Here is a 70886-nt window from a genome sequence, read left to right as displayed (position 1 = left end):
CACTGAGCACAGACTGACACGGATGGCTGATTGACGGATGAAACACGCAAGACACATCTGAAAGACAGAGAGCCAACGTCCTCAAACGGGTGCCCATCCCTTTCTCCTCTGTTCCCCCTCCACCTCACCCCGGCAGCCCCACCCCTTCAACCCAGCTCCCCTTCTCCTCTCTCTCCATATGTCTACGAATCTGTCACTATGGCAACCTAACCCCAGGGGCAGGGGAGGAGGGGGTTGCCTTCGTTCAGACAAATAAGCATCGCAGGGCTCATTTATGATGGTTTGTTTAGGGATTATAATACACTGATGAGAGGTCAAAATGTGTGTACTTGCACACATGTTTGGACATCAGAGTGTGTGAGCATGTTTGAGCTTGTTTACATGAGACATCTTGCAGCATCTTGACAAGCATATGTGGTAAAGCTGCACTGTGAACATTTTGGGAGGGAAAAGAAAGACAAAAAACATGTATTTCTTTAAGTCTTTAAAAAAAATGACATACTTAATTCCATAAGATATAAGTAAAATCTTGTCAGTCATCTTTTTTTGAGTAATATTGCTATTTTTCTTTAGGATACATATTGAAGTATGCACATAGGCAGCATACCACCACAGGAATAGTCCCATTAAATCAGTGGATTATATCAATGGCATCATTAGCATAGCTGGTTCTATGTTATAGCTGATGTCTCAGATGCAGTATCAGCAAACTCTGTAAAGGCTCATTGCATTGTTTTCCCTTTTTTTCCCCCTCACTTTATGCTTGTCTGCAACTTTTGAAAGGGCAACTAGAGAGCAGACAGAGATGCACGGGAGAGGTCAGAGAGACTCCACACAATCAGATATGTAGCAGGGACACCTTGGTTGATTTTATTGATGTTGCATGATGCCACAGGGAGATACTGTATGTACTGTACATGATGCTGTCCCACACTGCTCACGCACACAGCACCAGATGTCTCAGGAAACAGGGGGAATACTCTCAGTGCAACAGACTCGCAACCTTGACATACTTTCACCTCTGCGTGCACCCCTTCTCCCTCTTTTTTCCCCCTTCCTCCCATCCTCATGATACCTTACATTGACTCAAAGGCCTCCCCTCCCCCCTCCTTCAAGAGCAAATTTCCCTTTGCAGCCAGAAGTGCTGAGTGCTGCTGTTTGCTTTGTACACAGAAATTCGCTGAGGCTGTAAACTGTCCTCAAACATCTGCTCCCTGGAGTGGAGCAGGAGAGGAGAGGCAAGGACTGGATTGGTGTGCATGTTGTGTTCAGCGTAGCTCTGTCAGAATTTGTTATGTATGGATTTGTATGTGTGTGTGTGTGTGTGTGGGTGTGTGTGTGTGTGAGTGGACGATTATTCAAATAGGTGCTTTGTATCTATTTGAGCGCTTTATTAGTAGCACCTAGGAAACAAAACACATATTTGTGTAATTGTACACAGGGCATCCAAACATGCGTAGGCACACACAAACAGGTGCACTTCATGGCAACTTTCTTGATGTCCAAATTGTTTGGTAGTCAAATATGTGAATGAGACCGATCAAAGAGACTAATAGCGCGTGAAAGTCTTTGCAAATAAAGAAAAACAGTAAAATCAGACGAGCAGAAAAACTAAAAGGGAGGCGAGCATTCAAATGTTCTGCAATTATAACAACTGAGCTATCTATAAGTGCTTCACATAAAGTTAGAAAGAGCTTAACTTGATCAATTGATTTCAGTCCCCTGAGCACCAGCGAGGATATTACATGCATATTATGCATTAAGTTAATTTTAGGTCAACTTAGCATTAATTGCTATAAGCTCAAAAGGAACCCACTTATATGTGTTAATTTAAAATGCAATGTAAGATATTCTGTAAGCCGCATATGTTGTCTCATTGTTCATGCCAGGCAGGGCTCCTCAGGAGAATTGTAACAGCTGCCCAAATCAGCTAACTTGCAATAGAAGACAACGCAGAAGAAAACAGAGACTGTCAATAGCCTCATTCATCATCAACTAATACATCACTGGATTTATTTTGATATCTCAATTGGAGTGTTATATCACAATAAATGCAGCAAGTAACTTCACTTTTACAAATGTTTGAGCTATTGTGCTTCATGATGAATATGTTTCTTACTGATTTAAATGAATGTGTTAAATAAAGTAGTTTTTTTTTTTGGTATGAATTACATTGTGAGAAATTATTGCTATAAAGGCGGGGGAAAATAAAAATAAAGATGAACTTGTTCGATGTCAAGACTGTTACTACCTGTGGCAGCGATGCATTTTAAACTGAGTTATTTTGGTTTTATTTTCCCTCCATTTACCATGTGTTTGCTTGTGTACAAGCGCAGCACAGCTGTCAGTCTCGTGAACCAACCGTACATCTTCAGGAAGGAATTACAGAAGAGCACAAATTCATCAGAGGAGAGTCACACTCAAACGCTTTCGTACTAAATGTCAGGTCTGAACAAACAATGAGGTCCGCCTTTCATCAATTGAGAAGCAAATGCTGAAGCTGCCACAGAATGAAATTAAAGTGATAGTTCACCCAAAATAAATCAACTCTTCTTTTTATCTTCAACTCATCCTTATAATTCACATTAAGTTTTTCACTCCACATGTTTTCTAAACCTTGCTTGTGTTTTAAATTGTTGTGTATTGCTAAGTGAATCTGTTATTCAGTAGAAACTGTGATGAAGTAAGTTTGGATTTAAAAAAAAAAGTCAGAGTGCACACCTGCTGCAAGTATCTACTGCACATTACAATGTGCAACTTGAAGGGATGTGGCAAGGGAACATATTTGCACATGATGATAAAGGAGTGTCTAATAAGTTCAACCTAACACACTTCTCAGTAGGAACAGTGGACATGGGAGACCATTACATTCACAGGCTTTATCATCACATTGTTTCATCATCATTGTCCTCATCGTCATCCTCATAACCTTCACAGTAAACAGTTATTTGCATAAACAAAAAAGATGGACACATTTGATGGTTTTCTTAAACGTTCCACTTTGTGCTATTTTGTTCAGGGAAAGGCAGCCGTACGTTGTTTAAGTACAAATAAATTGGGTTCAACACATTTTTAACCTTGTGTGCATGTAAATTTACACTTATCAATTAGAAATAAAGCTTTTAAATCTCTGTGCTGCCAAAAGCTACTCTGCAGACCTTTAAGTCTGAACTTTTATTCCTTTCTGGCTTTCAGTTAATATTAATGATATGAATATTATAAGGAGGGGATTAATGTCTGGATTCTTTGGAAATTATTCAAGCAGATATGCATGAAATATATAAGCAGCGGGCATGAAATGAATAGCTGTTCTAAATTTTGTTTATACTGTCTCTGACATGGAATCATATTAAGTTCTCCAGTAACTTTAATTTGTCAACTTTGCTATTAAAAGTAGGTCTGTAGTTTATATCCAAAAACCTATTGGGCGAAAAGACTCTTTCATCCAGTTTATAAAGTGAGCCTGTAACATATTTTTCGGCTTATTAAAATAAGAGATAGGGCAAAAATGAGGTTAGCTCTAGGTGTAGAAAAAAAATGCATTATCTGGCCTGGTATGGAATTATAATATGAACAATTATCATATGGCCTGGTCGCTCTTCTATTCAGCTGGATGAAATATTATTGTGTGGACATAGAGACTCACCAACAGAACAAAAGCTTGTGCTTGATGCTTGTTGTATTAAAAAAAGGAGGAAAACGAAAAGAGAGAAAGAAAGAAAGAAAGAAAGAAAGAAAGAAAGAAAGAAAGAAAGAAAAAGCTCAGACTTGGAGGTCACCCAAATTAATGGCGCATCTTTCTCTGACTGAGCTGCTGACCGGGTCATCGTTGTCCCGAGGCAAGACAAAGGTCAAGAGGTGAGGGGTGAACTCTGGTTTAACCGCATATATTATCTTGGCCTTACAGCCTTCATGTCCACTCTTGCGCCCTGCAGAGGCGCAATTGTCTAATTATTATGATTATGATTATTTGTATTTTGTTTACACGTCCAGCTCAAATGAGGACACCTGTTAAAGGTTTAAACATAGCTAATTAATTCATTTTAATTCTAGCCTTTCGTTTGCTGCCTCAGAAAAAATTACTTTGTTATCATTAATATCCGTTTTGGATCCAGTAAACCTCATATCCAGTGCAAACACCGCTAATCGGAAGCTAAACAAAAATATTTCCATACACAGACTGAATGAGGCTGATGGCCCATATCTTGATATTAAAATAGGCATTAACATGATAACAACGCGTCGCACTCACCGCGAACATAACGGTGTTTAAGGGCCGAGTTTACAATCATTTACTTTGTACGAGATGAGATGTGAATCTTGGAAGGAATATTTAGTTGCTCGAGCTGCTGGGACCACAAAATTTATTGGTTGATTCGCAAAACAGCACAGACAGCGTTTTATTGTCTGCTCTCCCGCATGAGTGTTCAAGCTAAATTATCATTTTCTGATGCATGTATAGAGGTAATAAAAGACGCAACAACTCCCGATCGTGATGTTTCTACATTCCATTAACATGCAGTTACAGATGCATGCAAAATGCTCCCAGATTTGTGCCTCAAATAGATGGATCACCACGGATCAATACTCTTAATACGAGCGGTCAATAAATCTATCAGTCAATTATGCCATTTTAATCTTTCCGTGAAAGGAGGATAATGAAAAGCCTTAAAACCGAACAAAACATACAGCATCTAAAACGATGAGAGGGAATCTATTAATTTATCCACATAATTATCTTCCTAGATATAATACTAAAGATGTGCTCTGTCTACAGCAGGTGCATCTGACTTTTTTCTTAATGTCACGTTAAATGTTTAACATTATGTTAATGTTGAACGTGAGCAGCTTTTTAAAGAGGACACTCGGAGAAAGAAATCTCCATAATGCTGGAACTTAAAATTGATTGAAAAAGCAGCGTTTGTAAAAACTTACAAAAATGTATTTTCTCTCTTTCTGTGTCAATAAAATTAATATTGTCAAATGTAGAGCTTAAATAAATAAAAATAAGTCATTCGTGTTACTTTAAACAAAACTAGGAAGCACATGTCCTGCTGAATAAATATATTCAAGTAAAGCCAGCTCCTGAATAAATTGTACAAAATAAATAAACACATAGCCCGCCACAGCTTCTATGGACAATTAATATAATTTTGTATCTTCGTTTACACTGTGTAGATAGGAGCGCGATGCAATGACTTGAATTTTAATATTCAAATCAGAGCGCCAGTCTGAAGCCGGGGAGGATGACAAATTGTTTTGACCCGTTCTTGCATGAAGAAACTTGCCATTGCGCCTCTTGCGAAAAGCATCCATCGTGGTAAGCAAATAAAGGTGAAGCCTGATTGAAAGCGATGCAAACGGGAATCAAAACATCTGCAGGCTGGTGCCCTTCGCTGCCTGATGCATGATGCGGCTCCTGCGGCTCAGAAGTTCAGAGGCAGGTGTTTGTTTTTTTTTGGCGAGGACAGTCCAGGAGAGGGGCAGGTGTCCAAAGCGTCGGCGTGGGAGTGCGCAGCCGCGGGCCCCGGGTCTGAGAGCAGCCCGTCTCTCTGTAATTTCTTCTGCTTCATGCGTCTGTTCTGAAACCAAACTTTCACCTGCGTCTCGCTGAGCTGCAGGGCGCTGGCGACCTCCACCCGCCTGGCCCGCGTCAGGTACTTGTTGAAGTGGAACTCCTTCTCCAGCTCGGTCAGCTGTTTGGTGCTGAAGCTGGTCCTCGGGGCCCCGTTCAACGTGGGATGGACGTCCGCGCAGATGCTGCCGCTTCCAGCCTCCACAGCACCGAGGCCCGAGCCAACGATACTGAACCCACAGGTCATGTGCATCCTGGCTAGGAACAGAGGACATGAAAACAGTCGTCAGCAAGATCAATGAGGTTAATCACAAAAGAAGCACAAAACCCTTCTGAATAAAATTATCCACGCCCATATCCAGGAAATAGGATGAAAAATTATCCCAGAGCACATTTCTGATATAATAAACTTTGATCAACGTCAGTCATACGTAGTTAAATCTTCTAATTTGTACAAATTACATAGTCAACTATTTATTATATGATGGCCTGTTAAGTTGTGTGTTAATGAGGAATATAAATGAATACACATTTACAGGTTTGTTTGATACTGAAGAAATGAGTTGAATTTCTTCAACCTCTAAACCTGTAAATCCAAACCTTCAATAAAATTATTTCCAAAAAAACTGATTTATAAAATTTGGCCCCGAGCCAGTTTCTTGATTTAAAGTCTTCACCCTGGGAACCATTTTTCTGTCTATGTAACAAAGATGTATTTCAAACAGCTATCAAATTTAGCAATAGCCTATAGGCACATTGCAAAAATCTTGTGGTGCTGTAAAACATCTCTGCAACACAAGACAAAATCCCAAGCCCACATCACAGTCTGGGAAATTAACAGAGATGTGAGTTGACATACATCTCAGACTCTGGAAGATTTTCACATTAATGGCACGGCTGGACTGGATTGCTATATATGTTGCAGAGGTGTTGGTGTGTCCTGGACAAGTTCACTGAATCGTAGAAAAAAAGAACGTGCTGCTGTGTGTTGCAGATATGTAGAAAAAGTAGGACTGTTTGGCGATTCAAAACAACTTTGTAGCGTTTACAGTCCATTAACTGTATTCATCAGAATCATTAATAATTTCCCTTTAGGCCTTTCTGTGTCAATGACAGTTTAACAGTTTACAGATCCTTTCAAACACTGCGTTAATGACAAATGTCTCCATTTTTTTCCTCTGAGGTTTCTGGGTTACACATTAAAGTATCATCTGTGCTACTTATGTGCAATGAATGACAGGAACTGCAACTATATCTTGATTTTTTTCATTGCTGACACTGTGGCAGTCGTCAGTGTGTATCTTTGCCTCTGAGAAAATGTGCTGCTGCTGCTGCTGCTGTGTAATGGAGTCTGTGTGCCAGGTGTAGTGCAATGTCTCACACCACAACTCACGGAGAGGAAGGTTAACAGGCCTCTAGCCACTAGGAAAAGCACGGCAGATGGAAAGGTCAGTTATAGGATAAATGTCGACATCTGTGTTTTAAGAAAATGAATGTCAAGGTAACCGAGCCCGAGAATTAGAGGGAAGTGCATATGAAGAACCAATACAGAGGAACTGTACGTAATTAAGAACTCCAGCTTTCAGGAGTGCAAATCACATGCACATTCTGATTAATGGCTCCAAAGATAATAGAATTGATGCCCACCAGAAGGCATAAAAGAATCAAACTAAATATTTGAGAAATGACTTGCATGCTTAAAAATAGCCAGCTATAGCAAAGGGAATGGAAGGGCCTTCCAAGCCAAGGAGAGGGAAGAAGAAAAGGGATAGATCGATACACATTGCCTCAGTCATCTGGGCATCCAGCCCACAGTAATTCAGGTGCTGTCAAAGCATAATTGAAGAATGACGCACTGGGAGTATATACACTAAGCCAGGAGATCAGGTTACAGCAGGTCTGTGGAGGCCTTTCAACATGGAAGAATACGCGGGACTTTGTTCCGTGCCAAAACCAATACAAGCTCCAGAGGAAAGCGTACTTTCACTAATGACTCTTTTACAAGTTACACAGTAGCACTAATGAGTTACTCCTACATATGATCCCCTTCAGAGAGATACAGAAAGAGGTTACAAAGATACTAACAGTGCTGAGGAGATGTCTCTGTGTCTGCGTGGGTGGGTGCAAGCAAATGGCTTTCTGAAGTGCACAGATTTGGATCTGATGAGTGGCTAATGTGTTTTATGAATATTATGACAAATCAAAAGGTGTTCGTGTCACCTTTTGCTTCTCTCATCAGAGGAATGTTCATCCAGGTGTGTGAAGACTCATCATTAACCACTAAATTGATTTTTTTTTTTGTCAGTTTGTGCTTGTTGCATCATGTAAAATTTAAATATTTGTGACTCCAAGTCAGATTAAATGTGTCCCCTCTCTTACACTGGCATCATCGGAAATTATGTTTCACAAGCTGTTTGAATGTGCACCAATTTTACCCACCAATCTGGATTTTGAACATGCAAGTAGGCAATTAAAAGCTATAAATTGCAGTTTTGTTGCATCCAACAACACTGTAGTCAAATCAAATGTGTCTGTGACACCTTTTGTGCAGACTGGCTGCATCATTTTACCTACTAATCTGAATTTTGTGAAGGTTTGTGTTTACTGCACCCCTCACAGAAAAACTCAGGCCTTTTATCACAAACCCTCAGTGATTACGACCAACCTGCAGCTTTGGTCACTGAACATTTGGGTCAGCAGCACGCTTACAGCAGACAGAGATTGTGCTGTGAAAAAAAAAAGAGACTGGACCACCATTGTTGTAAATCTTCCTCCATGTAAAATTTATGAAACCCAGCCCAAGTACAGTGGTCAGTCAGTCAACTGACATTATTGATCAAATGAGGGATCTATACGAGATACTATAACTCACATAAATTTGAGGATTGATAGGCATTTTTCACATTAGTAGGCTATTGGTATTTTTTTAAAGCCTGGGATGTGTATTCTTCTGTGGGCTCTCTGCCCAGGACTCATCAGTCAGAGAAATGATGATCTGTGACAGCAATTATGTTAAAAAGGTGGACACATGTAAAGGTGCTGCAAACTGAAATCAATACACAAGGGCTTTCATTACAAACAGACAACTAATCAATACTCAGGGAGCTCTCAGGCTTACAGGAGTAAGTTTTACTCAACTTCCTGTGAGTCTCGACAGGCAGTGGTCTGATGCATTATTCAAAGGCTACTGGTTAGTAAGGGCAAGGGTAAATAATTGATCATTTTCTGGGTTGAATATACACTGAGGCTAAGCAGGCCTTATACTGTACTCCACCTTCCCTCTGTGTACAATCTGAATCCTGCTTTTAACAGTAGGTGGAGCAAAAACGTGAAATAACAGTCTGACATTAACATGGAACCGTTAAGGAAATGGTAACCGAGTCCTCATGTGCATATTCAAATGTGGCGTCGTGGAAACAGCTATATCTGCCTCTCAGACGTTTTCATCTGCACTAAAAAAAAAAAAAAGAGGGAGAATAATTTTACATTTTTGTTTGTTGGTGACGGAGGAAACTGTGCACGGTGACGCACAAAACACGTCAGCTTTTTTCCTCTCTTTTTTTTCCAGCTTGTGGAGAAAACTTCGACCAAACTTTTTCCAACAATGAATGAAAGTTATCTAAAGACCACATTTAATCACGAACACATCTATTCTGTACATACTCTCCTCTTAAAATGACTTTATCGCTCATCTCGAGCTCAAACTTACCCGCCCGATGCTGACTCCTCTTCACTTTCATCCACTCAAAAGTTTTACTCCTTTCATCCATTTCTGCTACGTTACAGTCCGAGTTGTGAATCTCGGCGCCACCGTGAGAATAGAGTTGAATTTGCTCTGCAAGTGACCCAAAACCGGAGTGTCTTGCCTCGATGTTATTTGACGCGCAGTATCCGCGTCCTGGAGAGCCCTGCCCCTGCTCCTTACACCGCCAGGGGACACGGGACGAGTGGGGGCAGGCCGGTGTGGAGAAGCCCTCCAGAGTCTCACACGGTGGAGGAGGAGGAGGAGGGCTGTCCGAAGAGGTGCACAGAGTCAAACAGTTGGAGAGAGTTAAATAACGGGGATGCGGAGAATTAAATCCTGAGGCAACTTCCACCTCCAGTTCTCCCTCCTCACGACTGCCGAGTTCAGGATGAGTCCTGCCGCCCAGGTCCAGGTTTATGACCTCTTTTGCTCGGCAGCAGCCCGTGAACAGAGGGCTACTCTCCCCTTCGGCCGTTAACTCTTGATGGGAAGTCATTATCACCTCTTCCCTGCATAATCATTGGACGGGGTCTCACTTCATGCCCGGCCTCTCATGCATCCAGTAACGCATGGTCAGGCGGCTGGACGACCGTGGGGACATTCCTCAGAGGAGAAACAGCAGTCCCTGATTGATGGAGATGACGTGCCCTCCTGGTCTCGGCCAATAGCTGGACATCTCTGTCATCAGGGAGGACAACACTGATTAAGCCGAGCGAGCAAGTTGTGAAACTCACTTCAGGTCAACAATTTAATGGTGACCGGAGCAGGCCATAGCAACATACATCCTAAAAAAAAGCAGCAATGAAGATTATTAGACACTGGGGGCCTTCATGGGGCCTCTCACCTACTCAGACAGGTAGGTAGGCTATGACGTCAGGCGTGTTTGCACCATCCAGTTGAGAGTCTACACAGCTTTCTTGGCTTTAAGAGAAAGTTTTCTTTGAGTCAAATTAAGATTATTTTTCATTTCAACAATGAAAACTCCCCCTCCACCCCAAAGCTAAATTAGCATAATATAGGCCTACATTGATGCAGCTAATGGATTATGCAAATTGTGTGAAGCCTTCTTGAAAAACCCGAGGCCCTCTTTAGCAAAGGGCTTAGGTCATGTGAAAGGCACACTTAATGGGTTCAGAGGTCGTGACAGCTGGTATAGAAGTTCAGTGGCAGCAGATTTGTAATTAGCCTCGAACAAATATACAAAAAAACGGCTCCGAGCGGAGATCAAGAAGTTGTAAGTGACAGAGAGGACGTGTGTATCCAGGTTAAACGAGCTCCTCATCTGGATGAGCTGATCCCTCCGCCAAAAATAGAGCATGCGAGCATGCTCGTTAAATAGAGCCTGAAGAAAAATCTGTTTTCATGACTTCCAACATACAGTATCTCTGTTTAAACAGGAATTAATCATCGTGTGATTCTTCTCATGCATGTGCAAACAACACTGCATGCTGCTATTTAAACAAGCAGAAATGACAGAAACTTCCAAAAGAGCACAGATGGGTTGAAAATAACACAAATCCAGGACTGCTGGGCCTACAAACAATCCAACTGGCCTGTGTTTTGGTGCAGCAGTAGATCTGCAGGAAAGCAGCCGGCAGCTCAGTGTTTTCACCCTCAGTATACAGAAATGGAAATGTCAAGAAGCTGCACAGTGCTGCAAAAGTTTTGTGTGTCTGGTGACCTACTTTTAGATACATCACTGAGATACGCTCAGCCTGCTGACATACATTTAAAATAACGAGAATTAACAGAGCTGATCATATCTTGATGAGCCAATGTTAATGTTTAATATCTAAACTGCTTTCAGTTTCTTATATTTCTGAGAAATTAAATACAAAATCAACTTAAAAAATGCACCAGATTTATTTTAAGCTCTTAAGCTCAGCCATGTTACATGTCATCAGTTTAGATGATTAAGAAATTATCAATGATTTTATTAAATTATTCATTATTTTGAATTTATTTGAATTATTTATTTTTCCATGATCAATCAATGAAAAATCTTTTTTCATTAATTCATCTAATAATTGATACATTTAATATATTAATTAAAAGCTATGCCACACATGATTTATTATTATTATTATTATTATTATTATTATTATTATTATTATTATTATTATTATTATTAAGCTGTATTAATATTCCAGACTCAGATAACAGTACGAAACAAACACTCGTAACATTTAATAAAAACCTCAACTATCTGTTTCTGTTCTCGTCGTTTGATTTTAATAACATTCTCTGTGTCTTTTAAGTCTGCAGTAATTACAAAATAATCCAGCGTAATGAACAACTTCTAACTGCATTCTTACAACACAGAAATATGATCCCAGCTGTGGGAGTTAATGGGATTCTACAGGCAGCGATGTGCTGAATGACTGAGTGCAATATATCCCTTCTCTCCATGCATTTGCATGGCGCACTGATCCATCTTCATGTCAGCTCGGAGGTTACTCAGGGTTCACGCGCTAGCTTGTTTCTCTCCTCCACACTCAATAAATAAATCTCTGCAGCTTTCTGTTTACCGCCTGAATATAAATTTGTTTGCAGTCGATCGAAGACCTGTGCGGAGGTATTAGAAATTGTATTTCTGTAATGGCTTTCAGCAGAGGGAGGGGGGAGCTGGGGTGGGGGATGGAGGGGACGGAAGAGGAAGAGAAAAAACAGGTGTGAGCAATCTCTGCTTTCCCGTATGCAAACGAATTAAAAAAAAAATACAACAGCCAATTACAGCCCCATGGACGCATTCAAATTACATTTAAAACCAAGTAACCTTTTTATCTTGTAGGACAAGAACAGCAATCCTGTGTTTGTTCCTAGACGTGCCATATGTTTGATTAGCATATTTGAAGTGTTGTTCCACGTCACTGCCTGGCACCTTTATGCAACAGAAGTTATATTATCACATTTAGCACAAAAAAACAGCTCCTCTGGACAGCTTGCATCCCCTAAACCACAGTGTTTGCATGAGATGCCTGCAGAAATAAAAAATAAAAAAAGAGAGAGAGAGAGAGAGAAAATGAAATGGATCCCACAAACACAAGTTTGCATTTGATTTCCCTCAAACCAAACTCTGCACCCCATTTACACATAGGCCAGAAATGTGAATATTCTGCCCCTAACCCCCCCCAACACATCCTCTTTGAACTCAGTGCAGGCATTCTCCATCATGCTCACCATTGTATCTATTGTTTTGACTGGAGGTGAGGTAAACATGGCAGCACTTGGGTGGCTGTGTCAGGAGGGAGGAGGAGGGAGAGAATATTGACTGATGCTAATTTGTTTTGCGTCCATGCTCTGATGTGTGTCAATAGGCAGTCGAGGCCCTGGGATCAGCCGTGGCCGTGCTCGGATTACCTCAGTGGTTTGAATTGAACCCTCATCCTGCTGCTGCTGCTGCTGCTGACGTGATGCTACGACCGCTGTTGACACCAGACCCTTGTCTGGCCCTCCAACGCTGTCGAGCCTCATTATATGTCAGCTCTTGACCCTCACAAGACTGAGAATTAACCAGCGTTGACAGACGACTGTCACCACCAGTCACAGAGGTCACCGCTGTTAATGCAGTTCCAGGAGGCGAAGATGACAGTCATCTATGCATGTTTATGGAGCTCAGGCTCATCAATGAGACATCACAGTAAAGCTGTAGAGGGACAATGAGAAAAAAAGCAAGAGAGAAAAGGACAGAAATAGAGAGAAATGGTCCGAGCAAGGCTGAGGCACCACCAGACACAGATATTCAAGTGTGGCACATTGACCGCCTGAAAGATGGCTATCCATATGATTGATAGAGCATGTCAGTGTTTTTCAAATATTGACATTTTTGAAAGATAGTGATGTCAGAAGTAAGGTTTAGCTTAGTGTATACCTAGCCCACACACAATCCAGGGAATATCACTTCAAAACAACAACAAAAAAAAATCCATCCATTCATGCTGTGAAATTCTAATAATTGTCTTTGCTTCATTGTTGAATCGTATGAAATCTGTCACAGTACATGAACCATAATCTCAAATCCAGTGCAACTACTGTGCAAATGACCAGGGGCATTACAGATAACTGCATTCTGCACAGGCTCGACAACGTGACAATGAAGCAATACCTTGCTAATACCAGGACCTCTCAACAATAGCCTGTAGTATGTACTGCAGCGCTTCACAGCTTCAGTGAGCCAAGAGGCTTCGAGTCGGCAGAATCCCAAACATCATGACAACAAGCCATCAGTCATCTTCCCCCCAAGCTGCTGTGCACACTTGTGTGTTTCCGGAGTTCTTACTGTGGGAAATGAGCAGGGTTAAACATGAAACAGGAGGAAATGTTCATCATTGCAGCACATTCTGTAATATTCTCACTCGCACAGCGTTGTTTTCGCTGCAGGGAGAGAGAAGGAGTGTATTTTTTTTTTCTGTTTTGCTTGAACATCCCTTAAACATCTGCTCCATCAAATGGAAATATTCTTGATGTCTCCTGCATCATTTTATACACATTCCCCCAAAATTCAGCTTGATGTTATTTGGTATCTTTGGAAACTTTGGGATCTTCCCTGGAATATGAAATTAAGTTCTATTTGTTTGAACAATATTTGGCTACACTGCATGAGTTTAATGACTGCCCCCCCCACAAAATGCAAACAGAGTGAAACTGTAGATATATTACTGTTTCAAAAAGCTGTTGCTTTTCAGTTGAGGATCAACAAGGCTTATACATGCAGTTAATACAAGAAAACAAGTCAATATGGTGTCAAATGTGACAGTTTTAACTCTTGTTTTGTTTAAAGGGGCTTTATTTTCTCATTGTTTGGGGTCTCACACACACAACTACAGTATATGTAAAAAAAAAAAATAATATTTGCAAAACTACCCATTTTTTTAAATTTAAATACTTTTTGGATTTGTCTCTAAAATATTAAAATCTAATATTTATAAAAGTATGGAAGCGCTAATCCTTCCAGTTGCCAAAAACTGAGCTTTCACATTTGATGAACATGACAAAATGATCATGAAGTGTTATAATTACACCAAAAAAGGAAATATTCCTTGCTTTATATGCTATATAGGCCATGCATGAATAGATTGTATTAATTTTATTTCAATTTCTTTGTCTTTGAATACCTGTAAACATGAATGTACAGTATGTTACTGTATGTACTGTATCCATATAATATTTACATATTGACATACCTTATGTTTCGGGTCATTTATACCTCAGAGAGGTCAAACTCTCTCTGAGACCTACAAACTGCCTCACTGCAATAATTATTTTCATTATTGATTTATCTGTCAATTTTTTTCTCAATTAATCATTTAATCCATAAAATGTTAAATAATTGTAAAAAAAAAAAAAAATGGCATTCACAATTTCTCAGAGCCCACAGTGATGTCTTCAATTTATTTGTTTTGTATGACCAACAGTCCAAAACCTAAAGATTTTTAATATTATTTTGACATATGACGAAGTCCTCACATCTGAGAAACTGAAACCAGAGAATATTTGGCCTTTTTTGCTTGAGAAATGGCAGAAACAATTATTCAATTACCAACATAGTTGCCAATTAATTTGCTATTGTTGACTAATCGATTAATCAACCAATCATTGCAGCTCTACTAAAAAGTATTGTCAGCACCAATCACAGATACAAAGCATATGGAAATTCATTGTAATTAACTATGTTTTACAGTTGAGTTTCTGAGACCCTCAAACAAAAGTGACATCAGTTCAAAATTCATGTTTCATGTTTATGAGAAATTCTGATAAAAGTAGAAGAAGTCATGAAGTACCAAGCTGATAAAACATTGTTAAGTAGATTTTTTGAGATGAACAAGAGAGCCAGGGTTAAATGTTTATAGACACTGGATATTTACAATATACAAAATATTTTCATCCTGCAGATGTCATTATGTCTTTATGTCCTTTGTTGTCTGTGAGATTTTTTTCCACAAGACCTAAAAGATAGTGTTCATAGATTACATTCTGTGTGATGAAGCCATTGGGTGTTGAATAATCCTTGAGTGATCAATAATGGTCAACATGTGACATTTAGCGGTGTGACTGTTGTGATTACAAGTTCATTCATTTAACCGGCGCTCCTCAGAGGAAAAAGTGAGCTCCAGCCGGTGACTCCCTCACTGTGAACAGCACTGCTCACCACAGCTGAGACAGTTTCATCACCAACTTACCTTTTTATTGTCACAGATCATCCTTAACTGGGAAGCATTTAAAATGTCATTGATCTTGATAATGCCGCGCCGTTATATGACAGTAACAGTTGTATGAGATTCAGGAAGTCAAATTTCCCAGATTGATGAGTCGTAGCAGTTGAGTTATAATCCATCTACCTGAGTGATGCTCGGGCTCCGTTCCACATGAAGGAACAGACAAATAAATAAAACCCATAAAGGTGACACAGGAAATTGATACTTAACAATCATCTTGAGCAACAAGCACCTGGAGAGGCTGGTGGGCAGCAGTAACTACTGTGGGGGAGAAAAGGCTGAGAAGGTTAATAGGTCATAAAAAGAACAAATCCTCCTAAAGGCCAAGCATAAAAGTTCAGGATTTTGCTCAACAATGGACTAAAGTGCTGCAAGTAGCAGTCACTTTTGAGCAAGCATTTACTGCTATGCTTTTTATTATACAAATCATTATATCCTCAAAAATCCTAATAATCATAAAAGAAAATTAAAAGTTGGCCACAAACGGATCATAATCTTGAATATTATGTTCCTCCTAATTGATTTTGTAAGGGGTTATGTTGCATCTGGATGTATTTAGTAAAGTAGCAAGTCACAGCTGTGGTGAAGCATATATGTGTGTGTGTGTGTGTATGTACTGCAGCCTCAGTTGTAGTCATGAACTTTAAGTCAGAACCTCTGTGGAAATACGTCATGACAACTTTAAGTGTTTTTATTTGGTGTCATGTTTGGAACAGCTTGATTGTGTTTTTGTAGTTTTAGTACATGTTGTATTTTCATCCACATGTTCTTTACAGACACATGATCAAATCTGTCTTTTTGCATTTGATATAATTTTGCAAGTATTTATATTGTTTCATGTCAGAATAAAACTAACTATAACCTCAGCAAAAACATTGTTGTGAGGCATGCATCCAGGCTGGTGAAATGACTGCACATAAAGTTGTTCTCCTCTTTTTTTTATGATTTTGTGTGTGTGAGTTTCCTCTGGAAGATATTATATTATGACTTGAGTTCGTAGATGAATAGGTAGGGCCTTTAACAGGTTTACATTTTGTAAACAGAAACTGTTCAGTAAGCTGTTTTGTTGCAGTTTCAAAGGTTCAGATTTGTTGTGATGGAAACATTTGTTTCCCTTTGATGAAAAATATCTCTTGTATATGCTGTAATAATTCAATGCAAGTTATTATCTCCCCTACACACCTGGGGATGATTTCTTAATCATTATAGAGGGAGGAGGATTACCAGTTTTGTTGTGCTCTGATGAAGACTTGTTTGCCAAAATGCATCAGGATTATATATTAAATGGTAAACTGAGGCCACAGTATTGAGAGATTTTGAAGTGCTGCTATTCCAATTCATAAGTGTGATAGTCATTGACATTAGTGGTGTAAATGAGAGCATGTAAAAGATGTAAAAACAAAAATGGCAGAGAAAGACCACAGCAAAACAAAAATCCAGTGTAATGTATAATTGGTGAGAGAAAAGTGTCCTCCGTGGGGTTTGGATGATTTTCTGATGGTTTAGGGGCCTCTAACCAATCAGAGAACAGCCTGGCACAGCATACACAGCAATGAGAGTAAGGTCTGTCACAAAGACATTTGTTATCATTATTGTCATTTATTTCCTCTGATATTGATCCCCATATAACGAGTGGAGTTACCACCTCATAACATAAAACTCCAGCTGACATCAGAAGCCTACTGTGACAGTTATATGACGAGCTTCAGTCAGTACGATTGTTGAACACAGGGGCAAATGCTTTGTGAGGTACTTAGAACAGCTCGTCTTTGTCAAGCACACAGCGGTTTTGTCTTCATGGCGGCTTAAGAAAAGTCTTAATGCACGGAGAATTTTTCAAATCTAAACCCAAAATCAGTTTCACAACAGCTGCAAATGGGACAGTTGAACATCAGTCACTGTAAGGGACATAACACAAAAATGTTCAAATTAATGATGGACCGTAACCAAAGCTGGTTTCATGGCACCGCGGCTGGCATCATTTATCACTTCAAAGATCCACTTAATGCATTGCTCCAGTCTGATCAAAGCCCAGAATTTTAGAAAAACATGTAAGGATTTGTGGGGATTTGCAGATCTGAAAACAGATGTCATCAAATGGGGAGTCAAGTGAGTAAAAAGGTAGTAATGACTTTAGTTGGGAGCAACCCAGTGTGAGAACAACTGGCTAACTTAATGTTGAAATGGAAGTAGACTGTTCCCCCTTGCAGTGGGGCCCTTGGGTGGGGGGATGGGGGAGGGGGGTTTTCCTTGACCCCTGGGGATCCCCCTTGACCCCATCCACAGAATTACTGCACTCCAGTGTGTGGATCTTCCTGGCTTTTAGTGTCTGGAAGCAGAATGTTGTGAGGAACTAGAGGTAAAGGTCCTATTGAGCCTCGGCACCATTAACGCCATAAATCACCCGGCATATGGAAGAATCTTAGGAATCCAACACTGTCTGCTTCTTCCTCACAATCCCCCCGCCTCTTTCTGTCTCTTTGTAAGCGAACATATTTGTAGGGGAGAACTTCTCCTTGCTCAGTCTCTTTCTCTCTTTTGCCCTTTATTACTTTTCTCTTAAATTACCCAGCTGTCACCCAACACGTTCTCATCCCAGGGTTGTGTCACCACCTCTTTGATACAGATGTGGTGTAGACCCTACTTTATTTTATTCAGAATTTCCAGAGTTATGGCACCTATATGGTTCCCTTGACACGTTCTTAGACCTGCTGGAAATGGTGTCAAATATTTACCAAATGACAGCTGATCCTGGGACTGATTAGGTAATGAATTAGGAGCAGGAAGTCGTTCTATCCAGGACCACTAGGGGATAAACTTCCTCATTACCTCCCTCATTTCATAGCTGTCAGTAGTCCTCTATGACAGCTCATTTACAGTAAGGCTACTGATATAAAAATGTCAGCATGTCCAAAAACTGCAGTTTTGTTTATTAGAATATTGATAGTCGAGCTCACATTATCAAGTGTAAGAGAGGGGTTCGCTCCTTCATCATGGTTGTGAAAGCTGCTGTCTATCTTGACATGTAAAACTGTAGAGACCCAAGAGAAAATGTGACCCACTTCTGTCAAATAAACGCATAATTCCCAGCATGCGTAATTTAGCTCCACAAGAGTCGAAACATTTGAAATCAAAAAATAGCAAGACATAGTTTAGTATACTTGAGAATCCACATGTCACAAAGCCAGAGTGGAAACAAGAGTAATTGCCCCATAGTAAGTAAGAAAATAAACAAAGTATCCTCATTGTTCTTTAGAATAATATGTTGTCAATAGTGATTGAACCTCGCTGGTCTGTTGTGGCCTATGGGCTGCTGGAAGGGCCTCCAAACTACACAACTAACATGCCCCCTGAGAAGGAGGCCAGCCCCAACTTGCAGCACTACAATTTGACTATTGAAAAGGCAAGGGTTGGGAAGGAGGAGGAAAGAGATCTTGTCATGGTGCCCAGTGGGTTCAGAGCTTGTGGTTGGAGTGCTGGAAAGACTGCCTTGTCTCGGTGATTAATGGTGGGGAACTCGGAGGCAGGAGCGAGGGAGAGGCTTATGTGGCAAGATTGTGCAACTTGAATGCACAATACTGTAGACTTTTCAGTGAATTTTTAAAGCGTGCCTTAATTTGATTACAGAATCTCTCTCGTCTTTCCACTTGGGATCTAATCCAGGAATCCTTAATCATGAAATACTGCTGGAGACAAAAAGTGTAAGTCTAATCAGCGATGAATAGGGTAAACATTGCACAAGAGCTACAGTTTTCCCAAATGTATTTATTAAGCATGTACAGTATATGACATCTCAATTAATCAAGAACAGTATCAAAGACTTGCAGTATCCTTTTAATGGCTTTAACAAAAATATAACATCATTCAATATGAACATTATTCTGCCCATTTCACATTAAAACGTTTTACACAAATGACCTGCTATTTACAATACGTAATGAAAAAGAGGCCTAATGTGACACTTACAAAATATGACGACCATTTAGCTATTATTTGACAACCGAGGGAAATAGAAAACTCACTCACAGTTTGATTCCCACATGCATAAAACATGCAACCACAATACAAATGTAACAGCAACAGAGTTACAGCAAAAAAAACATGTAATTATTAATTGCCCAAATGTTTTGTACATGCTGTGTGCATACAAGATGAGCAGCAGGTTTGAAGACCTGCAGTCTCCAGTCACCACAAGTGATATCACTGTAGCTCTCCTTCAATTAAGATACGTTTGAATAGTTTAATTAAAATGTTTCATGAATGGTGAAAGTGTGTGCTGAGGGGGTTTAAACCTGGGGATGCTAATCAGACATCCAGTCTTTCATAAGTAAGTGAAAGTAGACCTATCATTGAGATTTTGATGAGCAAAGGAGGAATAACCATTAAGGGGCCCTAGGACCAGTTTGAAATGCCAGCATGGTGATGACTATCTGTGCCTGTACAGGAGGGTGGCAGACCATTTGCAACAGATGGAAGTATGCAGTTCAGATGGGGCAGCTCTGCAGGGTGGATACACTGACCACTGCTGGCCTGACAAGGAGAATCAAAAGGAGAGGAAGACATAGGAGCATAATCCATGAAGTGCACATCAGAGGAGGGGGAAGTTCTGACAACAAAAGCACCTGGGAGCCTCCAGTGGTCTGCACATGAGCTTGAGCTGGAGGAGGGGTTGCAAGGAGACCACCGGGACGGATTCACCAATTTCCCATGCTTGTGCTCCTTTTTGTACCTCATCCTGCGGTTCTGAAACCAGATCTTGATCTGGCGATCGGTGAGCTGCAGCCCTGCCGCCATCTCCAGCCTCCGAGGGCGGCACAGGTAAGGGCTGAAGTGGAACTCCTTCTCCAGCTCCAGCAGCTGGCTGTTGGTGAAGGCTGTTCTCTCCCTTCTGACACTGTGCCTGCCTCCGCCTCCTCCCACGTGACCAGCCTGCACACCGCCACTGACTGATGCAGGAGAAAGCACATAAAGATGAGAGGGCATTAAAAGCAAGTGTCACATACCTAACAAGTCTTTTGTGTAATGTATAACCTCCAAATGGAGGACTTCAAGTGCTAGTAAGACCCATGTTATTCCTCAGCCAATCAAACTGAGACAAAGTAGAGCCCTCAGCTCTTCTTGTGTATTCAGTCATGCTTGAGACACTATACAAGACTGGCTGTCTACTGTGTCATGTGTTCAGGGGGAAAGTTAGCTCCCGAAGAAACAGTCTTGGGGAAACATCTGACGCCACTACGGCTGCCTGACAGGCCACATTAATCACAGCTACACACGGAAGCAGACCTGTCAAATCCCCATCTCAGTCACTTAAAAGGTACCTTGGGACCACCACTGAAAATAACCACCATTAGAGATTCCATTTGACATGTATATGAGGGATACCAGGGCCCTGTTGATAACAATATAACACGCAGGGGTTAATGGACACTTAATAAGGCCTGTAGTGACCTCAGAGAGAGAACCGCACATCTTAACAGCACTCCACCAGACTGAGAGACTGCAGCGTCCGCAGTGTATATGCTAGCTTGTTTTGTATAGCTGTGAAAATATCAAGCATTAGAAGAGATCTATTAGAGCAGGAATCATAGATTTTATGAAATCAAAAATGATGATATTTTCTGATTAAGTTTAAAAAAAATCTACATTTAAAGATCCTCAGAGGCAACAGTGTAGTTTACAAGGTGTTTTTGTACGGCTCATCCTGCAGCTTCTCTGTTTTGAATATCACTTGGAGTAAAGAGCTGGAGGAACAAACAGCTATACACATGACACTGACATTTGGTTAACTGTGCTGCAACATTCACACTCATCCACATACTTATTTAAACCTAATAAAGGATATAGAGCCTGTACATCTGATGAGTGTTCTTTTGTGCGTGAGAAATAATGCAGGTGACAGACAGACTTTGGAAATATGATCAAGTATGACAAACATATGGGCAGTGCATTTTTATAGCACATGCATTCAGTGTCTTCATGTAACAAGAAGTAATTGACTAAGTGCTACACAACATTAAGGTCAGATGTCAGTGTTTGAGTTAAACATTCATTCAAAATTGGATTCATGGATTCACACATCAGTCAACAGTATCTTGGACACTTAGTTACAACTTTAAAAAGTTATTTAGTTTATGACAAAACAAAAACCAGCATTACCAGATTGTTCTGAGTCAGTTGTCCGTGGATTCATCCAGGGAAAAATTACTCCTGAGCGGCAGATGGTGAGTAGACTGCAGCTCCTGCTCTTGACGTCCAGCTCGCCCTTGGCACGGCAGTGAACCAGAGGCTCCAGTGGGCACTGAAACTGTTCATCTGGGTTCAACCTGGAACTGACATGAGCAGAGGAGGTCATGTTTTGCTGATTAAGTTCTGCTTCTTGGCCTCCTCCATCACCACCACCTCCTCCTCCTTCATTGTATCCCGCGCTTAGTTTTGGCACTTGTCCAGAGCTCATAGCAAAAGTGTTGCCATGCAGCTGCAGTGGGAGGGCAGACTGTTGGGGGTCCATGGACCCAGCTCATCAAACTGTCTCAAATAAAACCAGAAATCCCTCAACAGTAGTAAAAGACAAGGACTTCTGTGTGTCTAATATCCGATCAAAATTAACGTGAATGTAAAAAGGCATGCAGGGAAGAGCACTTGGAGTAACCATGTGGAACATTTGAATAATATTTACCAGAAGGGTGCCTTAGTCACGTGTGGCTGTCCTCCAATGACCGAGCTCTGGAGTTGCAAAGTAATCCGCTGCCAACTTGGGGCTCCCGAAGAAGCTTCTGCGATATTTCTTCAGACAACATTTCTATCAGCAGCCCGCGTTTATTTACCTATAGGGATAAAAAAAAAAAAAAGATATGACGGAATATAAATAGACGCCAACAACTATGTGTTCAGTGTGAGAGAGAAAGAGTGAGATGAACGGGGAGAGAGAAAAATGGCAGAGTGGGGAGACACAGAGATTACATGTATGTGTTTCCGAGAAACCTGTTTCATTAGAAACTGATTTCTCGTAAAATTGTAAATCTTCTGACAGGACGCTTTTATTAGATGGAGCCGCCGCTTGCAGCTGCACATCCTGAACTTTTTGGTGGTAGGTTTTTTAATCAAATGCAACGCTATACGTCCTATACAGTAGGCTATGTCTATGAGCTGGACGATCATATTGGATAATAACGAGTTATCGACCACAATTCATTATTTTTTGCTTAAGCTTTTCTTGATGTAAAATGCCAGAAAAATAAATTGTGTTCCGGGATATTCTCATCCAATTAAATATAATGATAAATATTATTATTTATTACGGTATTTCTATGCTATTAGCTGCTCTGTCTATTGTCATGCTGGCTGATTTTTTGCCTGCAAAAGAATCAATCGATTATTTTTGGATAACTTAGTTTGCATCTGGCCATTATAAATCGGCGGGCTTTCCTTTAAATAACAGCATATGTTTATAACTGTCGGAGTGTAGCTTTGGCTTAATAGGATTCACTGGGAGTGGTCAAACAAAGGCTTGACAGTCATTGCCACACAAAGACAAAGGAGGCAATCATTAGAGATTTTTTTTCCCTATAGGACGATTCAACGCATTTGCATTAATCAGGCATCACTGTACAGTATCAAGTGTCCCTCTCTGTGGCTCTGTGAGGCAACAGTCAGACAGTATGGACATTTTGATGGGAAACATCCCGCTTGCTGCACGGCTGCATGGACAAAGAGTATAGGGGGAGATGTTCAGTATAGAGCCCCTATGTGCGCCTGTTTGTAGTTACAATGTAGAGCAAAGCAAGACACCAGGAACTTGGAAATATGGCTCTGATGCTGCAATACATTTCAATAAAATATAAATTTTGCAACTTCATTTTTAAAACCCCATAATATTTTTTTTTTTTTTTTTTTGGAGGGGGGGGGGGGGGTTATTTGAGCCAAAAGCTACATCAAGTGTGGCCTAACTGAGTTACACTGAGAAAAAAAAAAACTCATAAAAAATGACTATTTCGTTTCAACAAAACACAAACGTACGCAAAGTGGATAAATAAGCAGATTAATGAAGCAATCACAATTTTTTTAAATAGTGCACCCAAAAGCATCTCTCAAAAGGAGAGGGCGGGCTTCTGCAGGCTATGATGTTAACATATTCTGTGCCAGTATCAATCTTAGTTCTTATGCTTTAAGATATAAGTTCCTTCTGGTGCTTCACCACAACAAAGCTGTCGAGAAAACCCTCTTTAGGTGTCTCTCAGCAGTGATGGATTATGCACTCAGGGTTGCAGAGCTTGGAAGAGGACACTTCCCCCTTTTCCGTTTCACCCCTGCCGCCACCACCACTGAGGTTTTACCTGAACCTCCAGGGTTGAGTCACGTCCTTGGGTTTTTTTATTTATTTATTTCATTAATACAATATTTTAGTTTTGATCAGTTCCCATCAAGGACATAATACAACTACAATCACCCCATAGAGTCCGGCTTATTGGTAACCACGATCAACTGTAAATACACTTGATTATATTGGTTTTTTTAAAATATTAATATTTAATTTTAAACTTTATGCTAAAAGTTATGTACATGGAGACTTGATTTGAATTTGAAAATAAAAAAATAGGTAATGATGATTGTGATCAGGTTTAATTATTCCAATTTGCAAATTAAAATTATAGTTAAGTGATGAATGTACGCCAGCAGAGAAAACATAATTATAAATGGAAATATAATGGCATCTGCTTATATGTTTTAGACAAAAAAATATTATTATCATTATTGTTATTATTATTGGTATTATTATTATTATTGGTATTATTTCTACAGGTGAAGTGGGCAGTATACATCCGCACTGGGTGAAATGGGGGAAAGTAATTAAATTGGTTTTGTTTTCCTTACCTCACACCCTTGAACACACTCTCTGAATTGGAGATAGAATCTATGATATACTAGCTCAGCAAGACCATAATTTAGCTCCTCCGCGCCTCCACCACAATTCTCCGTGAACTCTGTTTGAACCGCCTCAGTGGCAATAAATCATTTTTCTCTCTCACACAAAAGCGCGCCGGTCGCTCTGGGTGTCAACCCTTTTCCAATTCCTCCTTACCTTCTGCGCTCTCTCGCCTGCTGACACAAACAACCAAGGAAATCGTCGATAAACTTTTATTTTTCATATCAATAACTTGCAGAGAAACCGGTACTGAGGAAATGGGAAACATCTGCAACATGCGGGCAGGAGGAGGGAGGAAATCTAGGAAATGCAACACAATTCTTATATTTTTATTTTCATTTTTCTGTACATTATATATTCCCCAAACTTCACTAGTTTACAGAGCTCAACTGATGCACGGATCAGTTAATGTATTTCCAGGGGACAAGAGCTGGGCAGATAAGAGGAGACTGAGAGAGAGCTGGGGAGAAGACGTTAATGGGCAGAGGATGCTGTCGGTTAAAACGGTGCATACAAATGGCGCTGTCTTGGCAGAGCAAGGGGAAGATTTATGGGCCCGGTGCTCTATGTTGCTGTAAACAATGCAGAGTGAAATGAAAGGACTAGAGTTTGCAGACTGCACTTCATAAGTGAGGAAAAGACACACATTGTCAATTTCCCAAACAAGTCCTGACTTTTGCATAAGCGTGTGCATTAACATAGAGTATTAATTTGGGCCACAGCTCTCTGTAAATCCTGAACTGTCTGTGCAGAGTGCAAACATAAATCCTGCAGCTCTGAGCCAATGAAATGCCATCCGAAAGGATACAATTTGGAGATGACTTTAAGTGTTTTTTTAATCAGGAGAAATATGTTTTTGCATGATATATATAGCATTAAAATAAAATAATTCAGCAGCATAAAACAAACACGGTTTTTGAAATATTTTTATGTAATATGTGATGTACATGATTTACAATAAGTGTTGACAGCTGCATGTATATGAATATTAAAGCCTGAAAAATAACTAATAAATAGTTTTACTGCTTTTTACTGCTGATATAAAACAGAATCGTTAAATATTAATATAAAGACGTGTAGCTATAATTGTATTTAAAGGCCTTTCAGTCAGTTTGGGAGAGATTGCAGGTTTCAATCCTATGTTTTAAAAATGTGAACTTTTTTGTTTTTACGTTTTGGTTTTGCATTGCGACTTTAATATTCAATAATATAACAACATATGGCGATATGTTTAAAAAAAAGTGCTCAAAGTGGACGATAACTGTGATGGAAAAGCAACTGGTGTCCGCATAAACACACCGGAGAATCATTTTCAGAGAACAAATCAAATAAAAAGCGCATTTTCACTTAACCTATACATAATTGTGGCTCTATAGTCTCTGGATCCCATATTCAGATCACTTTTGCTAATGAAAAGTGAATAAGATAATCATAACTCAATCTAGTGACTGTCTGAGCCCCTGGTGACACACTGAATGGAGGAAAATGACTGTAATTTCTAAGGTCCTCAACGATGCAGCAAATAGGCTGATGAAATATTTCTCAGCGAGGCGTTATGATGACATAAAGTATTGCGGGCAAGTTTACCCGGGCCATCATTTCCTGTGTGATGTGATGTTGAAGTCTGCAGTGGGGTATCAGGGTGTTGATCCAAGCTGCTTGAAATGTTTGCCAGCACTGACAGTAAATCATTTTAACATGTCTGATGGAGTTTTAAAATCTAGTTTTATGTAAATTCATTTAACTCTGCCTCTCTATTACACGCACACACACACACACACACACACACACACACAGAGAGAGAGAAACACACACACCCACACACATATACACAGAGAGAGAGACACACACACACACACACAAAGAAAAGACATGGTGCATCTGCTCCCTAGAGTGAACGGATGGGAGAGAGATTTACGGATTTATGACACACCCACTGCTGGTCAATGCGAGAGAGCCTCTCTGTCTCTGGAAAATAGCAGCGTGACCCCTGTTTCAACTCTCAGCCTTTATGCAGCTGCCATGGCTGCCGTTTAAACACACTACACCATAACAATGCTCCAGCCCCGGACCCTTCATTACAAACCAAAGTGGTTGAAGAAGACACTCACCTGAGACGAGTGGAAAAAATGTGTAACCTGGTGCGCCATAATAATAAAAAAAAACAGGCCATAAACTAACGCCACCGTCAGAACAGCTGGTGATTTTTGTTTCGTAGTTGCTCTTGTTCAAACATTTCGGTGGCTGTTTGTGTAAAGTTTTTACATCTTCCAAGAGAGGGTCCCTCGCCTGAGGTGCTCATAAATCACAGCGAGCCCGCAGCGGTGCAATGTGAGCTGAAGATCATGTGTGATTCAACAGTCGCAAGTCAGAAAAGAAACCAGTTAGGGCTGAGTAAGTGCTGAGGAATTTAAACAACTGAACTTCAAACACATAAAATACACCATATTCCTGCAAGGTGGTGAGGTTAAGAATAACTACCGCCTTCCCAGAGATACTCTACAGATTCAGCTGAAAGCAAAGAGCTGCGTGAAAATGAAAATCAAGAGAGTTTATTCTAAACTTTAAAGATTGGCACTCATTCATAAAGGATGACGCCATTAGTCAGGGAAGTTATTGTTATTTTTTTACATTTATTTTGATCTCCTGACAGGTAAGATTATATAACTTTGAAGTTAATGGATTTAATGAACCATTGGCTTGCTTATGAGAGTACATAAAAGTAAACGTGTTAAGTATACGATCCGCACTTTTTTAAAATCCTTAAATACGATGATGATAAAGATAAGTGTAAATATTAAGAAAAGTTTCCGTTGTGGAGAAAAAACTGTGCGCATAAGTCCAAAGTTAATTAACAGAACACGTGACAGTGCCTGATTCATGACCGGTTAACTGCATGAGCTTTTTAAACAATCATTTCAAACCAAGTCTTGTTTATTCCCATAATAAATCCAGTGAGGCCTTATATAGGCGTTTTAGTTAAATCCCTGATAAAGCAAAGTCAACAAGTCAAGAAAATGTCCGCTAATTATGCTTCGTGTTGTACTTTACGCAAAGCTTCAGTCACAAGAGCTCAAACAAAAAGGGACACCCCGTCATTGTTAACTGCAACTGGAGCTGCTGCACCTGTAGCCTCGGATATATGAGGAGGAAGCTGAATTATCACACACAAATGACAGACACTGAGATCACTGTCAGTGTCAGCTGTGAACACATGCTGTCACGTATCCTACAGTCCACCAACGAAACACCAAACTTATTGCAAAGTGGTTAAAATAAGTATCAAGTTAAGGTTGCTTGCGGTAATATAAGATTTCCCAAATAACAGAAAACAATTTCATTGAGGACATATCTAAAGGTTTGTAACATCTGCAATAGTTTTCGTTATATATACATAATCTTAATGATTTTTGGAGCATTCTGCAGCAAGAATAAATTTGTCATCAATACGCTATTTGGGTTAAATTCTGTCCCACATGAGGGAGAATTACCTTGTGTATAAAATGAAAGTTTTAGTGAAGTCTCTGTGGAAAGTTTGCAAGGTTTTCCTGACTACAAGCTTAAAGGTCCCTGTCCATTAACTAATCACAGCGACCAAACTGTCCCAGTACTGTCAGAAAACACCTAAAACTGGCAGCTTCCTTTTGAACGGAAGTGCTGACCTGAGGCCAGTTGCTCTCTTAAGTCACACAGAAGTCATGTGACCGCACCAACTATTTTTACTGCCTTCTGTGTTTTTTTTTGGAGACTTTAAGGAACGTAACTGATCCCTGGAAAATAGGACATTTTTATACTTTGGTTCTAATTTTAACAACCATTTAATTGCACCAGTTACAATAGTATAAAACCCCAAAGTGCCTGTACAATATATATGTAAAGTAGTTCTTATTTTCCCGGACAAGTTTGTAGAATCTAATCAAGACACATAATCAGAATAACGCTTCATAATCTGTCAGAATATTGCAATTTATGTTGCCACTTCAGTAACTCGTGGGAAAGTTGACACGAATCTTTGCCAGTTGAGTTTGGACAGATCAAATCACAAGACGCTGTTAAGAAGGGCGCATGTTTGCAAGTCCTGCAGGTCTCCTGGATCTGAAGGACTGTCCGAGAGTTCAACACTGTCCTGGGTCACTCTGATTAACAAAAGGAGCAACACATTCAGTGATGCCCCGCCGCAGGCCTCTCTATAGGCACAACGTAGAAAAATCCACAAAGAAAGCCGAGGCCAAGGGGGGACCAGCGAGGGCGCACACAGAAGGTACACGTATAGAGAGGGAGTCAGGTCACAGGGTTGGAGAGGTCGGCCATCCAGACTGAAATGAGCCTAATGGGACAGAAAATGTGTCCTCGAGGTGAACTCGGCCTTCTCCCACTTCGCCCCCAAACTTCAATAAAGTACCTTTTCAGCCTCGCGACATGGAGGCGACAGGGCCGAGAAAGGGATTGGAGGGATGCTGCGACTGTGGCGAGCACATTAATTTCTCTAATCTGTCCGGCAACATAAAGGCTTCTGGATTCATTTTTCAGCGCCGTCTCAACACTATTCTAGTGCCTTTATAAAGCCCCCATCCAAAAGCAAATTTTAACCGCTTTGGTCCAGTTTAAGTGGTTCACTTAAGTCCACTTAAACTCTCACATTTCGGGAGGATGGTATAGGATATGGTCTGGTACAGAATATTTGGTGCGATGAAAACTGGCTGTTGTCAGAGCTGTTTTCCAGAACTGAACACAAAGCTCTGTAGTGAAAGATTGATGATGGAGAATACCTCTTCCTTTTGTGCTCTCTTGCCCCCCACCAGGCAAGGCATTTTATAAGGCCTATTCATGTCACAATTTCAATAATCTATCAAATTCTTGCGCGTCTTTGGGTTTAAGTCATGTTTAAACTTCTGCACAGATCTGTCCAAGAAAAACTACAAAAAAAAAATGAATGCATCTTTGTGAGAAAGAAAAAAAAAATCTGGAGACATTTCAGTTGAGAGTTGCAGTTTGAGCGATATTTTATCATATTGTTGCATCAGTCCAGCAGGTCTACAGTCGTAAACAGTCCTGCAGTGTGTTGGTCCTCTTGCCAGATGAAAAGCGGGGCGATGACGTTGCAGTGAGACGAGCTTAGCGCCGTTTTTTGAAATTGTAGGGGGTTTTTTTGTATTCTCGCGAGCTGCTGCACACTCTGGAGGCAAGCTGCCCGGTGGGGGAGACAGCAGGTAAATAATGTGGCAAAGTGTTTACACAAGCAAAAAGTCAAATAGTGAATGAACACACAAGAAAACATCAACATCCCTCCTTATAGGCCAAACTACTGATAACAAAGGTCAGCTACTCCATCACCATCCTCACTGTAACGAAAACCACATGACGCATTATATTGAATCTATCTGCAATTCACGACTTTATTTTATTTCTTATGTTTTTTTGTAGGCTATTTTTATTTTATTTTTTTTTTACATTTGAAAATTCAGTCGCATGGCGCAGTGTACTATAGAAAAAGCAGGGCAACTACTTAGTTTACAAAATCAATAAGAATATTTTCACAACAATCTATAATCTCTAACACATGGCAAATGTCCTCTAAATTAATCGCATGCAGCTTTGTTTTTTTTTTTTTTCAAGTCAGAGCGAAGGAAGTGGAGAGCTTCACTGGCAGAGGCAGTGCAGTGTGTAGTGGAGAGGAGAGGAGGGCCTCAGTGGCTTGTCTTTAGCGTTAATTGAATGCCCTTCAGACTGATGAGGTTGCACACAATGCACAGCGCACACAATTTCATTTTCAGATTTTTTAGAAATAACTTCAGTCCATTATGAGGGAGGCTTTAAACACTCACAACATTCACACACAGGACTATCTGTTTTTATCAAGGTATGTACACAGTGCTAAATTAAAGACGCAGAAAATGAGCTTTGAAGACACAGTGATTCTTGTTTTCCCTTCATGAAATGTTCAAATATTCACACATCTGTACACTTTTAAAGATAATCCCTCCATACAGCCAAAACAATAGCAAACCTCATCTTGCCTAAAATGAAGTTCGACCAAACGTATATAAAACTAGTAGACACTCACTGTTTTATTGACCAATATGATTACAAGTACACTAAACTCCGTTTATTGTATATCACAATAATCTGCTTTTTAACGGTCTAAACACAACATCAACACCACAAAACTAAATTGTAAATCAAAATCCTGTTTCTGAAATACACGAGGTAATTCACACATTGTTATTATCCTAAACATACAAGTTCAAGATCAATGGTGTGTTCCAGCTTTTTTATACCAAAAATAACTATTATTATATTGATTTCCTTCCAGTGTTGTTTGAAATAAATAGATTGTGCATTTCACCTTGGGCAGCAGGGCAAAAGAATGGCCCACAATAACACTTTGATAAAATGTATATTTTTTTCTACTTTTTTTCTCCTTCATTCAAAACATTTTTTTAATAAAAAACATCATTTTAATTGAGCTTCAAATAAATTAAACCCTGTGTCACGTAAAAATAATTCATCGGTATTCGCAGTAATCCATGCTATATAACATGCATTTTATATAACTTTGGACTTAAAGGAAACCGCACAAGATAGCTACGAAAACAAAATATATAATTGTTCTATAAATAACCAGTTCTTTTTCTACCCCCAATCTTGGTTCGTGGTTTATAACCTGGTAATATCCTCGCCATGTTGCGCTCCGGTGAGTTCGTCGGAGGCACCAGTGTTAGTGGCCGAGGCAGCGGCAACAGCGCCGGCTGCTGAGCTTGTGTTGGACCCGGAGGAGGAGGAGGAGGATCTCACTTTGGTGTTCGGGAGCCTGTGATCCTTTTTCCATTTCATCCTGCGGTTTTGAAACCAGATTTTAATCTGTCGCTCGGAGAGAACCAGGGTGTGGGCGATCTCGATGCGCCTCCGCCGAGTTAAATACCGGTTATAGTGGAATTCCTTCTCCAATTCTAAGACTTGCTGCCGGGTGTATGCTGTCCTAGACCGCTTGGGCTCCGTCCCATTGTAACCCTGGTTCACTGGAAAAAAAGGGAGAAGTGGAGAGAAAGGGAGAGACAGAGAAGGGAGGAAAGGAGGGGTAAACAAGAATGGCCTCAACTGAGATATGGCTAGAAAGATTTATTGGATATGAATGTTTAGCTGTTTGAGAAATTTAAATGGGAAGTTAAGAACTTCTCAGCGTAATGAGAGGACACTCACATCCAACTATGAGCTAAATTATTAATGCAAGATTACAAAGCTCAGTTTTTTTTCTTATTCATTTCTCCCCCTCTCTCTATCGCGCAATACATAACAGCAGAAGCCACATGGTGATACGGCTGCCCTGAGTATACCTCGGCTATAAAATTTATGGTGGGTGTAATTACCAATGCCGAGTCGTAAATCCGCCTCAATTGTGCCATTTCAAAGGCTTCCCTGCTATCGGAGCAGGGGCTGGCAACGAGATGGGAGTCAGAGGGACTGATAAAGGGAGGGAAAGGGAGAGAGGAGCATGAGGAGTGCAGGGAACATAAACACACAAGTTGCCTACCAGTGCTGACGTGAATTTTCTTCATCCACGGGTACACCACGGGCTGCTTGGAAGAGGCTGTGCTGTTTGGATGCTCCGGGGTAGCTTGGTTGCAGGCGGAGGCTGCGGCCGGTGGGGTGGCGGGGGACATGGACAACTGTGGGGTTTCACATGAAGCAGGTTGCCCTTTCCCTATCAGCAGGTGCGCAGAATGGGGTATTCCATGTCCCCTTGGCGTGTCAGGTTCAGGGATGCTTGCACAGTTATACTGGCGGTCTTGGTAGCTCGCCCGCGGAGGATATAACTCCTGATGGTGATGCTGGTAGCCAGAGTCCCTTGCGCGGCTGTAATATTCTGGACTATGCTCAGGGATGTAGTTATTTTGCGAATATTCCTCGCATGGAGGAAATTTCGGATCAATGTAGTTAGACTCCATCAAATACGAGCTCATGATCATTAATTTCTGGAGTGGAAAATAATTTTTCTAGCTTTGTCGTTTTTCTGCTCCATAAAGCCCTCCTACTTGCGAGCAGCCCTGTAAAGTTACTTTTACCACGTGACCCAGTGGTCCAATCGGAGAGTAAGAGGTAGTTCCCGGATAAGGAACCAGAGGTATTTAGCATACCTACAGTCGCCATTGTGGGCACAAATCTCTCTCTCCCCCACTCTCTCTCTTTCTCTCTCCCTCTCTCTCTCTCTGGTTGTGTTACCAAGGCAATTGATCTTGGGGACAAAACTAGTAGCTAGTTGCTGACCAAGGAAAAAATAAAACAGGCAAAATCCACTGGTCTCAATTATTCAAAGGGACAATAGGCGATTCACCAAGGATAAGGTACAACAAAAGCAAACCAATCATTTTGTTAGCCTGTAAGCCTTATATAAAAGCTATCTGCTAATTAATGAAGGCAGCAGCACTTCACCTGTGAAACAGATTACAGTCCATTCATACACTTAAGAATGAGGGCTGCATAAGCTTCGTAAGGTGTTGATTCCAAAAAAAGCATTTCAGCAATAATATTTAAAAGGTGTGTTGTGAATCTAACTGTCAGAGAGGATTGAAGTGGTGAGAAGCTCTGCAGGTGTGTGATTTCTGAAAATAGACTATAATGATCATTTATAATGTTAAAGAAATGTGGACAAGAAGAGTCAAACTAAACAATCGCCTTTCATTCAACGATGAGATATCTGCCTACTTTAAAATGATATCCCTTTTTATTCCAGGTTGTGCCTTAAAAAGCTCAGCTGCACCTTTTAATTTATTCTTAGTAAGGGTAATATTACAAACAGGACAGATATGAGTAAAGCTGTCAGGCTTTGGGAGGCCGATTATGATGTAAAAGCAGCAAAAATCTGGTACCAAAGGTCTCTGTATAATAATAAAATGATATTAAAGAAAAGTCATGGCAGTCCTAGTCTTTTGCACAAAAATGTAATAGTACATTAAATGTTCCGCATTGTTTAATCTTTAATAACAACTTCTTCTCCTGAAAGATACAAATACACATCAAAAGTCTTCTACATGTATCCAATTTCATTATGAGCGCTGTGATGTCAACAAACAAACAGCAACAAACAAGCAGAGAACTGTCACAAACCACAAAGCTGTGAAACTCTACAATCATGATATCACACACCAGAAAACAGAGGAACAGCCAACAGAGGAGACCAACAAAACACTACCAATGTGACCAATGTGACATCACAGACCAGCCAACACAGCCAGGAATGCCCCTGTGTCATAAACCAGAGCATCATTATGATGTCAAAGACCAGTCAGCAGTGAAACTACACTGTTATGATGTCACAACAGACCCAAAAGCAGGGACCAGAGAGCAGCAGAGCACTTTAACTGCTGACTCAACTGCAGTGGGTGAGTGTTTTGCCAAAGAGAAGTTAGATTCAGTTGTTGCAGACTACAGTGTGTAAGAGCATTTTGGAGCAGCTGTACAACCTCAAATCTAACTGAAGGTCAGTCCTGCTTAGAGATGCCTTGTTTGTAGATTTGCAAACAACAGTAACAAGCAAAACAAACACAAGCAGATTCAAACCAATGTTCAAATATTGAAATTCAACACTATTAGTGGATTTTGACAAACATATCACTCTTAACCGTGTTCTTTCCACCTCCTAAACACACTCTCTCCTTCAACACAGTTTGCATTTTCTTTGGAAAATCCTCGTTTTGTACTTGCCAGAAATGTTATGACCTTTGTTATGGTTGTTATGACCGCTATGTAAATCAATTGAATCTCTGTGGACTATCACTGCTCTCTGACTAGCAGACGAGAGGAGCATCTGCACAAATGAAACATGCACAGAAACAAATGCAACTGATTTATACACAAACATGTTTACAATAACATCCATATAAATGCTTCAAACTGCAAGTCCCACTTATCCACAAATCATAATAAAATAAATATTACAAAAGCATTTCAGTCTAGGTGGCATTTTGGAAAACTAAGGCTGACCATCAGCCACATTACTGGGCGTCTGCTGTTATCTGATACTCCCTCACTGTATAAACTTGTCATGTGCATTAGACTAGCTACTCTTATCTCAGAGCCAGCTGGAGTCAGAGAGAGAGAGACAGAGAAAGAGAGAGAGAGAGGTTAACTCATAATAGCTTAGCAGTCTCCAGATTATATTTTTATCTTTTTTTATTTATTTTTTTATTGCTATGTTAGTTGTGGGGGCAGCAACAGCCAGTATAATAATAATAATAATAATAATAATAATAATAATAATAATAATAATAATAATAACAACGTTTAATATAAATCTGAACAGAAGCACACAAGTCAATCTGTTGGTCAAAGTAGCAAACTGCAAGTTAACGGATGCCTCTATTTTCACAGTAATAATTACATAATATGCTTAAAAACGACGTGAAATGGCATATTTCTGGCTGTCCTGTTTGTACAGAATGCGCACGACATTTCTATTACCCCTAGCGAGGATGTTAGAGGCGTTTTATAGCGCAATAAAAGCCGTAAATCAGTCACTTTGAAACGACCCCTGGTTCCTAACGTGTTTTACAGGGTCTGACACAGTAGTAGCCGCACACTGCACACATGGCTTTACTCTCTGTGGCCTACCTACACAATCCATGGCTGTCTGGACTATGAATACACTCTGTGACAATGTTAGGCTATTTCATCGCTTTACTGCCTGGATGTAGACTGAACGCCTGTGTATGCAATATCAAGAAAAGAAAAAAAAAAGCCAGAGAGATGTGCAGAGAGGCAGAAGCAGAGGAGTCCGTTTGCTGGCGTGGTATTTCAGTTGCCCATGTATTCCTGTAGAGACGTATTTGCGATTGTTTGTACTCCACACAAATTCGGTTCTACAGGGTACATATAGACAACTAATGTGTTTTAGGTTAGAAGCTGCAAAGGTGATCTCTCAGGCAAACACATACGCAAGCAGGTTTTTCATGTCTGAAATAGGACAAACATGCATTTCAAGAGTATAATGTCATAACAACATATTAAAGCTGCAATAGAGTAGAAATACTGCACAAAGCGCGCGCCAAAGCGGATGCTGCTTGTCAGGGTTACTGGAGCCACAAACACAAATCACATCTGCTCTTAATACATTTACAAATGACAGAATATACTACTTTTCTCCCCCCCAAAAAAATATTCGCAAAAATATGCCTGAACACATTCACACACAAACACGTCGGGTGCAAAAAGGATAAAGAGGGTCTCTTTTCTCAACATTCAACCTCTGCCTTTGAGGTAGCTCCTATATGAATATTCAGTCACAAACACGGAGGATACAAAGGGACGGCGTGACAGCACAGATGAAAAATAAGTTTCTATTGTTCCCAACCATTTCTTCTGCTTGCTATTACCATACTGACCGCTCGGTAACCTTTCTTCCTGCCACCCTGGAAGCTAATGAGAAAAGCCTCGGATGAAAAATGCAATATCAGACATGTGACCTGTTTCGGGGGGTTATTAAAAACAGCAAACATGCTCAGATTGTGAATCAATGGAATTGATTACAGTGGAAATGCACATGGGACTTCAAACACTGTCAAAAAACGTCTCAATCTACATATTTCTCCGCGTGCATTCTGTCCTGTGTATCAATTTAATAGATTTTTTTTTTTTTACTGAAAGAACAAAGCATCCTAAGCCAACAACAATGAACTAACGAGAACATAGTCACAAAAATCTTACTCGTGTTCATTTGGCGTATATTCTCATCTAAATATGTGATGTTTTTCGTGCACCAAACCTGTCTGAAAGAGCTGCACGCACACCACATACTCCACTCTCGCCCCGCGCGCCCTGGCGCACGCATTTTAATATTAGTTAGACAGCCTGACCCGCGTTTCACCCCTCGCGTTTGACTGGTTCCAATAGTTCACTGCCAATGATTATTGATGGAGCGACAGCAATGAATTCTTTCTCCCCACAAATGGCTTTCAGATCGTGCACCTAGTTCAATAACTAGTTATAATGTAGAAGTACAAAAAATGAGGCCCTCAGGCGGACTAATTTGATGTTTCATTTGTTCATTTGAGGGATTGTTAAGCTTTCCTTCCCCCCCTGCAAAATAACAGCTGTACAAGCGTGTTCACACATGTACATATGTAAACAAAATAAATCTGTGCAGAACTATGTGGAGGCTGTTGTTCTGTCCATGCATGGCTGTTTTTTAATTTGGTGGCCCAGCAGCACCTGACCTGGATGCAGCAATATTCCGCTCCCTGATGAAAACGATTACGACGCGCTTTTAATCAAACCCTTAACTTAATAGCCTTTACACATTAAATCTCCCCAGGTGTAATAACGTTAAGCTGGATCGTCCAGTTAAAATAAAAGTTTTAATGAAGTGCAGACAGACTGGAGACTAGTTGAATATGAATTCTTTCTAACGCAGCAGCCCGGGGACCAAAGGTTTTACGTCCTGGATGCCCCAAAGAAACCATTGCTTGGTTTGCAGTTCATTATAGCGATGCTGTGGTTAATTAGACTCATAGCTCCAGTTTCACCTGTGCAACAAGAGTGCCACTTTTCTAGCTATTAATTAGATCCAAGTAGTTCACAGAAGGACAGTAATAAAAGTTGAAGTTTTTTGTTCGCGTATCTACATTGAGAGAAAAAATAATAATAATTTGGAAGTAAAATCACAGTGATTGTTAGATCGCAGTCCTTCTACAAACACCAGAATCCCTAAACAAATTCGTTAAGAGTGGAGGCATCAGCGCCCGTGAGGTCAGCGGAGCCAGCTGTTTGCCTACAGCCAAATAACAAGCTCCATGAAGTGTCAGAGCTCCTGACTACAGCCAGGTGGATAGACGTGGGGCGATGGGTGACACTTACTGACAAATCCATGGTTCCACTCTTGTTGAATTGCCTGAAAAATAGAAAGAAAAGGAAAAATTAGATGAAATGCGGACCATTATTATTATTATTATACTTTAAAGTTAAAAAATGAGTTGTTTTTTTTTTTGCATCCAAAAAGGAAAATTAAAATTGTTGGAAAAAGATGCCAAAGTTCTGCAAATTGTTAAATGAATATTTACTTTCAGGTGTTTAAGTCTACTGAATTATCAACTGAATTAATAGAGCAGGTGTTTGTAAAGTCACAGACAGCAGGCACACCCTGGAAGAACTGGACGTATTGTATTTGCAATATTTCGTTTTTTTCTCCGCATAAAATTCCCAACATATTAAAAAGTAATTCTAATAAATTAAAAATGAAGCAGATGAAAATATGAGCAACAAATGTCATAAAAACTACCGAAAAGCCACGCGTCTATATTTCATTTTAACAAGTTTTCTAGTTCTCTTCTTCGTTTTCAAATACAGAAACGAACCGTTTTGATATTATTTCATGTGAATGATCCTCCAGTCTGTCCCCTGCCTCTGGTCTCCTCTGTTATCTAGCCTAATTGAAGGGAGACTGCCCTAGAAAAGCTGTGACATGTGTGGGCTCCTGCAGAACTGGGACCGAGGACAGACATTTAGGACGGGTCATTTTCAGACAGTAAAACTAAATTTGCAAGCATTTTGGTATTTCCTCGGGCAAATGTCCTATGAATAGAAATCCCTGGACTTCACCGCGGCTGAATTATGGTGAGCAGTCAATAAAAAAATCACGACTTTGTCTTCACATTGTAAATAAATTCCGGCTGTGTTCGCAAACGATGTAATGGGACTTTATGGTTCTTATTTGGGCTCAGACAAAGGGAAGTCTGTGCTCACCCGGAAATGACCTCTGCGGATTGAATGATGACAGTGTCAGCTCCACAGGTCAGAGAAAGGAATACAACAGCACAGAACATGGCAGTGAAAACGGATGTTTGGACTATTTCACTTTTGCTGTAGTAGCATCAGATTGTTTTGAACTGAACTCTCGTTGCTGCAAGTTAAATTACACAATACCTTTAATTCAAACTGCCTAACAAGATGCAATGACTGAAAAATCAGGAAGATAAAATAATTTCGATTGTAATAAGTATCCTGAAACCTCTAAACTTCCCTAGCACCTTGAGTTTGTGTTGATAATTTATTGGAAAAGAGAAAATATTCCATTTTTGGAGGAAAACAACTTGGATTTTGGATTTCTTGAAATGTTAAGTTTGGGAGTTAATGATCATTTTCTCCCTCTGGAAATGGTTAATATGACAATACAGCTGCTCAAAAAAATAGGACAAAATAAAATAAAATTTTGGGATGTAAAAAAGAGTACTAATCCATACCCTGGCTTGGACACACTGCCCCCACAGTGTGTCACCCTCACAGGAGCGTGTTACACAGTGCCCCCTATTGGAAGTGTAGAATTGATCATCCTGCACACCTGACAGTAAACCTGCACTGCAACAGTCCTCCTAATAAAACGTTTAGAAACCAAAGAGGCCAACACAACATGTTCACAGGTGTCTTATGATATCTGAAACTGAAGTCTGGAGGGAATCTCAACTTTCCTGTCATATTTAATCCCTACAGCAGCTTCTGGTTCTGTATCACAGTCAGCATGTGCATCTCTGCTGCACACCTGCTCCGTCAGCCGAGCTACACTAACCCAAACAAGCCATTCGCAATTCCACACGTTGATTAAGAACAGTATATCCAACTGGACTACTTTCTAAGACATATGGGCAATTAAATGATGTACACTCCAGAGCAACAGAAAATTATCGAGCTTAGAGGATCACGTTGCCTCATCAGTCTCCAAATTGATCAATTCAGTAATGCGGAGAGCCAGTTAGAAGGCAGATTCATGTGACAAAAAGAAAGGTGCGTTTTATGTAGAACATGCAAGAACAGTCGTGTCTGGAGTTCACATCCACACACTGTGTTTTTCACAGGGTTTGAGTTTGAACGTTGCCATAATTACACTGCAAAGTGCCTTTGAATCAAAGCTCTCCTTTGGCCCAGACATGACCCTAAACAACAGGAGCTGCAGCAGCTCATGAGCACAAACACTAACCTTATGTCAAGGTGAGACAGCGAGATGAAGCATTTTAATCAGGGCGGGGGGTTTTTTTTTGTTGGTATTTTATAGCTCGTGTATGGATGCACACAATATTTCAACCTACAGGACAACATTTTAGCCTTACAGAACAAAAATTGTATTTTATTTTCGCCACACAGTTTCAGTTTCTCTTCAGTCTGAGCCACTGTACCAAACTATAAGACTTAACTGAGGATTCAGCAAATAATTTCACTTCACAGATTATACATACAGGTACTGTAGGTGTGCAGCAGATAGAGTCAGGGTGTGTGTTTGAGAGAGGAGGGGAGAGAGAGAGAGAGAGAGAGAGAGAGAGAGAGAGAGAGGGAGGAAGGGAGGGTGGGGTGGATAATGAGGCTGCACGCCAGATGATTTTTGATACTTCTGGCTGACTTTTCATTTTCCTCAGTCACCTTTACTTCAAAATATTTTTTTTCTTTTCTATTCTCTGACAAGCAAAACATGCAAAGCAAGCTGTTGAAACAATCGGACTGCTACTGTATCTCAAATCTGTTGCGAGGCTATAAAAACATCCTGCTTTTTGCTTGTATTTCCTCATATTAAAATCTGGCTGTGATATAAGGATGATGCTGCGTAAAAATAATCCTGCTTGAAAACCCCAAAACCTCGATCGGTATCTCCGTGTATTCTCGTTTCTGGCGAACTATTATACAACACCAAATAAGCTATAAATATCTCAAAATGCGCATTTTTCCGATTGTTTTATAAACATAATTGTCATTTTAATTATGAAACACACATTCACTATCATTAAAACACAGTTAATTTTGAAGTAAATCAATTTATCAACCATGCATTCAAAGTCACACGTATAGAAATCAAACTATGTTTTTTTTAAAACGGCTCACGGTGAAATAACGGCACGGTCGCAGGCCTGTAGGCGAAGTTAAAAGCAACTTACTGCAGCAGCTCCCATGCAGTCCTCCGCACCACCCGACTACAGAGTCCAGAGAAAGGTACTGCATCCTCACTGCCACAAAGCCCTTTCTTCCTCAGATAAGGGGAAGCCAGCAGCTGCGATTCCGGACAGTTAAGATTATATATGATGTGTATATATCGAAGGTTTGTCAGCTCTTCCAGGCCATAAAACCCACTTAAATGACACCACGTGCTTCCTATGCACCATTCACAGGCCCTGCTTGGGGCAATTGGCATATGTAACCTTGTAAACTTTAAAATACCCTAAAAGAAAGACACACAAAAAGGGATTCAATACATTGTCCACGTTATAGGTTATAGGCCTAAGAGAGCGCAGAGAAAAGTGGACGCTGCTCTGAGCGGTTCTCTAACCGTGAAGGAAGTTTTATCTGAAGCTATTAGTTTGAGAGGTGAGTTGATTTTTATTTTCTTAACTAGTGCTGTAGAGAAATTACCTCATAACCTTGGGCTATAGTGCGTCATAGTGATACTTCTACTAAAGCGTCTTCTGGATACAGACATCCAGCAACTGGCATGATTTTATGTCCTCTGTACTGGCAGATATTTTTTGTTTTAACTACAGTGTAATGGTGCCAGGTTGAAAGAGCAGGGCGAGACCATAAAGTGGCCATATGGCCTCAGCAGTGATGGCGCATCAGTCTGCGGCCACAGGAAACCAAAGTTGTGCATCCATGTTGTGTTGTGGGCGAGTGTTATCACAGGCTAGTGTCTCCCCTTCCTTCCCTGACAAAACAGGAAACGGAGTGTGCCTGTGGGTGAGTGGTGGAAAAGGGGCAATAAAGTTTTATGAGGGCCTTAAACTTCAGAGCGCGTTTGTCATCTGATGAAATGCTGCGGGATCCCGAGTCGGACTAAAAACGTGATCAGGACTAAATGTGTCACAATTTCCAAATCGTTTAATTCAGTAAATATATCAGTCAGCTGTGTGATTCCGCCACCAACTCCTGATATCAGGGGGGGAACAAAATAACAGAAGTGCGCATGTTGACAATAGGAAATTCCCTTAATTTTTAATGATGAGACTTTATTGGTTACAATCAACAAATAAGCCATCTATCAGTTATTCTAGGCCTTGTGTAAACCAGGCACCTTAAGTTTACAAAGGGGAGGAGAAATGGCTTCATTGCACATTTACAATATTATCACATACAGTCGCTGAATTATACACAATGATTTAGCTTCACAAGGATAAAACAGACAACATGGATGGTGCCTTCAAAGAAATCCACTCACAAATACATTGCTCACTGAACACATCACACATCCTATTTTGTTTGCACTGCAACATATTAGGGAGTAAATTTTTAAAAGAAATAGAAAGTAGTTTTTACCGCTGGGAACCTATTTAACTGATGGTTATAGGACAGCTCATAATCATTATGATTTCCAAAGCAGTTGCCTTTATTTGATTTGTTGACCTAACAGTTTTATCATATGATGATGATAAAGAGCTTGAAATGATGCAGGCTATCGCTCTGCCTCCACTACTGTTATCCTAATTAAAAAACATAGATTATTAGTAGCATTGTGCAGCCTTCCAGTGCACTGCAGGCCAAATACTTGCAGTTTGAAGGACCCCAGCTCCCCTCAACCTCTTGTCCCCTCCGTGCAGCAAAGTGAGGTTATCATCGCATGGACAGCAAATTAATTTAGAAATGTAAACCGATTGATCAAAGTGAGTGATATTCAATACATTAGGTCCCAAACTGCAGCAAGTGACACATAATTGGTGATGAAGCGCACAGAGCGGTGTCATGATGTCATTGCTCCTAGCAGTTCATCCGGAGGTCAGGCGGCACTCCAGCACTGTGCAGTGTGGGGCTGAAAAACGTGCTGCGCCCCTATCAGTGCACTTTTATTCCTTCACTTTGATCTTTGAGTCCTTCTTCCACTTCATTCGTCTGTTCTGGAACCAGATTTTGATCTGCCTCTCGTTTAGACACAGGCTGTGGGCGATCTCTATGCGCCTGCGGCGGCTCAGGTACCGGTTGAAGTGAAACTCTTTCTCCAGCTCCAGAGTCTGGTAGCGGGTGTAACTGGTCCTGGACCGCTTACCCTCCGATTCTGAAGTGGTATTAAAATCAGTTAGCTTTCAGCAGTATTGAAGTGGTAAATAAATATAATAAAAAGCTAATAATAATATTCAATTTAAAAAAAAGCTTGGTTATCTATAACAATATCCATATCCATAAAAAGTAAGCATTACAAGCACAAATCTATTAATTTATGTATTCAACCCTTATTTAAAAGATCAAATATCTTTATATAACCTCATTTAACCTGATATTACTTACTGTGGATTTGTGTAATAAAAATGTATGTCAGACTGATAAGGATTGTTAAGCTATATTTAATAAATAAAGTCAGTTTGAATGAAGAGGCTGCTCACACTAAAACATAAAAAATACACGACTGTCACTAAAAGAAATCCTTTTGTAAAATGTAAAATGACATAGCTACAGATAATGTGTTGGCCTCTCTGTAAACACTGGCCTCGGCCTAACACCACTGCACAGGAGCACAATATCGTGGGAGGAAAACAAACGTGTAAAATCTAAAAATAAAATGGGATTAGAAAATGCAAACTGCTGTTTTACAGATATATATTTTCCTATTTAAAGCCTTGCTCGTGCTCAGGCGTGCTAAGGAAAGCAACAGGCCTGACCTATTGGATGTAATAATATTTTAAACATCCCTGCTGTGTGCTCCTGGATGTTTGCATATAGACGAACACAAAACAGAAGAAGCTTCTATTTGCAGCAAAATGTGCTCAGTGTTCCAAGGCATGGAAAAGGAGTACGCCTATTCAAATCTTTTAGAGGTGAAAAGTTCATGATTGGGTCAGGGCATTGGTGTTTCCCAGAGTTCAGTTTAAGGCTAAAGCTTGTCTCACACAGAGAGTCTGATCATGTAAAACATGTAGCTTGACTAAGAATATAAAGGAAGCAAAGCAAAAACTAATACTTGGAGGTGAATTTGTAATATTATTTCATAGTTTTATCACAGTTTTGTTCTCTTATCCAATTATACCACCATAAATCACCCCACAGATCACCTCTTCACCGTAACAGAGCAGGTTTACGAGCAATGGATGCCTTTGTCATAAAATTTATGACCGCGAGTTTTTATTATTTCCTGCGTTTGGCCTATAAAACTCAAGAGGGAAACTGGAACGGGCGAAAAGAAGTGTAGCAGCGTAAAGAGTGAAGAAGGGAAAGCATCTTAGACGCACTTTAGAAAATAGACAAACTTTACCGTGGCTCATGTGCAGTTTTGTCATCCATGGATAAATCTGTGGCCGCTGCTCACTGTCCTGACGCTGGCTCGCATTTGTGTTTCGTTTCATCGCTTGCGTGTTCTCCGCGTTTCTGTCGCTCTCATGGCTCTTGTTACCGCCGGATTTTGCGCTCCTCTCCGGGTCTCTGTCCGCCCCTCGTCCCAGCAGCGTGCTGCTGCCGTAGTTGAGCCCGCTTGCGTCCACGGACGAGCTACTGGAGACCATGGTTATCTGTGGTCCCGGCGGGAGAGGAGTATCCGTGTTGCCACGCAGGCTAGTTTTCATCTCCTCTCGTTCAACAGAGGTCGTGGGGACGGGACAAGTGAATATCCCGTTCACATTAACACCCTTATAACGGTTGGACCCGCGCCCAGATAGATCGAAACTAAACATAGTGTTAGGAGAAGTTGTCTCGCTTGTTTGCCTGAGATTGGAGCTGTCAACATAAGAGCTCATTTTTTAACTATCCCCGATACTTTCTTTTTAAACTACAGAGGGCTGCGGGATGTAGCCTATGTTGCGGTTATTTCCTTGTTTTTGTTGATCATTGCTTTTCTTTGTAGCCGCTTTTGGAAAATTCAGAGCTGTCTGCCCCAAAAAAATAATCCAGGATTTATAGGTGGAGTAGGCTTTGGTATCTTTTTTTTTTAATTCTTGATCCGCCGTGCGCTGCCCAAATATGGGGTATTTGTATGGGATCACGTGCACATGTTGGCCAGTCATAAATTGGCTTTGATACTCAATGGGGATATTGATGAATAGGAGAAACGTGTCCGGTAAACTTTGAGCTGTTGGTTGTTGAGGACCAGGCAGGGCGCTTTAATGAAAAAAAAAGGGCAGGACAGTAAGACAAGAGCGTCATCTGGTGTCTGGTATGGAGCAAGACGGTCAAGACCGGCCAGAGCTCTCTGCCCCCGAAACACTGCGAGTCCACCACCAGACCAATATAATAATTATAATAATGATAATAATAATTATTATGATAATAATGATGATAATGATAATAACAACAATAATATTAATAACAAGAATAATAATAATATTTATGATTTCATATTTAAAGCGCCTAGTTGCGTAAAATATATTTACGCATATGGACTTGAAACTTTGATGTCGCCGAAGTTAGTAATACAACTACGGGAATGTTATAGTGTTTCATTGGATATTGGACAATGTCTCATTCCCGTGCTCTGTCACCAATCAGAAAGTTGAAAATTTTATATTTAAGTGGCCAAAATTTGCTCCTAAATCAGAGCTTTGTCTATTGCCTATAAGCTAATTTGTTCCTCACTTGCCTTCACAGCTTTCTCTGACCAAAAAGGTCATGATAAAATACAAATATAATACCAAGCTTCCACAATTTAGTGAGTTGGTTCGTAGTGTAAGCACGCTTTCTTTATACGGCCATCTGACTCATGTAAGGAAGTGCCATGATCCCAAAAATACAAGACGAGAGTGAAAGTTTTACAAATATTTTATTCCATGATACACATTTATGACAAAACACGTAACTCCAAAAAAACAAAAGTGAAGAATTACTAGTGTACAAATCTATTTCACAAGGAAAGCGTATCGTGTCAAATGGTCAAAAAAGGGGTATAAGCGCAATTTTATGCTATGCAGCGTCTATCAAAGCGGCTAAATGCACATAAGTCCACACAGGATTTACATAATGTACCGTTAATTTGATTATATACAGGCATTTCAGTGTTGTGTGTGTATGTGTGTGTTTACACTGTAGCATATCCGTGCAACTTTCAGGTTTATGCAAGACACTTTCTACGGAATATTCAAGTATTACACTGTGATCAAATTAAAGTGTCCGCCCGGTCCTTTCCTTCCGTGGAATGTGCATGTACAATACTGAGTTAAGTCTGACCAACACTGTATTTTGTGAGGTGATCAAAGAGTTCACAGTGATTGATGGGCAGTGGGGGATAAATACACAGATTTTACTGGCATGGGAAATAACGTAGAAATGAATACTTCTTTTTATTTTTAATACAATACAAGTGTGACATTGCGAAGGAAAAAAAAAAAAAAAAAACTCGGCGCTCCAATGTCACAGGGGCCATACTGTGGCTGAAATTATTTGGATTTCTAAGGCTCAACACTCCTGTGGTCAACATGAGATATAAGTGGGAGAGCTGCGGGGTAGCCATCATGCAGTGAACTCGCTCTCAGGTCCATATAGATTTTTTTAGGTAGTTATGTTGGGTTTTCATGGTCATCAGGTGTTTTTCCCCCCACTTCTTTTTTTTTTTATTCTTTCTTCTTGACCTCATCTTTCTCTTCTTCCATTGCGCCACTGCGTTCCTCCTCCGGAGAGGCTGCTGTCTGTTCACTTCCAGTCACCGTGGAGGTCAGGTTGCTCTCCTTCTTCCATTTCATGCGTCGGTTCTGAAACCAGATTTTGATCTGCCGCTCCGTTAAACAAAGCGCATTTGCGATTTCGATGCGTCTGCGCCTGGTCAGGTAGCGGTTGAAATGAAACTCCTTCTCCAGCTCAAGTGTTTGGTAACGAGAATATATTTGACGTCCTCTGCGCCTGTCTGTCCCGTAGCCCACTCCTGCTGGAATAGAAAGTAAAGTCACTAATTTAATCATTTGCAATGCGAAGCCACACTTGTCATAAAAAACATGCTTCTGTCTGTGGTCTGATAATACTTTGAGACAGTTGAGCATAAGTTTTGGCTCAGTGTTACAATCATAATTGTAATCTAAATCCACGAGGAGAAAAAAAACACACACATGTAACTGTGAGACTAATCCTATCTCAAAGGGCATCTTTGCTGTATTATCTAAAATAATGAAAGCATCCTAATGTATCCTCTCTGTCTCACGCTCCTGTTTATGACTACTATATCATTCTTAAAATGAAAGCTGTTTGTTTGCACATGTAAAGGCCCATCTACAAGTCGAGGGGATACAGTAATGTTTTATGGGGCCATAAAAAGTAACTTGCTCTCTTGGTAAGACATATCGTAAAACTGGCCCATTTCCTTAATTTATTTGTCGTAGTAAAACTCACCGCTGTGTGAGTTCATTCGCTGCATCCACGGGTAGATCGGGATGTTGCTTTTCTGATCCTGAGCTCCTGCTCTTCCTTGATCCAAACTGTACTCTTGAGCAATGTGGCTTTGTGTATTGAGTCCCATGTTTGTTTGTCTGCAACTGGGGAGCACGTCCTTGTCTTGAAGAAACACGTTTGATCCATATTCATACTGTGCCCTGCCAGACCCAAAAACGACATTATCTTGAGGAGAGTAGAAAGGTGAATATATCCGATTCTGGGTCACAGCTGCACCGTACGACGAAAAATGTCTGACTGTGTCATAGGTGGTGGAGTTTAGGGGTACGTTAGGCAAAACATCTTGACCACCGGATAAATGGCAGGAGAGCGACGGGTTTGCGAAATAAGAATTCATACCTTGCTTGTAACCCTCTCTCCAACTCTCCCCACTTCTTTATCGGTCTCTTTTCAATCTCCTTCTCAGTAAATCTCCTTCCCGTTTTTGTCAACCAACCACACCTTTCTCCAATGTCTTCTTTTTTTTCCTCGACTTTCTGCTTCTCTAACTGGAAGTGGGCTACTTTGAGGATTCAATATTATTAATTTCCAATCTCCGGTTAAGACGCACAAACCCGAGTGTTATAGCCGAGGCTTGGCTCGGTGAGAGACAATATGACAATGTCAGCTGACCATTCTCCACCAATTGAGAGGCAGGAGTTGAGGAGAAACTGTAGCTTTTAGCTCAGAGCTTGAACATTAGTGCTAAATGCCGATAAACACAACGTAGAGTTGGAGTAGCACACTATACAGCTTGACTGGATGAGACATTTTTTTTACTTGAAGTTTGCGAGAATGTGGAGTTTAAAGAGCAAGTATGATGCAAAACTGGACCAATGCCATTCAGTACAGTGCTCATAGTCAAAGGGAGGTGGGATATTTGCATATAAATACACATGAACTCACGTCCAAAGGTGTTTTAAAAGGTCACATTCAGGAAATTAGTTTTTAAATCCACTTACTAAGATAAAAGGCAACTCTGTTACCTGTGATACACAGTTCTTATGTTGTGTGTGTGTGTGTGTGTGTGTGTGTGTGTGTGTGTGCGTGTGTGTGTGTGTGTGTGTGTGTATGTGTGTGTATGTGTGTGTGTGTGTCCAAAACTAACTCAGTTTTAATTTTACAACATCACTCCGGACATAATATGGCCTTTATGTTGTGATCCAGCAGAACGCGCCGCCTTTTTATGAACAATAAAATGAATATTGGCATTTATTGTTTATCTCAGTCATATCGACGACTTTCCAACTAACATACTGTTAATGTTTCCTTTGTGTATAAATTATCTGGCTTGTGAGCAATTTCCATGCTTTTTGCAGTGAAACTGGGGGAGGGTGTAGGTGGTAAGAATGCGTTTATGGTCTCTCTTCTGTGAGGGCAATAAAACAAGTGACGTTCCCCAGCTCACCAACTACTATCTCTGCAGCAAAGCCCTGCAACACGAGCAGGCTCAAAAATGAAAGCACTGCACAGCATGTGGAAGCATAAAGCCAGAGGAAATAGCGTGTACAGCTCCGACCGAGCTGCGTCTTTGAAGACAGGCTAATTTCTGCCACTGTCTTGAAAAATCCAGTTATGCGACTGTGCAGCCCCACGTCAGACAAAAACCTCCACAGGCCAACTTATGCCCGGTGCTCACATGGGCAGGCTGCTCTCAGGTACAGTCTCTTCAATTCATAACAATAAAGAGTTTGCTTGTAATTTTACGCACAGAATATGGAGTTGAATTACAGTGAAGATGCAACATGTTAAAATGCTTATGCAGCTGTTTCAGTCCTTTTTTCCCCCCTGTTCTGATCATACTTCGACATTCCTCTGACACACAGGGAGGAAAGGGAAACCGATAATTATCTCAGCAGCAAATAATGGGTTTGGAAATTACTTAAGAGGTGCGCTGCAAAAATCCTGCAAAACTTAAGCGAGTGTGTGCGCGAAATGTGCTGCCTTTAAATACGTTAAATTCCAAATTAATGACATTACTGATGTCAGCTTCACTCACTCTCAGTTTTCTGTGATTAAGATAATTAAATTACTTTTTATACAGTTGACGAGAGTGCATTTTTAAACCACAACTCTTTTCTTTTTAAAAAGTCAAACGCCTTTAAATTGAATAAAACTCAACACTTTCCCCTGAATTATAATTACGCTTAATTGGCGTTTTGCAACAGGCCATAATAGATATCTATAAAATAATCAATACAGTTATTGAAAATGTCTGTTCAGACGCGGTCGCTCTGGCTACAGCAGCCTATTGGTCCACCTCATTGATTTCTTCAATGGGGTGAATACTTGAAACCTAAACGTGCAGCGTTGTTTGGTCTGTTGTTTGGGATCCTGAATGGACCATAAAAGAGAGCAGAACAAAGAGAAGGAAGTAGCTGGTGCAATAAAAGTTTCTCTTCACCTTATTCGTGGCCATATGTGACATCCGCGTCGCACAAATTTGGGGTAAATAAGGCGCAGAAGTTAGGGGCTGTAATTTGCTGCTGCCCTGGGATTATTTGATCTTCTTCACTTTGATATTATGAATCAGCTGATGGTTAAAGGAGGATTAAACAAACACATACAGCAGGATGGAAAGTCTCAAAGTGCCCAAATTCATTTTCATGCCGCAGAAAATTGAAAACATAATCCCCAAAAGCGTTTATACACCACTTTTAATGCAACATGAAATTTAAATTTAAATTCAAACAACATAAATGAATCCTGAAATGTGATTAAGTGTGTGAAATATGTTTGGCAGCGAGTTTTACTTTCTTAATTTGTCATACTCACAAATATCAGAGACAGCATGTGACAGGATTTATAGAAGCCTTTCATTGTAGCAACTTCTGTTGTTGTCACAATGCAGTCGCTATAATTTACTCATTGTAAAGTTTTTATATAGAATTAACAGACGTATTCGGTTTCCCTGCTTTATTTCAACTATATTTCAATATATTTAAATTTAATTAAATGTATATTATTTGGGTTTCAAAACGCAGATTGTTTGATTCACAGCCCCCCCCCCCCCCCCTCTCCCCAAAAAAAAAAAAAAAAAAGCGCTGTGACTGGTCCATAAAGTTTAGGTTGTAAATAAAGGCTGAACAGTAAAGCCAATGTGGACTGGAGAGGCTGGAATGCAGCAGAGGTTGTGCCACTACGCAGAATTAGAAAGGTCATTCTTTCCCCCGTGTTTTAGTGTTTTATTGCGGCCCGTGAGGCAAATCACATGCGCGGCTTTTGATGCAGGAAGGAAAGAAGCCGTTTGGTCCATGTTACCTCGATCTTTAAAGGGAAATAATGACCAGCGGTGAACGAAACAACCTGAGTGGTCTTGGACGAAATTAATGAATTTTTTAACAACAGCCTGGTATCAAGTACTAACCATGGATATTAATAATTAATATTAATAATTCATTCATGAATAGTATATGGTTTTAGTAGTTACCTACGGTGAATGCGCAATGAAGGCTACGCATAAATGAAATAGAGCATGCATAATATTATTATTATTATTATTATTGGTAGTATTATTGTTGTTATTATAAATATAATTATAATAATTATTGTTGGGGTTATAATGTTAGTTATTATCACGCAAGATCGGTTTTAAATTTACGTTTTAATTAGTTCTTTAGCTGAAGGCCCAACTTTAACAGCCTGCTCCTCTGCAGCAGAGCAGGGCCCATCCACGTCAATGAGCATACAGCTCTTCTCTTTTGCATGTTTACAGATACACATCAATATCCAACGTCACAACATCACTCAGTTAGTTATATGGGACCTGTAAAATTTCTACATTATCAGCCATGATTAAAAACACAGCGAGGGAGGCAAAGCCTGGTCAGCGCCTGATGCTTTTTCTTCTCCCCCGCTTCTAACCTTACTAATAAGGAGTAATTCACATACTAACAATGTAAAGCCCTCTATAAGCACTTTACCATCGCTGGCTAGCCCAATTAATGTCCGGAAGTGTTCGACTTTATGCTCGTTAAGCACTCAGGAAACTGTTGCCCAATGAGTGCATGTTGATCCACACATCATAAATTATGACCATTAGGCAAAATTTTTGCCCTGTCGGGATTTGTAAGTGAGGTTCTAAATGTGGTGATGCGGACAGATTCATGACTTCATGGAGTTTTATGCAAGCCTATCTCTGCTTTTAAAAACACTGCAGGGCAAAACAATAGACTGTGGTTTTCCCATCTTATTTTAAACCAAGATTTACCTAACAACCCAAATGGCATGTATTAAGTGGACTCTCTCTCTCTCTCTCCCTCTCTCTCTCTGTCTCTGTCTCTACAGGGACACGATTGGGCAGCAGCGGACACGATCCATTACAACAGCAATGTTTCATAAGGAAAAAGCAAACAACGTGTGTAACAGTAGGTTGTAAGACTTTAAAGGCTTCCAGAACGAGGCTTTGCCAATAATTGTATTTTACAAGATTGAAACGCACGACCGCTGAGCTTCAGCAGGAGACAGAAACACATGAAATCACTTTATAGCATAAACAATATTTTTGTCTCTGCGCAGACAATAAAAAGGGAGCATTTCACCAAGCTGAGCTTTGATTAAAAAAACAAGACAACACAAAAAAAACAACCGCTTTCAACTTCAATTACACATAAAAAGTGTCTGAGTGACACACACACACACACACACACACACACACACGGTGTATTTAAGATGCCTTTGAATACTCCTTCACTAAACAAACTACTTTGTTTTGAGATGCAATAAAGGCCACTTCAGTATCCCCTTTCCTTTATATTTCATTTTTTGCATATTTCTTTCAAATTTTCTGCATATTTCTTAGTTTCACAAACACACACACACACACACACACACATATATATATATATATATACATAAACAAGGCTGAGGTTCAACCCCTCTGTGCTGTTGCACAAAATATTTTGAAATTAATCCTGAACTTTTTTTTTTTTTTTTTGTCAAATGCTGGGAAGAAACTGGAAAATGTTGCACCATTCATGTATTTTTTTTTTACACTATGCAGTTCACTTGTGCTTCGTCAATAACACCCTGTCCACTAATGTTCAATAGTTACTGTAACTGCTGCTGATTTTGATGACAATGAGGATATCTGTGATTTGTTTTTTTTCTCCTGCCGCTGGTGTAAATAAAAAGGCAATGGATACTTCCCATTATGTCGTCAGTGATTATGTCAGAGCAACATCCTAAAACAGACCACTGCATCTCATTATATCAGAATAAACCAGACAGACAAATCTCTCATTCCCCCCAAAGTGACAACAGCAAATCAGACACTCAGAAACACTCCTCTGTGTCTGCTCGAGCAGTTATTTGCTGGCAGCAGTGTATCAGCTGGGTCAGCTGACATCCGCAGTGAACCGCCGCCGAAAACCAGCAGCCATAAACAACAAGCCTCAACACCCGCCCACTCCCACATGCAACACTTCTGATCGCTAGGGGGCACTGCCGGGAGCTACTAGTGTCTCAGTGTGTACATATGGTAGCCCGTGTGTGTGTGTGTGTGTCTGTGTGTGTGCGTGAGTGTGCGCGTGCGCTTGCGTGAGATTGCTTAAAGGTGTTATTCAGACACTTGGCACAGACTGAAAATAACAAGTGACAACAAGTATGGAAACCAGAAATAATTAAGGGACGTGAGCCAGCTCTGCCTGGTCAGAGGGGCCTATGAGTGATGACAAAGTTTACTATCAGTGGGCAATTTATTACAACAGATTGGCACAGCACCACTAAATTGCTCGGCTAATGTAACCTAAAGTGGTCAATATACACTCAGGTGCTGCTACACCAGCCAATGAGGTAATAGTAGTCGCTCTGGGCATCAGCAGCCTCCAAGGCTACAGGTCAGGTCACAACTACACAGATCAGGCACCTCCACCTTCTCATCATTCCCCCCCCCTCCACACACACACACATACACATACTACACTCTTTTGCGTCATTTCCATCCCAGAAAGCACCAGCTGATTGCCAAACACAACATAAAAAAAAACATTAAGCAAGAGTTAAAGAGAAATTTGTAATCTTACCCCAGCTGGCTCTCCGTAGTTTGTAGCTTCACTGTGGTCCAGCACAGCAGCTGAGGGGTCACGATGGCGAGTGGGAAATATCAACACAGCGCACATCTCCCGTGTGCTGCTGGCTGTCGTCACATCCCGGCGTTAAGGAGCTTATGTCTGTTTCCTGGGGAAAGTCTTTTCTAGCAGGCTGGCTTGCTGCTTTTCCTTTCCTAGTCGCGGCTTTATTGCCTCCGGGGGGGATGAATGCAGGCAGCGGCTGGTAGAGGCGGCGACTGTCCCGAAGATCCCTCTGTCAGGAAGTCGGAGATCGGATGAATATCACACGAAGCAGCGCCAAAACGACTGTGCAGTGTTTTTATATGAGAGTAAAGATAAAAAGACGTTTCTACGCCCCAGCTTAGTCTGCTGCTGATACAAGGGAAGGACCAGAGAATAGACAACAGCATAAAGTTCATGTTCATAGAGCGTGCGCCACGTGGCTCGCTGCAGCCAATCACAGAAAGGATTCAGTCGTAAACTTTTATTACTCAGCTGTAAATTTCTCCCTTTAACAACCAGGAATGTTTGCACCCATCTTTCCCTTTCTTTTTTTTCGATTGCACAAAACTAAAAATGGTCACACAATATGGAGCGCGAATACTGAAATTCCCCCATATGTCACAGTGTCGACGTGTGACAGAAAAAATATGACAGTTCCCCTGGTGGACAAGCTGTATGCCATGATGTGCCCATGCCAGAGGAAAATGGGAAATAAAAGTGTGAGTGAGCAAGAGAGGGAGGGGAGATGCTCGGAAAAGAGACACAGAGCGGCATAGAGAGACACACAGACGTCTAATTAACTTCAATTAGGCTAAACTATACTTTCATATTAGGGCTTCTTTCCCACTGACTGATTCTCAGGGATGGAATACATGGCAGTAAGCAGATGTCTGGTTTAACTGTCCCACACATCCAGCATCAACTAGATGCTCCAGGTGCATGCGCGATATGGAAATTGCGTCAAATTCAATTAATTGGCTTCAAGGTATCCTCTTTTTTTTTTTTAAACTTGGAAAGCAAGCAAGGTGTAGCTTAAGTCTACAAAGAACACAGAGCAGCAGCAATAAAAATCTGATGACATGGATTCAACATACACTGTAAATCTGGTTCAAACTTTCAACAAGAGCTACGAGTAACAGACAGAAAAAGGAAAAAATTACGCCTTTGGAAAATACGGATATAAATTCTACATCCTGGAGATAAGGAGAACATGAGGCGGCCACTGGGTTTACAAGAAATGTTCTTCACCTTCAGAAAATATATTGCAATGAAATACATGTTAAAAAAAAAAAAAGAAAAATATGAGAGGATTCAAGATGAAGAGAATATCTGCAGATCATTTAATTTCAGCCTAACATGCAGGTTTTAACCCTTAAATCCCACTAACAGAGCGAGGCCTTTAGCATTTTTAAGAAAAATATCACATTAGCCTCAATAACGAATAAAAAAAAATTCCTTTTTACCTAAATAATCAAATAAATGAGTGATAATAAACATACTTGGATGAGCGGTGCATCTTGTCCTTGCAGGCCGTGATCTCCACACTGAGCACCACCACACTGAGACAAAAGATGCACACCCATCCGAGGCGCGCCTTTACACCGCCAATAAAGTTTACAGCAGGTACACTAAACTTTATTGGTAATGTCAGCCCTCTGGTTAAAGTACACACACACACACACACACACACACACATACACACGCACGCACACAAGTGGTGCAGAATAGCTGTGACTTGGGACACATCCGGAATTTTCTAAAGACTACACGGACGCAAATAGAGAAATAAACACCCTGAATGAAGAGGCTGCGCCTGACGCATTGTTTGATTCGGGGGGAAAAAATAAGGCACTACTGGAAGAAAAAAAGACCAAAACTGAACTGAGGATTTGCAAGATTTGGCCCAGATTGATATGAGCCTAGAAGGCAAAATACAGAATGTAAAAAAGCATGTTTACAATCAAGCTGCCTTTTTTTTTTACACTCATAAACTTCAACCGCAGTATATGAAACACTGCGGTTTCTCTGCGATTTACCCGTCAAGCACAACAAACTCTGATCTGTTAGATTCACTTTACAAGTTCATTTTACTGAAAAAGAAATACATAAATCATTTAAGTAAAAACAATTAGTTGAAGAAAAAATACGCAGCTTAGTTTTTTTCTGTCTCCAAAAAAAACTCCCACATGATTCCGTTTAGGCCGTAAATTTTCTAAACCTCATAATTTGACTTTTAAAAAAAGAAAAAAAAAAACTTAATTTAGAATTAAATAGAAAGATAGCCCCTAAAAACATAATATGTCTTTGAGGAATAGACTCACAGTCTTCCAACACTCACACCTTACAGTAGTCTCCACGGTAAAATATCTGCATCCACATGGAGCTCATATACACACTAAATGGATGATTTCATCTCATTCAAATAGTTTATAACTATGCGGATAAAAAAACAGACAGGTTAGCCGCACCAGGAGCTGTGAATAATTTAGCTGCATGACAGTGAAACAACTGCACGGTGAGATGATATTGTTTTATTATTTGAGAAGTAGTTCTTATAATCCATTAATGCTGTAAAAAAAAAAAAAAAAAAAGAAAAGTAGAAATGGTGGAAAAGCAAGGTCTGTTTTGGACCTTTAAATTAAATATACAGCTCGTGATTCAGTTAGATGTAGGTCTGTTTGTGGAAGAGGAGGAGGAGGTCAAATTATCAAATTACGTGGGTTTTTTTTAAAAAGAAGGATCAAATTTCTATGAATATGATCGAGTGGATAGCCTATTTAATGTAATAACACGTCAGCTGACCTACATAGCTGCACGGTTTGGGGCATGTTGTTGTGATACTTTAAACGTTACTCAGATTTTATGTTGATTGCTCATAAATCCATTTATTCCAAACAGCAGCTGCACCTGGAGATGAGACATCATGGTGTCACCTGCACTTGGCCTCGCGTTTGCTTTGATTTCGAGGCTCTGATGCTTTCCGGAGGGATTTTTTTTTTTTTTTTTTTTTTTTTGTCTGGACATCAAGTTTCACACAACACCTTGCATGATGGTATAGACAGATGAAGCCTCCCAAATGCTTTGCCATTATTATTCAGTCTGATTATTAACATTGTTCATCTCATCTCAAACAGCCATCGTTCACCCCAAGATTCATTAAGAATCTCCATCTCCCTGAAGAGAGGAAGTTTCTTATTAAAAGGATGAATCAAACACGACTCAGGCTTTGCAGAGTACACATGCTGTGAGTGGGATTCGCAACCTTTCCTTAAAAGGTAAAGGGATACATCTGCAAACGCAGGTCTGGCTTTTTTTTTTTTTTTTTTTTTTTTTTTTTTTTCTTTCTTTCTTTCTTTAATCGAATAAGTTGGAAAGTTGAAAATAAACAAACAGTCAAGAGGTTTTTCAATTGCACTTTCTCTTCCCTCCTGCCGTCGCCAGTAAACGTTTTGGGCCGGAAATCAAAGCATCAACATAACTGCATGTTTGGCCATTTCCTCATTGAATTGTTTTGAATGTGTGTGCTAAATCCCAAAGTGTGTATTTTTGTTGGAAAGTGGCAAAAGGTGAAGTGTTGAAGAGGTAAAGGTAAGCAAAATGTGTATAACACTACATATTACATTTGGCTGTGTGTAGTTTTCCTCTTTGCACATGCGCCTTATTTTTATGTATGCGGGGGGGAAGGGAATGATTTCAGTAAAGGCTGTAATATCAACAATAATAATAAAAAACAGAAATGATTGTGAGCCATCTTGTTTATTCGTGATTTAACATCAACAATGGCGGGGACACACAATTCCGTCTTTCACAGGAGAAAACACCGGGAAACGAGCATACTGTTAACATCAATATATAACAAGACGTACATAAAGATTATATTCAGTGCAAAACAACTACGCTATATCACCAGCACATTTAAAATAAAAATTCCCTTACTTTAAAATCGTTGTAATTGTAGCAGGTATTATCATACACAGTGAATGTGCGTTATAGGCAGTTTTAGTTGTTGGGGAAATAGCTTGCAATCAAATCAGAGCGATGCCACAAGTGTGGAATATAAACTCTGCAAAGGCAAGGCTCTGAGTTTAGGTAGTGCCGTGGTACAATCTCAAAAATGGTTTGCTTGGCTTTGAGCTAATTGTCTTCCCAAGACTCACAAATTGTCTTCAACAAGTGTATATCGTATATTGGGTAAATGCTACATACATAACTTAATAATATAAGGTTGATATATAACACTTTAAAATTAAAACCATATGAAATCTCTATATTCAGAAATCTCTATTGCAATTCCCCCAGGTTTAGGTAGCATCAAAGGATTTCAAACGATTGCATTTCCCTGGTAATCCTAGAAAAAGATGTCTGAGGAGCTAATGGCTATCTTTGTCTAGGCCATTCACATGAAAACGAGTAAAACAGTAACAGTAACAATTATAGTAATAAAACTTGTGGTTTATACATAGGCTGTGAGCCGATGTAACTGCTGCGATGATGTTTGAACACTTACTACTAAGTTATAAGCCTACATTTAGCTTACAATTTCGGAAAAAAGTCTACTCTGAAATGACGTCCATGTTCTTTTAAATGTAGGCTATTATCTATTTACAACACAGGTCGGCGTTGGTCATGTTTTTGATCTTATTTGGCTATGCTTTTGATACAGTTATTATTGAAAGCAAATTTGTGGGAGAATAGCCAAGCTATTTTCCATGTAACATGCGTTTTTAATGTCCCCCCCTCCCCTTTTTTTTGCAAGGGGCGACAAATTTTGCTACAAGCGTTGTGTAGCTTCTACAAGAAATCCAACTGGCAAAAAAATGCGAATCATGTAAGGATATCAGGATAATCGTGAGAAGGGAGAAATTTGCCTGTTTATGACAGTAATATTGGTGGGATTCCTGTTCCCTCTTGACAAAATGAAAGGGTGGTCATAAAGTTGACGCTCTCTGCCTCCTTGTGACTCTTCGTCTGTTTATGGGACCTCTCTTTTTTTTCCTCTTTTTCAGCCATATAACCATAAAAAGGACCATAAAATCACTCCTTGGTCTCCTCTTTCTCTTCCGCTTCTTTCTCTTCTCCTTCTTCCCCTTCACCGTCCTCGTTGCCCTCTTCCTCGGCCTCGGCTTCAGCCTCTCCTCTCTGACCCGGAAACTTGTCTTTGTTGTTCTCTTTTTTCCACTTCATCCTCCTGTTCTGAAACCAAATCTTCACCTGCCGCTCGGTGAGACTCAGGGCGTGGGACACCTCGATCCTTCTCTTGCGGGTCAGGTAAGGGTTGAAGAGAAACTCCTTCTCCAGTTCAAGAGTTTGGTAGCGACTGTAGGTTTGCCTCCCATTCCGTCTTCCTGGGGCTTGAATGAAATAAAGCCAAGAGGTTAGCTGGACTGACCACGGTCCCCCATAAAAAACATTCAGATGACTTATAATTAATTCTGCATTTACTTTTTTCTCTCTCTCTCAGCATGAATACTAATCACCCAGCTTCTTAATTTAGCTTTCTTGTCTACTAATTCACATCTAGAGCGGGGGAAGCCCTTACTGAAAGTGTTAAAATTAGATTTTCCATTAATACAAAGATATCAATGAAGCTATACATAGCACAACCACAAAGCAATGTGTGTATTTTTAACTTATGTTTGTGCCATTTTGAATATGTCTACAGATATGAACAGCTGTCTGATGCAACTTTTACACTCACTTCACTTATTGGGTGAGTATGAGAAGATACTGTATTTCTATATATATTTTTTAAAAGAGTATGTTTATGAGTTATTAATTCATATATCCATAAATATAAGTACATTCCTATTAAATTCCCAGCAGTTAATTGGTGCCAAATTTCTACAAACAAAAATCAATATATTTTATTCTATCTAGAAGCATGTGTACAGAAATTATTTTCCTCACTAGCAACAGGCCCTATACAAGCCTGGTGGAGATTTTTAGTCACACACATGCGCATACACACACACACACAGACACACACAGGAGGAAAATAAAGAGAGAAGGAAAAGTATGAAAAGAGAGAGATTAGATAAAGCTGTCCTGCAACAACAGATGAGGACAGGCTAATGATAAATATCTCTCAGAGCAGATAAAAATGAAGCTTACACCTGTGTGGAGTTAATGTAGCCTGATAGCCTGAACAGAATGGACCATGAATGAAAGAGGTAATATCTACAAAGCCTTTATGATTATGGCTCTATGAGTCTGAGCCACATTGGGCCTGTGGGTCAAATTACCCCCCTAAAACCCGGATTCTGGATAATCGGGACATGTTGAGTTTCAGCTAACCCTCCTGTCACTCTACATGCTTACTGGTGTGTGTGGTATCAACATATTTTAAACTAGTGCCTTTAGAATTTGTGAAATATCTTATGAGGACGATAATTGACTTCAAAGAGCTGCTGTCATGAGCTGTGATCAGCAATTCAGTGTTTAAAGGCACTTTTGAAAGCAACAACTCAGCCCTGTATGGACATGTGCTGCAGTAACAGCAGCCTGCAGTACAGGTTGTATGTGTCCCATCATGTTCCCTAACTTATTTCGTTTTTTTATAGTTTTGGAGATACACTGTATATTAATGTATATCTAGCACACAAACAAACACAAGCACACACACACGCACACACACACACAAACTGACGCATACACAAACACACACACACACAAGCGCACAGAGCAACACAGAAAGAATAGGAAATAATTGCATGATTCTGACCGTGGGGTCTCATCCAAGGAAACATAAGACTGGGAGAGGAGTTTTGATTTAAGTGGCCTTGTCCTTCTCCGGGGTTAGAGCTGCTCGACGATTTACAGTCTGGGTATTGCGCTAGGCTTGCGTCTTGCTGGGTACCATAAAGCGTTTGCCTCGGAAGGGCTTCATATCCATAAAATTTCGTTGCGTCTCCGTGGCAAGCCAAAGCGCAGGGGTTTTGCTGGTATCCGGGGTTGGAGATCCCCGTGGTCCCGTGGTGGAAAAAGTCCTGCACATGATGGGACGGGTGCTGAAAGCCCGGTGCGGCTGCTCCGGGTCCGTAAACCAGCGTGTGGCTGCGGGCAACGCTTTGTGGAAACCTGCAGTCGTAGTAAGTTGGCTCCAGTGACTCGCCGCCTTTGTACTTTGAAAAAAGAGGGTTAACAAAATAGGAGCTCATGTTTAGTTAGCATCAAGCAGACGGGCTCTCTCGCAGTAGAATATCTCCTTTAGGATGATGGCAGCCTTTTGTTTAGGGTCCCAACTCGCACAGCGCACACAGGCAGACAAACCGGAACTAGGAGAAACGCTGCCCCTTTGGACAATCTACGGCAGCTCACTCTCTCTGAGCCGTTCCTCTCATCGGATTTCTCTCCCAATCGTGAGTGTTTTTTTCCAGCTTTTGCAGGCTCAAACCCGGCTCATGGCATGTGCTTTGGATGTGCGTTAGCAATGCTTAAAGCTGGCTTGCTCGACCGGCACAGTCAGAGACGCTGCTCTTTTCTTTCTTTTTCCTTTTTTTTAAGCTTCCCACTCAACCACCCCCACCACAAGCGCCCCCCACCCTCCACCCCCCCACCCCACTCCTTCATCTTTCTACGACCGGTCAGACGTGGGCCCTACGTATATCCACCTTGAGAGGAGCTGCACTAATCATAACCAACAACCCAAGAGGCTTTAAATATGATCAATGTTATGTTTATCACACACACACAAAAAAAGCTTTGTTGCAAGCTGATCAATGGCGTTATGAAATAGTTAAAATATAAAGACTGTGAAACATGGTGCATTTCCTCTACAGGCTAGATTTATAGTTTAGCTCGCTTTTATGTGGAGGTTATGAGAAGGCATTTATAAAGCAGGGAGGGTTTCCTCTTTTTAAGCTGTTTTGAGTTGGTTTTTGCCCTCTCAGGCCCCTGTGAAGGTTATATACTAATTTCTAGAATATAGTTGACCTTTTTGGGGCTCCAGTGGGTAAACATATGATTAGGAAGTTCCTGAAAATCAAAATGTTACATAAAATAACACTAAAAATACAAAAGCAAGAGAAAACTGAAGTTGTATGGCATGCAGGCCGAAAGGCATGAAAATATATAAGACAAAAACATCCTCCTCGGTGTAATCGAGTAAAGGCCAGGGCAACACACTTGCAGCGTGCGCTGTAAAATACCGACACAAGCAAATATAAACACGACCTATGAATACTAGGTGCCACTTACTGACCCCGTAAAACTGACGAGGATAAGCAGTAAATCTCCCTCGTGGAGGAGTTCATAAAATTTTACATTGGATGTTTAGCTACAATCAGCGCGCTTACATTTCCCAGCTCAATAGTTGTATGGGCTCTCTTCTCCAAATATGCCAGTGTGGTTTTGTGGGGTTACTGACGTTTTATACACATCATCGTAAAATATGAAAGGCGCACTGGGCGATTTTATAGACCTTTCACACTCTATAAATATGCAGATTGACAATCATTGTTGCACACTTCTACTTCTTGGGGACTCTAAACTGCTGGTACAGATATTACAACTGTCAAATATTAAGAATACTAATGAGCAGGCAGACATCTTTAATCTAACTGTGTACTGACAGTGAAATTAAATTATATATATAATGTAATATGTTTTGCTGTTGTAAATTGTTATGATGTTGTATTGTAATATTATGTATAATGTTGCTGTTGTTTCTGCTGCCAATGTTGCTATTTATTTTACTGATGTAATGCAACTGTTTAAGATATGTTATTAAATTGGTCTTTATGTGTTTAAATATTGTTTCTGGCTTTTTTTTTTTTTTTTTTTTTTTTTGGATTTTACCTAATAAATTATTTTCAGTGAGTTCTTGTTTTTAATTTACAACATAAAAATAAAACCAAGACATACAAAAAAATCCAGACAGAATCTAAAGACATAATATTTTACTTAGCACCTAAATGCAGATATATTTGCTATTTTATAAAACTAAAACATATCTGAGCCAAATGGCCCTATTTTTAACACGATGGGAAGCAATTAAAAATATCACAACAGTCCAATTAACTCATAAATTCACCGGCATTTAGAAGCTTTTCAAACCGAAAGTGACAGAAACTGAAAAGATTTTTAAAAAACTCAAAAACCCACAATACTGAGGTTAACAAACTAAATATAAAATAAAATAGAAACCCTGTTTACCCACACACTCTGTGCCCAACACAACAACCAGCTCTCTGCATTCCGCAGCGCGGCTCTGTGGCCTATTACACAAAATGCGGTGGGTGACCATATCTGTCATTTTGTCATCGATAGGTTACTCTTCATTTTTCAGCCAAGCCACAAAGCTGTAAAAAGCCCTTCAACGCAGGGACGGTGCTCAAAACATGGACCAACAGCGTCATCTAGTGTTGAAATGTGTCCTAAACCGGACTGAATCCACCAATCAGAAACAACTGTGATGTGGACAGAAAAGGTCTCCCCATTTGTCCAAACATTGTATGCATGCTGCCCTTTTCCTTAATTAAAGCAGAATTAAAGCAACTGTTTAGCACCGACATCATCAACAACCTGTTCTCACTCTCTTCTCTTTTACAGAAGTCATAAAATGTTTGTTGTACTGGATCTTTTCCTGTCGCGGCCGCTACCTGTCCTTCTATTAAAGACAACACCGCTGCAGCAATCATATTTATACACAATAACTAAATGACTGTTTCCTATCTAATTGTAGGTTAATAGGCCACTCATGTGATGAAGTGCAGGGGGGTTGCGGCTGGCCCATCAGGGGAAAAAGTGCCCTGAACTGTGCGCATGACTCTCCTTTGAACGAGTCCTCCACCACCGTCCATTAAAACCATAAAGTAATTTAGCCCAGACGTCTAGCCAGTTAGTCGAGTTTGCTTTGTTCGTCTGCATTTGAGACAAACAGCCGAGCTCCAACAGGGGCTGTAAAACTGGCATTTTTGCCCGAGCTGAGCGGAAATACACTGGATTGGGGCTTTGAAATTACAGCATCCTGTCCGTATTGTTTGCCACCACAAAAAGGCAATTTAGACCTATCCCAGGAAACAAATGCGAGACATGAGAAACTGCCTCTCACTTAAAAACTCTTGTTCAAATCTAGTTTCACATGTTGTGATCGCCAATAGGCGAACGTATAAAACTTGCAAATTTCTAAACTTTTTAATTAAAAGTTAAAGAGTTAAAATGCGTAAGAACATGCAACGTAGCAGTGTTAAATAATTAAAAACAAATAACAAAAAACGTTCTTGGAAATTTGATATTTGTACAAATATTTTAGGAGGTATTTTGAACATGTAGTGCATGGACGTATTAAATAAATATCGCACATGCCTCATGCATTTATTTTTGCTCTTATAATAATCTCACGTGTACAATTTAAACGAACTATGCTACTATAGTTCACCCATATAGTAAAAACCGTAAACGCAACATCAGAGTGAATTCGGCTTTTCGGCCCCAAAGCGGTGCGTATTGTTTTTGGAGAAACTTCCTTTTATTCTCTCCTAATAGGTCAAACGCGGTTATTTCTGCATTTATTTGATTTGTATTTATTCTTAAATATTTGCACAGCTGTAAATGTACGTGGTTGAGACTGAAGAGAAGGCTCGTTTTGACCAAAATGTAAAACAATGCAAAGCAACATTTAAAGCGTGCTGACTTGCTAAAGCTTTAACTGCGCTGACAACATTAAGTTTTCGACGTCGCCATTATTTTCAGTGGCAGAGCTTATTTAGGCCTAAACTGTATTTGGGTGAATGCTCGGCGGCCAAAACACATAAAAGTAAGGATTCAGGAAGCATAATTATATAGAAAACATCCATCTGTGTACAATATGTTGCTTAGTCAACAGTGGTTTGTATTTCTGCGGATTTTCAATCAACAAAATACTTACGATGATATTGAATGAGTTTCTGTTTGTGAGGCCCTTTTGTGCAACTCATTACTAAATGGTCTCAAACGTGATGTGCACCTCGAGTCACAATGAATACAGACTACAAGCACTTCAGTGATTATGTTTATATTTGCAGAGGTCTATATCTACACTCTATAATTAAACTCGTAGGCTACAGTCAAAAAGAAAAGATATGCACAAATACAGCAACAACTATCACAAAAAATACAAGACAGACAGATCGCAGATGTTTTGTTTCAGTACAAAATACTACACCTGCACAACAATGTACAAAGGAAATAAACATGAAAGAAACATTCACATCATAAATTATGGGGTTTGTGAAATTCAAATGAATTCAAGTATTCTCTTTCTTCGGACAGTTTTAACGTATCCAAACTGTATTTGTATCATTTCTCTTACAAAAACACATCGAAGTGAAAGTAGAATGTAGTTGATGAAGTTGCTTCTTTTTTTTTTTTTAAACTTTCTTTCTTTTCTTTTTCTTTTGTTTTCTTTGTTGCTGGACACATTAATGTGCACTGGAAAAATAACACAATCAGCATCAAACAGTCTCGGAGTTTTAAGGTTAATACAAAAATCCAACAAAGTGATAAATATGAGGAGAAGGAGAGTCATCCTATGTTTCATCTGTGCTGTCCGTGTGTCTAGTGGTTATTAAGGTTGTTTTCTGACTGCAGTCCATATTATTGTTCCTTGCTGTCGGTCTTTTCTTTGTTCATTTTCTTCATCTTCATCCGCCGGTTCTGAAACCAGATTTTGACCTGCCTCTCGGTCAGATTCAGGCCCCTAGCGACCTCGTATCGGCGGTCTCTAGTTAGGTACATATTGAACAAAAACTCCTTTTCCAGTTCGAGAGTCTGGTACTTTGTGTAAGGGCATCGCTTCTTCCTTGTGGAGCGGGCATGTATCCAATTTGCCACTGGGTTATCTGCAAATAAAAACCATAATAATAATAATAATAATAATACAAGTAGAATAACAAGAGGTCAACACTGAAACATTTTCAAAACTGAAACCAGGACAAATGACAATCACAAGAAATGCTAAGCCTCTATAAAAGGTCCCTCTGGATTAACATCAATTGTCTTGGCTCCTCAGATGGTGTCACAATTGAAAACAATGTCTAATCACACACAAGTCTGGTGTTTACAACTAAAACCAATATTAAACATTTGAAGGAAACATTCCCAGCCTCAGACTATCCAAGCCTACACTGATTTGCTTCCTTGTCCCCTTGACTTGTGAGTAACACCGTCGTAAAATACTCAATGCGCTTATTCACTTTATTGGCCCATAAAATGGCCCGTGGTTCAAGCCTTTACAGGTCCGTGGTGAAAGTCCTCGAGTATGTCCCTACATTCCTCAAGTTGGCTGGAGGAATCATGTGAATTTGTGTTGGACTGCAAGAAAGGAGAGCAAAATCCCATATGAAACTATATGCATCATCATCTTCTCATTACTGTGTGGGTGAATCATGTCTTTTACCACTGGGGATCAAATAGAGTCAAAATGTGGCGCTTCCTCACTGGATGGGCCTAAATATAAAACAGGGCTGAAAGTCGGCTTACTAGGCTTGATGTGCCGTATGTAATGGCACGGGGTCAAAATATGGTCGTAAAAAGGACCATATGGCATTTACTGATTGATTCATATGTCCGTTTAGGTTCTTCACTTCAAAAGAACACCTTGCATGTTTTTTAACAGTATGTAACATCCTTCCAAATTCGTCTTCCTCAAGGTTTGAGTCCATGTTTACAACCCCGTCTGGTTTTATAGCCCCAATATTAGCCTAGTAGCGTTTGTCTTTTATAGTTCCTAAAGCTATCCCCCTTGCAGAGGCGATTCGGAGCTGAGCTGAAAAGGGAGGATGATACAGCTTATAATTTCACTTTATGCAGGACGTTAAAATGCGTCTAAACAAAAGCAGTTTTACACAAGCCCAAACCAAACTCCCACCCGGCTGTAAAAGACTATAGGAGCTTGAACTTACTCGGATCTAGCTCCGACTTCTCGTCTTTATATTTCCCTGAAGCCAGAAGCTCCGACTCGGGAGAGGGGGTATTCTGCTGCGTCTTGTCTCGCATCTCAGTGGATGAGCAGTACAGATAATCCGTGTAGGTCCGTCCGCTGGAGCCGAGACACTCGCCGGCTCTGTGCTCCTGAAAAGCGTCGGGCTTCAGCCCATAGTGCCTGCTGTTCCCCGGATAGCCATGGAAAGGCACGGCGCCTGATATCGGCTCCAGCCATGAACGCATATACCTCGAGTCTGTGCCTAAGTGAGGTTGGTGACTGTATGGATGGTAAACCACGGATGACTGGGAGTGTACAGGGGCCCAGGAGGTGGAGAAGACGGGTGGCTTGGGTGCGAAGCTGCAGGAAGGATAGTCAGCACACTCCGGTACTAGGGACGTCGGACGAGGGCCGGCTGGGTGAGAACCGGGCGCCGAAAACCGAGTTGCAGCAAGGACATCCTCGTTTTCATGGTTGATCAAGGAATCCACATAATAATTACTTATGGGACCCGTGGTCGACATGTCGAAGCCTCCCCGACTCTTTTACATGCATCCGATTATTATATGGAGTGTATGTGTACTTTTTTATCTAGCCATAGAACAATCAAGGCAGGTAATTATTTCTCAACGCTTCCCTGGCTGCTATTGGCTGCCTCCCCGACACGTGATTATATTTACCCCCACAAAAATTGTACAGTGGATCAATGCGCCACTCATCCTGGGATACCAATGCACATAAATCGGATTAAAGAATGTGCTCTTTTTGCTCTTTTTCTCGGACGTCTTAGAGGTAACTTCAACACCAATGTGTCTTTATAGAAAAGAAAATGTGCCTTTGTGTTGCTAATGGTGGATCTGCTTCTAGTCGCAGTACAGACCTGCGCACACTACGTCTGAAACCGAGCAAGGCACTATTTGATGGTGTAATCAATCTCTGTCTGGGAAAATCTAGCGTAGCCCCGTGTTATTACAATGGATAGTATTACAGCATTACTGTCTTTATTGAACCGCGGACGCCTTTTGTCTTTATCAAACCAGCAGAATATTTAAGTGTGGAGTTAATAACTTTCAGCGGAATGCTGTTTATTTCTTAACGAGGAGAGAAGCTTTCACGGTAGTTACAGATAGACAAGAGAGGGAATCAAAATACGGGATGCTGGATACACCAACAATAAAGTTTGCACTGTTTTAACGAGGGCGCAACAGACGAAACATTTCCTAAATGGGATCTGCGGAGATAGGAGAGGAGGGGGTTCAGATTCTTGACAAGCAGCCCACTACAGCGGGCTATATTCAGCTAGTGGCCGTTCATGTTTTTATGCCCATCAATAAATTTTAACGAGGGCCATTTGATTGTTCATAAACGTGTCGTTAATAAGCCTGCATCCGAGTTCCTCACTCAACATAAAAACCAGCACCGCTGTACGCATGTGAAACAATTCCCATCAAACTGAGAGGCCGTAGACAGGACAGAGGACACTGCTGAGCAGAGGAGGTAAAAAGGTTCGTTAAAGGGCTAACTAGATGAAAGCTTTCATAAGAGGGATAATGTTACTGTTGTATCTAATGGCAGGCATTTACTGTTTTACCCTGCGATATACTAGTGTAGCTTGTCAGTTAGTAGGCTGTGAAACAACCCTGAACTCTTCTGCAGGGTTACAGCGACACAGCAAATAACACAATATACGATGAAGTAGGAGTAAAGCGAGGAAGCCACTAGTGTCACAGAGAATACAATTAGACTAATTGTGACATAAATACTAGAAGTTTAATGTCTGTGTGCAGGCTGGATGAGGTTGATAGCAGCAGAAGTGATGCTTTAGTAAATCTTACTACAAGCTGCACTATTTGTGTGATGTGGAGACTTTGGTGCAGGGGCTTATTTGCAACATTTTGAGAAACGGTGATGCTGACTAGTGTTGTTGTGACCAGTTTTAAACTTGTGTGTATTTATGTAGACTAGTTTGTTGTAGGCTATTTATTTTTCTGATACGTAAACTGGTGTGCGTAAATTACGTTTCAATGTTTGAAATGTTATCTTTTTTTATTTTAGTGAAGGCCCGTGATTTGGAAAATTCAGTTTATTAATTATAACCTTAAAGACGATGACGGTAATTAGACCTGACAGTCGTTATGTGCAACTGTGAAATTAAACTACGGCAGCCGAATGAACCACATTATGCTGAAATTAATTTAAACTCTGCGCTTTATGTTGCAAAAATTGGCAAATACGGAATGACAGTTTTGAGCAGTCCCCATTTACAGACGATAAAAAGTCGCGTAGTAGCCCTATAGGAAATTAAAAACAGCTAAGTCTCGGGATTTGGAAACAAATCTGGCCTTTGTCATCGCCAAGCTACAAGGATCAAGTGACGTCACTAATTAGCCTACACTAAATCCAACTTTAGTTCAAATATATTCTCACACTGGGAAATTCACGGATATAATTCTCAATATTCGGGCTTCGTGTCGACGTAAAACAAAACATAATCGTGTGTACGCATTAGGGAAATGCGATGTTTGTCGTGGCTACTGAGTTCAGATTCAACCATGAAATTTAAAAGGCCAGACGCCAGACCTTAACCCGGCTAACGCCAAACGGTGTCCTGGTGTGTGCTGATGAGCGTGCCAGTCTGTGAGGAGTCAAATATTTCAACAGATGTACAATGTTGAATAAATTGACCATATCTTAAATCAGACTAAAGACTAAAGTTGTATTTTTGCTGCAGGTTGAAGGTCTGAGTCCGTTTATTCTACTGATGCCATTAAACTTCAATGAAAAAGTGCTCAGGGACTATTTATTACCATAACATATGGTCATATAAATACATTATATCGCTAGTATCTATGTCCAGAGTAATTCAGTGAAATCCGTTATAATGTTTTGGGTGTGCTTGTGCCGCCTGTGTTTGCGTATATGTGTGTGTCCCTGTGCGTGTGTGTGTGTGTATGAGTGTGTGTGTGTGTGTGTATGAGTGTGTATGTGTATTAATGAGAAATGAGGACATTTTTCCACCAACATTATGTGGAAAAGAACACCTTATTTTCTCATTGTCCATGTTTATTGTGCTTATTTGTCCATGTTTGTTGGTCTATAATAAAACGTATTACATCATGACAAAACTCTTTGTGTTGTTGTTTCTTTATTCTTACCTCCTCTGTCCTTCTTTAACACCACTGGAGTTGCAGCTAGACTATTTAAGATTATACAGCCGAAGAAATGCCTCTTCGTTGCATCGCTAAACCTTTACGCATTTTATATTTCACTGCGTCTGTACTATATGACCTGAAAACACCGCATTCTGCTGTGAGCATAACAAAAGTATTGGGTTTGTGTTCTAGTTTTGAAAATATATTCTCTATTATCACCAATATATGACAATAAATACTGCGATATATAAAGCAAGAGACGTTTACAAGTTAAGAAGGAGATAGATGATACAAACTAATGGCTTAGTTTGCTTTTAGATGGGCTCTATATGTTCGTTAATAGTCAAGTAAAGTCAATTTTATTTATATAGCCTAAAATCACTATTACAAATTCGCCTCCAAGGGTTTTATAATGGATATAGCATATGACATCCTCCTTCCTTAGAGTCTTTAAGACTATATAGTCTCTATTGTGCTTTCATCTTATCACAATTAAAGGAAGTGCTGCATTTGTCCTACATCTCAAATGATACGCCTTTCATACATTATGACTTAGTGATGGTTACAACAATGCTTCAGACTGACATTACCGTTAAGCTCAGCCCAGTGTCACGGCACTTCGTGAAATAGTCACGAAATTTAATCCATAGATTCGTCTCTAAAGATTAAATTTCGTGAGTACATATTTAATTTCGTCACAATTTCACAAACTGCTGTGCTACTGGGTTGCAGCCTGTTCCGCCACAGTAAAAGTCTGGCTCTGACTTTCGACAATTACGTCATACAAAGTTTTCCATTCATAAAAAAAAAATGAACAAATACGCATTAGACAGATTTACTTGTCCAACGTGACGCAAAAGATCAACCTAAAGGCTAATGCTCTGCTGAAGTAGACAGTGTTAGACAGTGTTGTTTTGTGTTTATGTACAGCCTTGAGCAATTATATTTCAAGTGGACACTACAGGACAAAAACGTGACAGTGCGTCACAGTTTGGGTGTTTTCGCGCTGCCGCAGTGCTCAGACGCCTCATATTGACTTGATAGTATTTGCAAAAGCTATTGTTGAAAGGCCCACGCATTTAATCTAAAGATCACAGTCTAAATGCAGATTTTTCGGGTAAAATGCATGGAAAGTAAACACGTGAACAAAGCAGCTTCAGTTTAGATGATGGACAAAAGGCCAAAATCTTCTGACTGGCAGAAAGCAGATCATTTGTGAATGGTAAAACTATGACAGGAAGCAGAATATTCTTTATTTATATCCTTAAAGCGGATAGAAAGATAGAGCTGATTATCCAGCTCAGATGCTCTTCAAGATGACTCATCTTAGATTGTCAAGTGATTTTGAAACTTGATTGTTTATATTTCCCATTTACAAAACCAGTTTGTGCCCTTGCTGGGTGGATGAACAATGAAGGAACAATTTCAGTTACGCGTTGTAACATGACTTTCTTTTAATAGACGCATACGGTCATATCTACTAGCTGCTGACTATTCTGCTCATAGTGGCGTTATTAAATATCATTTTCTCCGAGGAAAAGTCACATCAAATAAATACAGAGAATTTGAAAATAGGCATTTTTCTCTCACACGAACTGTCCAGTTTTAACCGCATTAGTGATTTATCTAGAAGCAACGTTTGGACGATATGATCCGTGCTTCAACTCTGCATATGGAAAATCCAAAATGAACATCACAAGTTATTTATAACGTCCCATGTGCTGAACAGAAAGTGCCGAATATCCAAGAGTTACTGCGTGATGAGCTGAAAGGCCACAAAATGATCCTGCAGATATTGTATGACAGTGTCTCTATCCAGGATAAGCGCCGCATATGACAGTTTCAGACAATCCATACAGGCCTCCTATTTACACATTTTCCTTATAGACTGTGTCAGAAGCAACTTTTTGGATCAAATCTCTCAGTTTTCCCGCATCATATGCTCTGAGACCTGCGGATCAATATAGATATTCTCATGATGACTAGGCCTGCCGCAGTGATATATATATTTTGCATTCCCGCCCTACAA

At 40.2% G+C, this 70886-nt stretch overlaps 7 protein-coding genes across 9 annotated transcripts; all 7 read right to left on the bottom strand.

Annotated features, from left to right (window-relative positions):
• Positions 1-843: 843 nt before the first annotated feature.
• Positions 844-9816, bottom strand: hoxc1a (homeobox C1a). Its single transcript, XM_067593611.1, has 2 exons — positions 9285-9816; positions 844-5833 (listed from the first exon to the last, which is right to left on the bottom strand). Exons 1-2 carry the CDS (start codon positions 9814-9816, stop codon positions 5427-5429), a joined length of 939 nt encoding a protein of 312 aa, XP_067449712.1. The 3' UTR covers positions 844-5426.
• A 9464-nt stretch (positions 9817-19280) lies between these two features.
• On the bottom strand, positions 19281-22187 carry hoxc3a (homeobox C3a). The gene is made up of 2 exons (XM_067592263.1): positions 21692-22187; positions 19281-20481 (listed from the first exon to the last, which is right to left on the bottom strand). The coding sequence occupies exons 1-2, from the start codon at positions 22041-22043 to the stop codon at positions 19928-19930; spliced, it is 906 nt and encodes a 301-aa protein (XP_067448364.1). The 5' UTR covers positions 22044-22187; the 3' UTR covers positions 19281-19927.
• Positions 21724-37341, bottom strand: hoxc4a (homeobox C4a). 2 transcript variants are annotated; one of them, XM_067592267.1, is made up of 4 exons: positions 31990-37260; positions 31123-31477; positions 22212-22359; positions 21724-21864 (listed from the first exon to the last, which is right to left on the bottom strand). In XM_067592267.1, exons 1-3 carry the CDS (start codon positions 32423-32425, stop codon positions 22356-22358), a joined length of 795 nt encoding a protein of 264 aa, XP_067448368.1. In that variant the 5' UTR covers positions 32426-37260; the 3' UTR covers positions 21724-21864; positions 22212-22355. The 2 variants fall into 2 exon arrangements, with proteins under 2 accessions (XP_067448368.1, XP_067448367.1); XM_067592266.1 differs by lacking the exons at positions 21724-21864; positions 22212-22359 and adding an exon at positions 37308-37341 and having other exon boundaries at positions 30503-31477; positions 31990-34537.
• Positions 37342-41388: 4047 nt separating this feature from the next.
• hoxc5a (homeobox C5a) lies at positions 41389-44467 on the bottom strand. The gene is made up of 2 exons (XM_067592249.1): positions 43660-44467; positions 41389-42468 (listed from the first exon to the last, which is right to left on the bottom strand). The coding sequence occupies exons 1-2, from the start codon at positions 44135-44137 to the stop codon at positions 42260-42262; spliced, it is 687 nt and encodes a 228-aa protein (XP_067448350.1). The 5' UTR covers positions 44138-44467; the 3' UTR covers positions 41389-42259.
• A 672-nt stretch (positions 44468-45139) lies between these two features.
• Positions 45140-47827, bottom strand: hoxc6a (homeobox C6a). 2 transcript variants are annotated; one of them, XM_067592271.1, is made up of 2 exons: positions 46713-47827; positions 45140-46251 (listed from the first exon to the last, which is right to left on the bottom strand). In XM_067592271.1, exons 1-2 carry the CDS (start codon positions 47107-47109, stop codon positions 45944-45946), a joined length of 705 nt encoding a protein of 234 aa, XP_067448372.1. In that variant the 5' UTR covers positions 47110-47827; the 3' UTR covers positions 45140-45943. The 2 variants fall into 2 exon arrangements, with proteins under 2 accessions (XP_067448372.1, XP_067448371.1); XM_067592270.1 differs by having other exon boundaries at positions 45140-46254; positions 46713-47826.
• An 8714-nt stretch (positions 47828-56541) lies between these two features.
• Positions 56542-60310, bottom strand: hoxc8a (homeobox C8a). Its single transcript, XM_067592269.1, has 2 exons — positions 59526-60310; positions 56542-58155 (listed from the first exon to the last, which is right to left on the bottom strand). The coding sequence occupies exons 1-2, from the start codon at positions 59959-59961 to the stop codon at positions 57839-57841; spliced, it is 753 nt and encodes a 250-aa protein (XP_067448370.1). The 5' UTR covers positions 59962-60310; the 3' UTR covers positions 56542-57838.
• Positions 60311-63781: 3471 nt separating this feature from the next.
• On the bottom strand, positions 63782-66502 carry hoxc9a (homeobox C9a). Its single transcript, XM_067592268.1, has 2 exons — positions 65686-66502; positions 63782-64623 (listed from the first exon to the last, which is right to left on the bottom strand). Exons 1-2 carry the CDS (start codon positions 66227-66229, stop codon positions 64379-64381), a joined length of 789 nt encoding a protein of 262 aa, XP_067448369.1. The 5' UTR covers positions 66230-66502; the 3' UTR covers positions 63782-64378.
• Between the last annotated feature and the right edge of the window lie 4384 nt (positions 66503-70886).

Source organism: Thunnus thynnus, chromosome 6 (assembly GCF_963924715.1).
Source record: "Thunnus thynnus chromosome 6, fThuThy2.1, whole genome shotgun sequence".
NCBI lineage: Eukaryota > Metazoa > Chordata > Actinopteri > Scombriformes > Scombridae > Thunnus > Thunnus thynnus.
This window is presented reverse-complemented; position numbering and strand designations above follow the sequence as displayed.

Excerpts from the sequence above, each read along its gene's own strand:
- hoxc5a (XM_067592249.1), bottom strand. The coding sequence starts at position 44,137 with ATGAGCTCTTATGTTGACAGCTCCAATCTCAGGCAAACAAGCGAGACA. Across the intron at positions 42,469-43,659 it reads AAAACTGCACATGAGCCACG|AATCGGAGGGTAAGCGGTCC; the intron begins GTAAAGTTTGTC and ends ATACCACTTCAG.
- hoxc6a (XM_067592270.1), bottom strand. The coding sequence starts at position 47,109 with ATGAATTCTTATTTCGCAAACCCGTCGCTCTCCTGCCATTTATCCGGT. Across the intron at positions 46,255-46,712 it reads GCGAATGAACTCACACAGCG|CAGGAGTGGGCTACGGGACA; the intron begins GTGAGTTTTACT and ends TTTCTATTCCAG.
- hoxc3a (XM_067592263.1), bottom strand. The coding sequence starts at position 22,043 with ATGGACCCCCAACAGTCTGCCCTCCCACTGCAGCTGCATGGCAACACT. Across the intron at positions 20,482-21,691 it reads AACTGACTCAGAACAATCTG|TCAGTGGCGGTGTGCAGGCT; the intron begins GTAATGCTGGTT and ends CTCCTGCATCAG.
- hoxc4a (XM_067592266.1), bottom strand. The coding sequence starts at position 32,425 with ATGATCATGAGCTCGTATTTGATGGAGTCTAACTACATTGATCCGAAA. Across the intron at positions 31,478-31,989 it reads GAAAATTCACGTCAGCACTG|TGAACCAGGGTTACAATGGG; the intron begins GTAGGCAACTTG and ends CTTTTTTTCCAG.
- hoxc9a (XM_067592268.1), bottom strand. The coding sequence starts at position 66,229 with ATGTCGACCACGGGTCCCATAAGTAATTATTATGTGGATTCCTTGATC. Across the intron at positions 64,624-65,685 it reads GAAGTCGGAGCTAGATCCGA|ATAACCCAGTGGCAAATTGG; the intron begins GTAAGTTCAAGC and ends TTTTATTTGCAG.
- hoxc8a (XM_067592269.1), bottom strand. The coding sequence starts at position 59,961 with ATGAGCTCCTATTTTGTTAACCCTCTTTTTTCAAAGTACAAAGGCGGC. Across the intron at positions 58,156-59,525 it reads TCCTTGGATGAGACCCCACG|CCCCAGGAAGACGGAATGGG; the intron begins GTCAGAATCATG and ends ATTTCATTCAAG.
- hoxc1a (XM_067593611.1), bottom strand. The coding sequence starts at position 9,816 with ATGACTTCCCATCAAGAGTTAACGGCCGAAGGGGAGAGTAGCCCTCTG. Across the intron at positions 5,834-9,284 it reads GAGGAGTCAGCATCGGGCGG|CCAGGATGCACATGACCTGT; the intron begins GTAAGTTTGAGC and ends CTCTGTTCCTAG.